At 30.2% G+C, this 72,089-nt stretch overlaps 7 protein-coding genes and 4 non-coding genes across 11 annotated transcripts; 4 read left to right on the top strand and 7 right to left on the bottom strand.

Moving 5' to 3' along the window:
* Positions 1–3,100: 3,100 nt before the first annotated feature.
* Trnae-uuc (transfer RNA glutamic acid (anticodon UUC)) lies at positions 3,101–3,172 on the top strand. The gene has a single exon. It is a non-coding gene; the product is annotated as a tRNA-Glu (tRNA).
* Positions 3,173–3,348: 176 nt separating this feature from the next.
* Positions 3,349–3,422, bottom strand: Trnan-guu (transfer RNA asparagine (anticodon GUU)). The gene has a single exon. It is a non-coding gene; the product is annotated as a tRNA-Asn (tRNA).
* Positions 3,423–4,679: 1,257 nt separating this feature from the next.
* Trnan-guu (transfer RNA asparagine (anticodon GUU)) lies at positions 4,680–4,753 on the top strand. The gene has a single exon. It is a non-coding gene; the product is annotated as a tRNA-Asn (tRNA).
* An 8,383-nt stretch (positions 4,754–13,136) lies between these two features.
* On the bottom strand, positions 13,137–13,208 carry Trnae-uuc (transfer RNA glutamic acid (anticodon UUC)). The gene has a single exon. It is a non-coding gene; the product is annotated as a tRNA-Glu (tRNA).
* Positions 13,209–18,124: 4,916 nt separating this feature from the next.
* Positions 18,125–19,141, bottom strand: LOC133319689 (uncharacterized). The gene is made up of 2 exons (XM_061524928.1): positions 18,926–19,141; positions 18,125–18,880 (listed from the first exon to the last, which is right to left on the bottom strand). Exons 1-2 carry the CDS (start codon positions 18,980–18,982, stop codon positions 18,581–18,583), a joined length of 357 nt encoding a protein of 118 aa, XP_061380912.1. The 5' UTR covers positions 18,983–19,141; the 3' UTR covers positions 18,125–18,580.
* A 17,626-nt stretch (positions 19,142–36,767) lies between these two features.
* LOC116774377 (carboxypeptidase B-like) lies at positions 36,768–39,664 on the bottom strand. The gene is made up of 5 exons (XM_032667095.2): positions 39,542–39,664; positions 39,255–39,464; positions 38,014–38,116; positions 37,499–37,807; positions 36,768–37,410 (listed from the first exon to the last, which is right to left on the bottom strand). Exons 1-5 carry the CDS (start codon positions 39,604–39,606, stop codon positions 36,811–36,813), a joined length of 1,287 nt encoding a protein of 428 aa, XP_032522986.2. The 5' UTR covers positions 39,607–39,664; the 3' UTR covers positions 36,768–36,810.
* A 2,110-nt stretch (positions 39,665–41,774) lies between these two features.
* On the bottom strand, positions 41,775–43,481 carry LOC116774511 (carboxypeptidase B-like). Its single transcript, XM_032667257.2, has 5 exons — positions 43,378–43,481; positions 43,049–43,258; positions 42,838–42,943; positions 42,462–42,770; positions 41,775–42,387 (listed from the first exon to the last, which is right to left on the bottom strand). Exons 1-5 carry the CDS (start codon positions 43,440–43,442, stop codon positions 41,806–41,808), a joined length of 1,272 nt encoding a protein of 423 aa, XP_032523148.2. The 5' UTR covers positions 43,443–43,481; the 3' UTR covers positions 41,775–41,805.
* A 1,249-nt stretch (positions 43,482–44,730) lies between these two features.
* LOC116774356 (carboxypeptidase B-like) lies at positions 44,731–46,842 on the top strand. The gene is made up of 6 exons (XM_032667063.2): positions 44,731–44,891; positions 44,984–45,193; positions 45,354–45,456; positions 45,619–45,738; positions 45,898–46,086; positions 46,160–46,842. The coding sequence occupies exons 1-6, from the start codon at positions 44,821–44,823 to the stop codon at positions 46,754–46,756; spliced, it is 1,290 nt and encodes a 429-aa protein (XP_032522954.2). The 5' UTR covers positions 44,731–44,820; the 3' UTR covers positions 46,757–46,842.
* Positions 46,843–49,287: 2,445 nt separating this feature from the next.
* LOC116774512 (carboxypeptidase B-like) lies at positions 49,288–52,916 on the bottom strand. Its single transcript, XM_061524917.1, has 5 exons — positions 52,718–52,916; positions 52,133–52,345; positions 51,221–51,308; positions 50,605–50,925; positions 49,288–50,214 (listed from the first exon to the last, which is right to left on the bottom strand). The coding sequence occupies exons 1-5, from the start codon at positions 52,780–52,782 to the stop codon at positions 49,666–49,668; spliced, it is 1,236 nt and encodes a 411-aa protein (XP_061380901.1). The 5' UTR covers positions 52,783–52,916; the 3' UTR covers positions 49,288–49,665.
* A 2,840-nt stretch (positions 52,917–55,756) lies between these two features.
* LOC116774352 (carboxypeptidase B-like) lies at positions 55,757–58,520 on the top strand. The gene is made up of 6 exons (XM_032667059.2): positions 55,757–55,887; positions 56,110–56,319; positions 56,917–57,025; positions 57,389–57,511; positions 57,597–57,785; positions 57,881–58,520. The coding sequence occupies exons 1-6, from the start codon at positions 55,820–55,822 to the stop codon at positions 58,469–58,471; spliced, it is 1,290 nt and encodes a 429-aa protein (XP_032522950.2). The 5' UTR covers positions 55,757–55,819; the 3' UTR covers positions 58,472–58,520.
* Positions 58,521–69,501: 10,981 nt separating this feature from the next.
* LOC116774513 (uncharacterized) lies at positions 69,502–71,004 on the bottom strand. Its single transcript, XM_032667260.2, has 3 exons — positions 70,715–71,004; positions 69,997–70,410; positions 69,502–69,586 (listed from the first exon to the last, which is right to left on the bottom strand). The coding sequence occupies exons 1-3, from the start codon at positions 70,974–70,976 to the stop codon at positions 69,552–69,554; spliced, it is 711 nt and encodes a 236-aa protein (XP_032523151.2). The 5' UTR covers positions 70,977–71,004; the 3' UTR covers positions 69,502–69,551.
* Positions 71,005–72,089: the final 1,085 nt, after the last annotated feature.

Genomic DNA, 72,089 nt, shown 5'->3' with positions numbered 1-72,089 from the left:
TTTAAGAAGCGGAATTTCTTATCATTTTAAGTATTATTTAACAATGTCATGACCATAGGCCTTGCTTGCATTTTCGTTCCAAAATATTTTTTAATATTTTTTTTTTTTTAATTAATTAATGATTTCGTCATGACAACCAAGAGTCTTATTATTGCGTTTTGAACTAATCTAATTCTGTTAAATATAAATTTTCCTTACTCTCATAAACTACATTATTTTGTATTTGTTATATATTTTCTATGTTGCAAAGTCCCAATCTATAATAAAATCTTTTAAAGATCGTCATATATTCCACTAAATAAAAAATCAAATATAAGATAAAAGTCATAACCTTAGGATCTTCTATCCATACTGTATACTAATCGGATCTCAGGCAGGAATTTCAATGTCTTTAAAGCTAAACATGAGGAATATTTAAAAAATTACAACTCAACGACAAATTATTTCAAATTAACTAAATCCCTCTTGTAAATGAATTCATTTATAATGTTCACGTTAAAAGCTTTGTTGATTGACATTTTATGTTGCGCTTAGATATTACATAGATTTTTTTTAGATGAAATTGCTACTCAAATGATGCTGTAAAATTGTTCCAAAATTAAAACCTTTTGGAATTATAAACTTATTATTTTAAACTCTAATATGATTAGTGGTTAACATAATAATAATGTTTACATTTATAAAACTATTTCATTATATGTAATTATGAATTAAAATTTGTAGTTAATTCCTCTTAGTTTAATATATTCCAGTTCTATTAAATTAAGAGTATTTCTTTAAGTTTTATTAGTTTTTTGTAGTTTCTTAGTAAATCGTTTTAAACACTTTTCTCTTTCTTGCGTCATAAAACAACGTCATGACTTAAAACTATAGGGTTTTCCATTAAGGGCGCTTGATCTTTGAAATGCAAAAAAAAATACATGTAGGAAAGATATTTGCAAAATTTTTTTTTCATTTGGAAGGTCTATCGACCCCATTATGTATGGAATATGACATCATTCAAATGACCGCCACGGCTTCGGTTGGTGGCGCGCACACGAAAGGTCCAATTTTCGATGACTCTGGCGCACAAATCGGGCTGTATTTGATCGATGGCGTGGCGTATGTTGACTTTGAGGGCATCGGTGGTTTGCGGCTTGTTGGCATAGACCTGCGACTTAAGAAAACCCCACAAGAAAAAGTCCAGCGGGGTCAAATCGCACGATCTCGGTGGCCAGTTCACGTCGCCTCCGCGCGAGATGACCATGTCCAGAAATTGCTCGTGCAGAACTTCCATCGTAGCGTGTGCTGTGTGGCACGTAGCGCCGTCCTGTTGAAACCACATGTTGTCCAGATCCATATTCTCGATTTCAGGCCAAAAGAAGTTGGTTATCATCGACCGGTATCGCTCACCATTGACGGTGACGGCCACACCATTATCGTTTTCGAAAAAATACGGACCAATCACGCCTCCGGCCCAAAATCCGCACCAAACAGTCACTTTCTGCGGGTGCATTGCCACTTGGTGAACCTCGTGTGGATTGGTCTCGTCCCAAATACGGCAATTTTGCTTGTTGACATAGCCATTCATCCAAAAATGCGCCTCGTCGCTGAAGATGATTTTTTTGCCAAAATCGGCGTCAACTTCCAACTGCTCTAATGCCCAGTCAGCGAACACACGGCGCTGTCTATGGTCATTAACCTTGAGCTCTTGGGTCAGCTGGATCTTGTACGGGTGCAGGCTCAAGTCACAACGCAAAATTCGCCAAGTTGTCGTCTGCGAAAGGCCGAGTTCCTGTGCGCGACGCGGAATTGACTGCCGCGGGTTTTCGAGGACACTGTCGCGCACAGCGGCGATATTCTCGGCAGATCTCGCGTTACGTTGACGCACGGGAACCGGCTGATTGTTAACTGACCCGGTTGACTCGAATTTGTCCACCAATCGACGGATAGTCGACTCGGCAGGACGATCATCGCGACCGTAAAACGGGCGAAGTGCGCGGAACGTTGCTCGAACTGAAGACCCATTTTCATAAAACAATTTTATGATTTGCACGTGCTGCTCGACACTGTCACCTGCCATGGTGGTTTGGGAGGACGGAATGAATATAACACACTGCATTTGACAGCTGTCACTCAAACAACATGGCCGCAATCAGCTGTCAAAGTTCAAGCGTCCCTATTGGAAAACCCCATATAATATATGTATATCATTTAACAAATAATTTCAAGGGGTCAGTGCAAAATACTGGAAATGAAATAAATAAAATCAAATGTTTCTTTTAAGAAATTGTTTTTATATAACCTAAAAAAGTGTTCATTGACATTTAATAAATAAAAAATCCTGACCCAAGTAAAGCTAAAACTAATAACCTTACCTAATAATAATTAAAAAAATACGACAAATACACAAACATGAAGTAAGGCTAACGTATTTCATTTGTATAAGAAAAAATTATATAAATAAAAAATGTTATGTAAATTATAGGTCAAAATCGAAGAAATTAAAATATTACGTAAATTAAGTTGGAGGCTCATTCTCTTGTATTACCACCTCATCGTGAGTTCTTTGGGGTTTACCAGCGTCGGCAGTGCGTCTGTAACAATAACAGCTCGTCTGCCCGTGATCACGGTTGCTGTTAAGTAACCGAAACGTCGGGAGTATGTAGTTCTTTACAAAAATAAATCACGCGTAGTTCATCCGAAAAATACTTATTTCTTTTAAAACGAATGAATACCTACAGGTCACTTTATATTTTAACACTACTAATTTATTTATTATTAATACTAATTCATATTAAATAATTAATAATATCAATCGCGTCCGATATATAAATAGAAAAATAATATTTATATAACTATTTTGTCCTTTAGTGTATCTATATCTAACCTCAGCAAACCTAACTCGAACGTTCAAAAATATTATGTAAAAATATTTATTTTATCTATATTATTAAAATGTATAATGTGAATCAGACGTCTATTATTTATGATCCCAGATTGATTAATAACTAATGCAGATTAATTCTTTATTGAACATGTTTTGAATTGTATAACTAATCACGTCATGGAAACATTTCAATCGTAGGTAAAATTTAGATTTTTTGTAATGCTCATGACATCCCGTATGGTCTAGTGGCTAGGATACCTGGCTTTCACCCAGGAGGCTCGGGTTCGATTCCCGGTACGGGAAATATTTTTTATTCGTTTTGTTAGGTTAAAGTTGTTTAAAATATGGCCTTTAAAATATATTTACGGAACATATTAGTAAAAAAAAAAGAATTTCTTTAAATCAATTTCGTCATGCATGTTCCAAAAGCAACGTCGTAGCATCTTTTTAAATAATCATAATTTATACAAAATAATATCCGCCCCCGGGTGGGCTCGAACCACCAACCTTTCGGTTAACAGCCGAACGCGCTAGCCGATTGCGCCACGGAGGCTTATAAAATTTGGCTCCAAGAAGAAATTTGATAAATCGCTTACTATAATTTAATATCTAAATACCTAATGATCATGAACACTTATGAAATTCCATTTTATTTATTTAATTGTATCTTTGTTGAAATTTAAGCAAAATTGTGAAAAAAAGGATAAATAGGTCAAAATGAATAGGCAAAAACAATAATATAATAAAAATATTAAGTAACAAAGAATTATTCAGATAATGATAATTATTTCTCGTCACATTAATGATCTGCTTTTACCGAGTGTTGTTGTGACGTAGATGACAGCACAGTCGTGGAGTTATGTGAACCCAGTCCTAGGGCTAGTTGCGATTAATTAACGTTAGAAAGGGCGGCCATGGGAGAGCGTGTTCATTGCCCAGTTCAGGCAGCCTCCGAAAGAGGAGTTGCCAGTCTTGTGAAATTTAACGCCACCAAAACACAAGCGTGTCTTTTTACCGCCAAGAGGAGTCCGATCAGCTTTACTCCAACTTTTCGAAATGTCTCTTTGGAATCCTCTAACCCGCTTCAGATATTGGGTATTGAGGTATCATCGAACCTTAACTTTGCGTGGTTCATTAAGTCCAAAGCTAAGACAGCTGCTAGGAAACTCGAGCTCCTTGTACTAAGTGCTGCAGTTCTACGCGCCTTGACAGGTTCTTTGTATAAACAAAGCATAGGTCAGGTCGTTTGTAGAATACTGCTATCACATTTGGGCAGACGCAGCCAAATGTTACCTCACTTGCTTGGATCTAGTATAGGGAAGTGCAAAAAGGCTTATTGGTTACCACAACCTGATTAAATCCAATCTCGTCGGTCTAGACCACAGGGGAAAAATAGCCAGCCTCTCGGTATTCTATAGGATACACTCTGGAAAGTGTGCACGGGCATTACAAGATTTAACTCCCGCATCTCCTTTCTTTTATCGGACTACTAGACGCACGGTGGGCCTCCATCCTTTTGTAGATTTTCTTCGCATCTGGACGAAGCTCTAAATACTTACTTGTAATCGATTGTTATCAACGACAATAATATGCACAAATTCATTGTAAAATTTGTTAAAAGAAATACAATGTACCTGGTCTTATTTACTTAAAATTGGTTTTTATCTTCAAAATAACTTTATTAAACGTAGTTGTGAACATTTTTATGGCTGATTACTAACTTCTAATTTTTCAAAATGCATCATGGTATTTGCATCAGCTAATGGACCTATGTAATTCTTTACCATATATATACGAACACCATGTATAAGCCTCCGTGGCGCAATCGGCTAGCGCGTTCGGCTGTTAACCGAAAGGTTGGTGGTTCGAGCCCACCCGGGGGCGGACATTGTTTTTATTTTAAATTATCATCAAAATCACGCAGAAACGTTTTATATCAGAAAATCCCCAAGACGTCGTATTGATTTTTGAACTCTAATGCCGTTTTTCGAACTAAGATATTTGATTTTTATAAAAGTGTGAACAGGAATCTTTCCTCATTCAGACTTACACTATATGTATTCCGATGTGAACTATGCACTCCTCTTTACTTGAAAAACAATTTTCCTGAATCTGTGTTTTCTTCCAATTACAATTAAGATGTCTTCAAGGCTGGAGTGAATAGGCTGTCACTGAGATAATGGATTGACCACCCTCATTTCCACCTATCAAGGAGTAGAATTACAGTGAAGCCCTATCCAGTCTACAATAAAACTTGGGCTTAGAGTTTACTGAACGATTACAATCTAAGAGATGATTTTTATATAACTGTTTAAAAATATGTTAATTTATCACTTTGCTCTCACTGCATAAAAAAATTTATAATTACTTGAAAGTAATGTTTTAAATGAATTTTTTTAAAATGATATTTGACAGAAATACTGCGTCGAATAAAACAAAATATTCTGAAACTGACAGTTAATGAGCCGTTAATTATTTCAACTCTGCCTTTTCATTTATCACGACGATGTGTGTATGAAGTTTTTGTATGACATCAAAAGGGAATAATTTTTAATAAGAATAAAAATATCGTTTACGTGATCGGAGCGTGTGAAGGATCTTCTAATAAATATTCTTAGAATTTAGCACGAGAACTGTTATTGTTAGTTTTATGTCTATTTTCATTGTTGTTGGACGGTGAATAAATTTTAATTTAGTCAAAAATTTGTATGTATTTAAATTTAAATACAACAACTGTCTAGGAACAAAATACGTTTACATCATTATTTTCAGTTTGTTCATAACAGTAATAATTACTTACGTGTTATTTTTACAGTAAATATGCGAACAGATATTGAAGCAGTTTTCTTGGTGTTTTTTTTTTCAAACTGTCAATACTATTTTAGGCTTAAGAAATCAGAGTAATATTTGGGACTCCTTTCGCAGTATCTCACCTCTAGGTATTCTGTATTACTGAAAAGTTGATTTTTTCATATTTATACGTAAATGTTGCACGAAAATTAAATTTTAAATGTAAGTTTATGTTAATTAAGTTCATTTATAATATTAATTGTATGTAATATAAGAGCTTCATTAATGATTAAATAAAATGAAAATATATCACTACTAAAACTAATTACTGAATATTACGTTAAATGATTTTGTAATATTATAATTTAGTAACCATCGTTTAATCATTGATGTAATTAATACATTATTAAAATAAAGTTAAGTTATTCATGAAAACTAATAATATTTTATTTTTAAAATTTATGACTTTGATTATTTATTCTAAGTTGTTTTTAATAATGACAATAAATGTTCAATCATTTTTACGAATTTATTTTTTACTTTTAATTTTAAATAATTGTGTTTGTTATCTTATTAATATTTTAGTAAATCTGTCGGTTAAAATCCTGTTTTAAGTATTATCGTTACAGTATTATGCTTAAGGGTATCCTTTGGGTAGATAATTTTGATTCATTGAATCAGAATTCATAGTAAAATGAGGCTTTTCATTGTAGGTATGAAGAATGAATCATTTATTCATTTAGCTTGATTTTTTATTAATTTTAAGAAGTATTAGATAATTGCTTTAAATGTAATTAAATAAAAGTCGTGACAACTAAGGAATATTAACATAACTAATTAAATCAATAAGCAGTAGCAAAAAATTTAAATAACTTCCAAATATTAATGAAGTAATAATGAGGTAATTGTTCCGTGACATACATTTACAGTTGTAAAAATATAAAAAATACCTTAATTTATTAGAACATGTCCGGGAGATTGGCCATAATTTTCATTAAATTCTGTAAAAAAACCTTATCTTTTTATAGAACTTTGTATTTGTAAATAATCTTTGAACAATCGACGTTAAAATATTAATAACAATAATAGAGGTGGTGATCTTAGCCTTGGTCAAGTTACTACAGCTCGAACATGGACTGTCTCCGAGGAAGTACCTCCCTCTCACAGAAGATCAGCGAGAAGTAGTCTTTAGTGGCTGCGTTTCGTCCGATGAGTGAGGGAGCCGGTTGCCCTTTCCCTTTTCCCTCCATTTCCCACTTTTTCCTCCTCCTCTTTCCTAATCGAGGGTGGCAACACATCCGCAAATCTATGTTGCGGATGTCCATGGGCAACGGTACTCCATCAGGTAGGCCGTCTGCTCGGTTGCCCGCGTTAGTTTAAAAAAAAGTAAAAACAATTTGTTGTAGGATCACTTAAAAAATTACATTATTTTAAATCTCGATTGGCCTTCCACGCCAAAACATCTCCGTATGATGACCATGGCAGTAAATTATTCTATTCGTATGGTTCTTATATTCACAGAATAGTTTTTGATCTTATTTATTTAAACAGTTTATTTTTGTCTGTACAAGTGTTCAAATTTAGTACAATTTTCTCGAAACAAATACTGAAACAACGTCCACTGAGGCCAGTCCTCGCAAACACAAGTTTCATAGTAATTTTCTGCACTTCACACACAGCACCTTTTTGAGCAAGTACATACTCTAGACGACTATTTAATTACAGACCTGACTTATTCCCTTTAAATACGCAACTTTAAATACGTTATTATCGTGCACAAGTACGCTTTCAATAAGTTAAAATATGCATTTTCTGTTTTATTTATCTCATTGTCTTGAGCCAAGGAGTCACTTTCTGATTTTTGTTGTGTAATATCTGTATTGTGTGTGTTTATAATGTTTAATTGCTTTTAATTCGGGAAATAAAGGCAATATTATTATTATTATTATATCTGTATCTCTGCTCAAGAACATTTGTAACCATTTATATCCTGCTACCTGACCTTTTTTGTTGAATTTATGGTTTAATAGTAAGTTATCGGCAAAATCGTAAACAATTTTTCTAACACTCTTCATTCTAAGGGGACGTTTTAGACTTACGTCGTTTTGTTATGACTAACTAATAACTTCTTGTTTTCTTCTCCAAATAAACTGGATGGTACCAGAGGCCCCTTTTTGTCATTATTCTTCTTTCGAAGGTTTTTCCTCAAATTTTGTATTGGGTAGCTGCGGCAGGCTTAGAAGATTCATTATTTTATAAAGCGCTTATAGCTTTTAGTGAAACTTCACTCCAATTGCATCTTATAGCTACTGACTTGCGCTTACACTTATTAGGCATCTCACACAAATGGGAAAATCATGTTATTATAAAATAAGATGTAGCTTCTCTCCCGACATAAGAAGGCCATACGGCATGATATACCGTCTAACGCTGGCCAGCTCTCCTATCATCAGACAGAGATGATCACCACCAGCAACTTCGAGGTTAGGAAAGATTTTTCTCGTATACTTTGCAACCAAAACATAAATAACTATTAATATTTGTTTGTTAAATAAAAGAAAGTTATATTCACGTTATGTTACCCCGAACTACCATCATGTCAGTTATTCGCCGATCGCGATAACCGATTTCATACGGCAGGCGTAGAGCCTAAAAATGTGTTGGTAGTATTTTTGTTTTTAAAATATATTCAAAACTACATCAATATTCAAGTTTTCTGGATATCGATATTTTATGTATACATGAACTTACTACAAATATAATATTACAATACCTTGTATCAGTTTATTCATTTTGATGTCAAAGTTATAACAGTAACTTTTCATTTTTCTAAGCGAGATCCATCATCTTAATATAATCTAATAGTCTAATGTACTTTTCTTAGTAGTGTATTTAGATTTAAAAGCTTTTTGAGTGATATTTAACCGTTATAGTTTGTCTTATATAAATATAGAGGAATAAATATAGAACACATTATGAGTTTAACACAATTGTTTTCTTGTAACTTACAACAGATAGTTTAAAGTTTGTAAACGCAACAAAATTATACAAAAATACAAAGCTTTCACCTGTTTTTTCCTAGTATTCTGATCGCTTTTTAAATTCATCAACTAAATTTATCAAATTGCTAATATAATGCTTATATATTAATGGAAATTTGAACTATCATATCATGACAATCGAATTAAAAAGAAATAGTCACACTGCGGATGTGTTAATAATTCCTTAGTTAGAAATACGTTTCTTGAAATAAGTAAACAATACTTTTTAAACATTAAGCCTGTGCACGAACTCAATAAATAACTTATAAAATAGTCTTCTTATGACTATTATGATACAAATAACAAGTATTTTCCACAACAAATACGCTTCAAATAATATATACTAAAAAAATCAGCTATGTAGTTTTAAAAGTATTTGTATCGTATAATCTCAATGAAATATTTTGTGGTAAAAATTATTTTCTACTAATATAGTGAAACATAAAAGTCCATTGAATGTGATTATCATTTTTTAAATTTAATTACAACATGTTTTTTGAATGGACACCCGCAGGAAGAAATCAAAAATATTTTGAAACTGGCGGTCGTGATTTCAGATAAATTGATTCAAAAGTGATCTATTAAAAAAAAAAAACAATTCGCTTTTTTGTGTTCATGATAAAAACGCATGATTTTATTGTATTTTATATATGTTTTTACCTTGAACACCATTTAATGAATCCTCAAGTTAATCAATTTTTATTGTAAATAATTGATAACTTTTCTCTATTAAAGTGAATTTTCGTAGAATGAATTGTATAAAACGGATTGCGTTTATTCCATTTATGAATTTTAAAGGTGGTAGAACCCAGCTGTGATCATATGACTACAGCTCGAACATAGGTTTCCTAAACCGGGGAAGTACCATCCTCTCACAGAAGATCGGTGAAATGGACAAAGAAATGATACATCCATTTTTCAATCGTATGTTTAGAAGAAAATAAATAATAATAATTCATTACTTTAAAATCTTTCAAGAACCTAAAATGATTTAAAGTGGAAATATTCCAGTGATATATCCCATATCCCGTATGGTCTAGTGGTTAGGACACCTGGTTCTAACCCAGGAGGCTCGGGTTCGATTCCTGATACGGGAATTCATTTTGCTTCCTTGAGATAATGAGTAAATAAAGCAACGATCTAATGTAATAAGATGCCCTCGTTAATCCTCGGTTATAAATATAATAATTATAATCATACAATGAAAGAGTCTCAAAGTGAGTAACTAACAATGTACTATGAAAAGATGTGAGACGTCTTAAAATTAATCTAAAAATACAGGATGTAATGTAAGTTAAAATTTACTGAGAATGTCGTTCATAAACTTCTTTCTTTGTCATATGTATACCCCTGTATATAAGTACATTCAAATCGTCACTTAAAGTATGTTAAGTGACGATTTGAATAATCAAAACCTCCGACAGCTGAGTCTCAATAACCGCCGCAGTTGGGAATAAGACCGTGTTACTGAGTTGCCGGGGACGGTAACTCTGTTATTTAACAATATGTATGATAATGTTGTTAGTACAGTTGTTAGATATGTTCACGAGCTTACTAATGAAGTGTTTAGTGAGCAGTTCTTTGTTGATGCTATTGAATAAGATTCACTTTATGTTAGTACGACGTGATCCTATTAAACTCGTCACACTACTATTAAGATTATTATTGAAATGAGTTATGTATTATATAAAGACATCATGTTCTCAGATACATTAATCCTAGCTAGTGTAATCGATACTATTATAAACTCATTCTTAAAGATAGTTCGTTACAAATATAATATTTTATAAACATATTACCAAGTTTTTCTTGAAATCTTTTACTGTACTTACAAACTCGGTTACGGTATAACACTGATATGGAGTGTAATCAATGATCTAATACTTTCTGACAAAAATTACAATGTTGTCGTACTTCTGACATCTCAGTTTGTGTTTTCATAAAATTATTTATTTTATAAAAATATTGGGTTTTTTTGAAATCACTATTAACGTTAGCCCTACAGCTTTCACAACTTCGTTGGTAGACGGGGCGAATGACGAGACCCTTAAATATTTTTGTACTTGTTACAAAGCTTCATTTACTTCTTCTTATTTAAAAGAGTGGCTAAACAAAAACACTTGAAAGATATAACTCCTATGCCTTCTAAATGGTACCGACCTCATTTATTTTTTCTTTTTAATGCTTAATATTACTTTCATAAATTTTGTTTTGTTATTACCTACATAGCGACTTCATAACTTCATATTAAAAGCTGAACCAAAACTTAATTACACTGAAAATATTCTTATATCTTATTAATTCCAAGTATTGATATTCTATTTATTAATTTCATTAACATTATTTAGAGTAAACATAAGCTACGCCGTGCTGCCTCAAATTTCCATTTCTTAATTGATCAGAGCAAATGGCTCGGTTAGATATTTTTGTATATCAAATTCTTTATAAATAATATATATATATATATATTGTACTGAAATCTTAAATAATAAATAATAAACCGTGTTGCCGTGCTCTAAAGTTTTTTAAAAAAATCAATATTAAGTCTTATTAAACCTTGTTTTCCATTGTTCTCGGTTCGATAAATTTGCATAAACTACTTACAGTACGTACACTGATTTTCAAATTATCATAAATTATACAAAACAAGATATGAACTATTTCTAGAGCAATAATTATGACGTCAATTGCTGAAGCTGGATTACACACATAGGATATAAATACGTGTATAAATGTATGAGACAGATGCCTGCTCGATGATACATATGTTTATATATTCAGACAAAATATCTCACTGTTTTATAAAAACTTCATAATATTTGTACACGAATTAAATAACATCTTTACCTGAAAATCTATATATATTTACGTATATATTTGAAATTATTTCTTGTACAGACGTTCCAGAAACGTTCCAGAAATCAGTTAGATAATTAACTTATGCAGAAGTGGTTAAAGTTATCGTGTTAAAACTGAGTTAATAATATATCTCAATTTAATTTAGGTTAATAAAACACAGAGCAGTAGTCAGAGGTTTCGCTTAATCAGGCTAATGTTTAATTAATGTAATGTGATGAAAACAAAGAATAAAATAAAACAGCTTTTTATCTATTGAATTACTCGACGAGAAATATTCCTTGTTAATATTTTGAAGTGCTTCAATATTTTTGTTACTTTATATATAGGCTTTTTATAGAAAAACTGCACTGAAAATGTTATATTATTATTATTTAATTAAATGATGCCCTTTAAAGAGTAGAAAATTACATTTAAGCTTTAATGAACATCTTGAATGATAGTACCGATCTCAGAAATTGAAGTGAAATTTAAATCTCACTCTCGCCAGCTATAAATAGAGCTTAGAATCGTGTATAATACTTACCAAGTATAAAGATAAAGCTGTGGTCCCACAGACGGCGACATTTGCTAAACTGATGTATATGATATTTTTTAGGAACACCTTAAATAAAAGGCTTTAAAATTCCAATAGCAATTCTGTGTCAGAGAAAACAATTTCTCTAGTGGCGGTTGTTTGTTTTCCATCTATTAATTGTACCATTGGCCCTAAAATGAAAGCTTAAAAATACCCGACAAAGAAATTGTTTTCTTGTCTGTTCATTATTAAATGAATAAAATGTAGTTTTAAATAATTAAACACTTTATAGAAATATGCCAACCGAGCTCATAGTTCATCTAAAGTTAAACATTAGACACCTGCAAGAACATTTCGATATACGGAGATTTTACGAAAACGTTATCAGTCTCGTAAATCTAGAGTAGTGTCGAGTAGAAACCTGTTCTTATGAAGTAGAAATATTAATCTTCATCGTCCGTTTAGCCTTAGGAATCAAGAAATACTACGAAGAACTAGAATTTTACAATAAAAAACTACAATTGAGGTCATTCAAAATTAATCAATGTAAATATAAACCTACATAAACATTTAATTCTAAATAACCAATATTTTATCAAAATAATATGTCACAATATTTAAAAAGCTGTATTGGCTCTTACGACAGTCTGTTACAGAGAGCACGCCCCATCTGGCGTAAATGACGCCATCTTGGAGCGGAAATTATCAGCTATACTGAAAATGGCTCCGATACGCTTATCTGTCTGCCACAAACTACCGAACGCTCGCTTCGATTCTTGATTTCAGATAGTACGGATGGTTGTGGAACTAGAGTGAACTGGAAAGAACCGGATCACGTTGACTTATACACTTACATAAAACATTTAGAGAGAAAATAGATTGTAGCCATGAAGATTTCGAATTGATTAAGAGAATGAAATGTGAGGTTTGGGAACGAAGACTTTAATAGTAGTTGCTTAAGGAGGGATTTACACGTAATCAATAAGATTGTAATTAGTAAAATAAGTATAATGTTATACGTCTTGAAAGGGAACAAATATAAAATATATGCAAACCAAAAAACTTCCCGTACCGGGAATCGAACCCGAGCCTCCTGGGTGAAAGCCAGGTATCCTAGCCACTAGACCATACGGGAGATGATATACATATGTATAAATACAAAACAGTATATATAAATGATATTATAATTTATTATATCAAGTATCAATAACTGGTTTGCCGATACCAGATGAATATAATATAAAAAAAGATTTATTTAAAAAGACATTACGTCATGAATAAACTTAAAATTCCGTATTTGTGTTCTTCATCGAAATAAAATAATAATTAAAAACATATAAATATGTTTCAATTAACAATGTTTTTGTTATTTTAATTAAGAATATTTTTTCTTTTCTAGTTCATTTTTGTAAACATGTTTTAAAGATGCAACCTTCTTGATAAAGAATAACTATCTCAATCAAAATATTATAATAGATGGTAAGGAAAATATGTAAATTTGACATGTCAAGCGTTTCCGACTTTATGACGCTGAGACATGACAGATTATACAAACCCTTTATGTAAAACACTTACATGTAAAAAATTAAAAAAGCAGCTTTCATTACTATTACAAAAAAATACAATATTTTAATTCCATCATATATTTATTTTATTAAACATAAAACATCACAGACTTGTTTTATTAATTAAAGCAAGGTTAATTAATTTATGTCAGAGTGAGTCAGCTTGCACAGCGACTATATTTTATTAGGAATTTTAATATTTCGAAATGTTAGCGCCATAAAAAATTTATTTTATTTATTTAACCTAAAGCAAATCTTACGATTAAGACTAATGTGATCTAGTCCGGAGAAATTCTATAAAAGGAAAACTAAAGGAGCAACGAAAATTGTAATGTGGACGTCCCATAATAAACTAATAGTTATAAAGATCTACGAAAATTGCCTTAAAACTTATATTTGATTTATTTTTTTTATGAAAGGTTTAAAAAATAAATTATGCAATATTTAAGCAACCAAGATTATCAGTATTAATAGTCCGGCTAAAATAATTTTATTCATTTATCACTATCTATTCCTTTATTTATTTAAATGAGGCATTTGTCTTAATTTATTATTCGTGTTATGAGATACATTTAATAATAATATAAAATATTTTAAACTAATTACACGAAGGTAAATTTCCAATTATACGGTCTTTGTATATTTATTTTGCTTCATCGGTTCTGTTGTATTCGCTTCTAATCTGGAGACTTCATAATTCATAAAGAATTTAAAAATCTTTTGAATAGCCGTTATAACGATATTATTGTCATTTAAAAATATATTTATAATTTTATCAGACTTCGGTTATTACGTAAAAAAAACATATGCTCGTGTTTTTTTTTAATAATCTGATAACCGGCCAATTCATTTATATTCCTACACAGAATCTTTAAAACCACATTGTCCTGATGTAACTCTATATCATTCTTACCTTAAAGTTTAACAAACACGTCCATAAATATTTGAAGCTAATTAAGGAACAGAATAAATTTATAATTTTATTATTAACATCGTAATATTTGCGTATACTGGAGATAGCTACTATTAATATCGTGATTCCCAGCCGTCACGCCAAATGCATCGGTTGCATCAAGCTCGTTAGGGATTGGACTGTCTTGATATTTGATTGTATAAAATTTTCATAATCATATATTTTGTGTCTATTCAAAGGTATTCACTCATACATATCTGATATCGTACTTTTAATGTGAAGACATTAAGAATAATGATAACCCTTAAAATTTTAAATTTATAATTGACACTCCGTCAACACAATATTAACCTAAACTTTTCAAAGCGTCCGAAGCTGAATACTCTGTTAAAATGATTTCATATCTGATCAATTAAAACACGACGTTCCTTTGACGAACCAGTAATGACCAAGAAACATAGGTTAACTGTCCACTTGAATGAGCAAAGAGCTTCTGATGTCAAGACCTTTAATTCTAACCAGGAGAAGATCACTCTTTGACTACTTGACCCCCTACTATAAAGATTGTGAGTTAAGAGTCCAGTCTTAAGTACTAAAAAAGACATTATAGTAATAGAAGATCACCTACGCAGACTTCCAAATACTGTTACCAGTGTAATTAGCTCCAGGAGATTTATCTACATTGTGGCGATTTATACGAATATGAGAACGTTAGGGAAAGCTATGAAAGACTTGTATTTTGAACAAAGCTACTTAAAGTTAGTCGATTCGATCAAACACGGTCTAAAACATCCATCAAAGCTTTACCGTGTCTTGTTCATGGCTACATTGCTTAAGTTGTATGTATAAATCGTACTCTTATTTATTTCCATAACTTTAACCATTTTAAATACTCATATCACCCTTATGTTTCGCATATTCTCTATTTGTTAAAGTACCAATCATAATTTACTTTTGACTGTTCAAGTATGTTTCAGGTAATGTACAGAAAAATTCTATATAAACTAAATAAATCCACAACAACATAATGAGTAATATTTATTAAGCTATTTGTAACAGCAGCTTTGATTTCAAATATCAAAACCAGAGATCCGAATACAACGTCACTATCACAGACGCAATATCCAGAACGTTAATCGCTTCATTTGGCTGTGAAGTTATGATTTATGAGATCAAATGACTGCTTAGTTGACACTACTATCATATGTTCTAATGGAATGCTGCGTGATTTAATGATAGCATAGTTATTATTAATAAGTATATTGTAATGCAAATGCCATTTATTTCTGCATACATATGTAAAGGCCTCCGCGAACAGCATTTATCAGTTTAATCATAGTTACTGTTATAGTGACATTCTAAAATTAAAATTTTACCGCCTCACAAAAATAAACGAGACCTTAAAAATATCAAGTACTTTCATTCCAACCTAATTCCAAAGTAAACAGGTCAAGACACTAGACTCGAGACAAAGATGAATTTTCTATTCACATCTTGAAAATTTTAATTAAAGATATATTTAACAAACTCTTCCAACAAAATTAAACTTTGTCTTTATATAAAATTTTATATTGTAATGAGATCTACACTCCACCAAGTAAATTATTAATACGCGTAGCAATCCGAAAATATTAGTTTCATTTTATATTATGTCTCTAAAATGTTCATTTGTTATAGTGAGAGTTAAATTAAGAGGATATATTTTATTTCCGTCTTGAAGCCTATTTAGTAGATGATTTTTCACGCAAAATTAGGCCTTAAATCAATTATAATAACGGCTATCTAAATACTCGATGCCATCTTATCTAAACGTCCGATTGCTTATCAGTTTGTTACTCGAACGGATTCCGGGTGGTCTGTAAATTTGACAACTAATTTGGATTCGATACAAGGCTACGGCGTAAGTCATAGACATAAATAAATAAATATATTAAGTAAATAAATTATAAAACATTAATTCTAGCCATGAAAATATTATTTATTTTTATCTGATTAACTTCAAAATAATTTAATATTATACTATTCAATCAATAATCATATTTTTGCTAAATATTATTTTTAAACACAAGAAATATTAAGATTGTTAATGAGAGATTTAATACTGGAATTTATTTATTGAACATTAAATTTGTAATATAAAATTCCTAAATATGTTCATTTACAAGTTAAAATAATAAGGCAATAGTCACTCAAGTTTTTTTTTTCAAAACACCGGATTTAAAAAAGCAGGGATGTTCTAAAATATTTACTAGAAGTAAGAAATTTCCCTTAGACCTTTATTCAATCTCACACTTGGACCATCATCAAACAATTTTAGCTCATTTTCAAAGTGAACCCCAAAGGGGCTAGCATTTAGATTTCTGAATCTGTGCTAAATATTAATCTATGTACGGCATCTCCTGGAGGTTTCGAATAACTATTTAATACGAAATATTATTATTTACTAACAATTTCAAAACCAGCGGAGTTATGTCTCAAAATGAAACAATATCCAAGTTAAAATATAATTAATTTCGGTAAGGTTCATTATAATTAAATTTTCCTAAGATATTTATTTATTACAAAAATATAATAATATAGACATAGATATATTAACATAAATGTCTAAAGACAAACTATCGTATCTTACGCCATCCATTTGAAGACTGCTTTAATTTTCCTTTCATCTGTGTATCTTCTGGGCTGCATGCAATATCAAAAATGAAATGAAAATAAACAATCATGACCGCCAACCATGTTTTTTTTGTATATTTTAAACGATTTCAGACAACAAAAATATTTCTCAAATAAATTGAAGATAAAATGTGGTTATAAAAGAAAATATTTTCTTAGAATAAAAATGGCTGAACTACGAGACAAAGGCTAAGCTATTTCATTGTTGTATCTATTTTACAATGTATTAAATATTTCAGACGATTTACCGGACCGCTCGGAGCCATTTATTATGTTAATATGGTAAACTTTATAGGTGTTGCTTCACACACAGACTACGAATAAGAGTGAGGCTCCTAGTTAGTACTTAGTAATATCGATTACCTTTAACTATGACTATAATTTTTTAAACAGTCTTTCTATAGCAGAGCAGAGTAGAGCAGAAGAAGAGCAAGACTAAATTAAAAGTATTTTCATCCCTTCGTATTAAATCTTTTCTTAATTTTATATAAAATCAATATATTATTTAAAGGCACATCGTTTATATTATAATTTTCATAAATGTTAGGACTTTACAAATCTACATCAAAGTAGCTTTTTGTTTTTCATAGTTTTAATCCTCGTTTAGTTCTACATTCTTCTTAGCAGTGTGTAGTATTTAATAGTCTGTTGACAGAACTTATCTCTCCCAGAACACACGCGGTGAGTTCAACAATTAATAATTCTAAAAAGGTCATGAAAAGTTCAAATGCTCTTAAATATTACATAACTGAAAAACAAAATAAAATTTTATTTTTACTGGGTCATTAAGACAGACGATATTAAAATAGGAGGCCTCTATTCAAACTAATGACGGGATGTGGGTACTTTTCGAACAATATAATGGTTTCAAATAATACATAAATAAAACATTTACACACATGTTGTAAAAAAATTATTTAATACAATAACAGTCATCTGATTATCTTCCATCAGTTGACAAGTGTTAAGTCACTGATAAAATTCAAAGCACTTTATAATAATAATAGCATTTTTATTTTTTTTATGTTCTCCTTATAATGATTTCTTCAGATATGATCTTGTAGTTTATTTAATCAAATATTATATATATATATAATATACCCGCATTCATTCAAACCATATGAAATATATTCATATACTAATAAAAATGAAATTATTAAATATATTAACATCATTATTATAGTTCAGAGTGAAACCGTACGACGTAAAAACCTTGCATTAAATTACTGAAGTGTCATAATGTTTCTGTTTGATTTCTAAAATTCTCATGATATCATATGATATGATATTATTATACTTCTATTTTAATGTCATTGTTAAAAGATCAAACAGAATGAGGTCGTCGTGATGAGTCGATCACATTTGCACAATCCTTTCTTGTAGTACATCCCTGTGGGTCTCTGAATAACCGTCTTGGAGAGCAGCCGATACGATGAATTCCTTGAAGTCCAGACCCGTGAGCTCTGTGACAATGAGGCCTGTGGTCATAGGGTCCGTGGTGACGTGGACCATGCTCTTGTGGCGTGTGAAATTGGAACCTGTGGCCATGAATTTTGTGTCCATGTCGCCCATGACAATATGGTCTGCCCAAATGAGGTCCATGGTCATGATGTCCGTGGCCATGAGGTCCATGGCCGTGAGGTCCGTGGCCATGAGGTCCATGGCCATGAGGTCCGTGGCCATGAGGTCCGTGGCCATGAGGTCCGTGGCCATGAGGTCCATGGACATGATGTCCGTGGCCATAAGGTCCGTGGCCATAAGGTACGGACCTACAATGCTCGTGGGAGTGATTCCCTAATCCACGAGGGCCAAAGCCCAACAAATTCAGTTCGTGTAATAATCTCATTTTATAAATAATATTACACTTTGTTTAAACTAACCAAAGATTGGTTATGAAGTACCGCAGCGATCGGTCAGGACGACGTATTTATATGTTGTGTATTGCACAACGTTGTGAAATAGGATATTGCATGGGATTGTGAAATATTGTGAAACAATATAAAAAATATCATGAAATTTTATGAAAATTAGCAAATTAATAAATAATAAATAATATTTACTAAGTAAAACAAGACACGGTTATTGAAGTGCAAAGATTTTGTACTTATGGTTATTTTCATACTATTACTAATGGTTCCTTTAATAGAAGTATTTTTTATGAAAAGCTTGTTGTATATGAAAAAATTAATCGTTAATCAAATTTAATTACTTTTACTTGGTAATTTAATGAGTCATATATTTAAAGTTTTTACAGGCAATTTCTCCTAACATTTACATATTGCAATAAAACGTGAAATTACTGATTGCACATTTGCTGTATATTCTAGGAAGTAATTTTATTTAAAGTATCGATAAATAAACTTAATTCTGTCTGTTAAGCAGTTTGGTTGAGAATTAATTTACAGATTGATCTCTAAAATACATCGTCATTATTATATGAATAATAATAATAATCTGTTTCCTCACGTTGCTAGTCATATTTTAAAAATGCTACAAAACCTCCATTTTTCATATTCTCTGTAATGTTATATTTTAGGTTTGCATCAGACATGAACATTGAAATTATCCTGATAATCTGTTCATCGTTGAAAATAACTTAATTATAAAATATCCACCACCACAAGCATCCAGTCAATTTGATTTCTGTCGTATGGAAACACATTGTGACATTTTAATATATTCATCGAGCGGAAACCACAATTATTACAACATTTGATGATATAAATGTTTTCAAAAACCTCATCAAATAACAAATATTGCGCTGGTTTTGCTCCAATTTATTGAAAAAGATTTGATTTTTCATAGCTATATTTCAATTTTAAGTGAGTAAGATTAAAAATTCCGCTTATAACTACGCCATATTGCAGTTTATTTTATTATCGTCCAATTTTTTTAAGTATTTTTTCCATTACGAGACTGTATTTTTAATTACCATTAAATGAAAATTAAATTACGTAAACATGCAATAATTTATATTCAATAAAAAAATACAAACAACAAATACAAACAGAATTAAGGTATTACCGTGATGTCTTATAAAGTAGCCGTTTAAAACTTATCACTACCCTGACTTATTACAGGGTGCGCATTAACTGTTAACAGAACGAAAGGATGTTGTTTAATTCTTTATTAACGATTATGATATACGATTAAACTTAAACGATCAGGTAAGTGGGGTCTAATCTATGAAGTATGTAAATCATTTTTTAATCATATAAATAATTTGGAATTTTTAAATTTTAAAATCAATATTCTAGATAACATAATCTCATGTTCTTTATAAGTTTTTATTATTTCAGACTGCGGATGTTCGATACAATCAAAAGTTTCAGAAGACTTTGTAAGGGACCTTAATTTATATCGACGTTTTTTTACTAATCACTGCAAAATGCATATAACAACAGCCTTTTGTACAACATTGGACTATGTTGAATATTTGTTGAAACCACAAATACGCCATCCAACGTCTTCACAAGTGCGGTTTCCAGAGAACGTTTTGTTGAATGAAAGCAGCATTTCTGCCAATCATGAGTCCAATACCGCTGAGAGCCAACAATTTATGGAAATAAATTAACAGCGTAATATGACCCAAATCAGAAAACAAGGAGTAATATAAATAACTAGGATTTTTAATAATTCTATTTTAAGGTATGATATTCACACCTATGGTTTTTTTTGCCTATAAAAAAATTTTGAAATACACGCCCTAATAGAAAAGTTACAAAATGAAAGTCCTATGAATTTCCTAAATAAAACTTTAGTTAAAAATATAATATTACATTTAACTGAAAATATTATTGATGAGACTATTAACGAGCTACTAAGAATAACTGACTGAATTTCGGTAACCATTACTGTGGAGGAAACTAACTACCCGTCTTTAATGAGATTCTCTCTCGGATCCCTGAAATATCGACGATTTTACTTCTGTTACCAAAATCGACTAGGAATTTTAACGTCTTTTTTTCATAACCATTTATAATAATGACTTATAATAGTGTTATATTTCAGGCTTGAAATGCTGTAACACATGTGTTGTGTTTAATGCTACAGAAAATAATTGAATGATACATATAAATTGTAAGTTTTCATTTTATCATTTTAAAATCTTATATTAACGACACGTAGGGTGAGTATGATGCTCTTTAAAGTATATTTTCTTTGATATGATTCCAAAGTATATGTAGAAGTACATTCTGTCGTTCCTCAACTGTCATATAGGAAATATTTTTTTCATTAAGAACCAATTACAACTTAAAACTATGTTAAATGTATCGATTTAAGATAATATAAAAATAAAACAAAATAAGAGAATCCCTACAGTGCGTCTCTTTACACTCTGAAGAGTCTTAAAGCTTTAATTCCGTTTGAACTTGCAAACAACTTTACACTTTACTAAACAAGAAATACTATAAAAAGAAAAACGTTATTATAGAATACAAAATATTAGAAAAATAATATATACCAGTCACTGCGAGTGTTTATTCAGACTTATTGAAAGGATTTCATGCAAATAAATATCTTAGCAAGGAAAGTAAAATAAAGATATATTTTTTACATCACACGCCTGTGAGAATATCGAAACCATCTCACAAAATTGAAAAAAACGTCTTTGTTGACGCAATATTCTTTGACGGGATGTGATCTTATCAATTTATAAGAAAAAATTGATCCTCCGAGACAGATTAAAATAATGACGTTCTCTTGTTTTGCTGACGTCATAACCTGCTCGTTTGTAATGAGCTTTGAAAAGGATTGTTATGGCTTTAATATCTGGCATAATATCACTTCTGTTGAATAAGTATTTTTATAAATAATAAAACGATTATATAGAAGTACCAACAAAACAATAATTGTTACTGACTTACGACTTTTACCAACATTACAACGAAAACTAAACAAATGTTTTATGGAAAAAATATTAAAAAAGAGGAACAATTTTGCGCATTCAAATTGAATTAGAATTTTATTCACAGTGGACGTACAATAAAGTCTTGTAGAATTTTATTTCTTTAGTTACAATTTCTTTAATCTAAATTCAATATAAGTGCCTTTTAGTCAAACATTTTTAGTCATTTTAGAAATTAACAGATCTTATGGAGGATCAAAATCAAGTAAACAAACATAACAAAATAAATAACGTAGTGTACCAAAAGATTCCAGACTTAACAAGTACTTTACTGAGAGGTCTTCCAATAGTCAGAAATTAATATTAATAGAATATAAATAAAGAATAAAGAGATATGTATCCAAAAATAGGTGATGTTTATTTTTTTTAAATTAATAATTCTCATCCTATAAATTATATTTAACCGGAGATTAATTACAGATTTTGAAGCAGTCCAGTGATTTTACTGATGAATAGATATTACTCTATTATGATTATTTCATCACTGTTTGAAAATATATATTTTTTAATTTTCACAATTTTTTTTTTTTTCTTTAAATCAAAGCTTCTTTCAATATTGCTTCCTGTTTAACTTTTTCAACGCATAAAATACATTTTTGGAATATCAAAATATCTCCTTATATTTTATTAAACGTTCCAAAAATGTAACGTGAACATTTTATTCCGATAGCATGACTCGCCGATAGATTTCAATATATTCCGACGAATCGGACGGAGCCTGAGATCGTTTTTATAAATCTTTATATATTTCTTACAGAATCTTTGTTGTAATAAAAGACTACATGTTATTGATTGTTACTTTAATACTTGTCAAATAGCGAGTTAAAACTTCTTTATTATTTCGACCGTTATTTATTAACATGCAAAATGATAACAAGATCAAATAAAATATTTTCTTGTCAAGGCGATATTACAGGAATCAGATATGACATGTTTTCCATATCATATTTCTGTATTGTGATAATAATAAAAGTTGTGTTACTCAGCTTTATAAGAATTATAAATTGTAAATTGAATGAAATACAATGATTTTTTAAAGTGTAATTATTTATTGTTTTATCCTTAATTTTTGTAAGGTTCAGGTTTCTTTTTTACAAAATCTCTTCGTAGTAAATACAAACTGAGTTAAATATTTTAAATGAAATTTGCGAATTAAGTCCAACTGACATTACACATTTGACTATACACAACAACAACACGTTAGAAGTGAAGGTAAAAATAGGTCCTATCAAATTATAAATGTCAACTATTCTACAGTAATTGTTAAATAGTGTAGTTTTATAGATAACTGTTTAATAAGTATTAATTATAATTATAAAAATCTAACAATCTTCACTTCATTTTTATCTATCGTGGATTTCAAAACTGCTATTCGTAACATACTAATATTATATTATTAAATTAAAGTGACTTAAGAATATGGCTATATATAAACTATGTATTTATAGTCCATTAAACGAGAAGACAGACTGTATAGGGCTATAATATTATTTCCTTTTTTTGTCGTTGCGTATTATTTATTTCGTATTAAAGTATATTATGAAACTCATTGTGATCTTTGATGATTTCCAAAATATCATCAAAAGCATCCTGCTTGAGGTAAAATATGTTTAAACGTAGTTTTGTAATTTTCTTTCTAGATTATAGCCTATTTAGATACTGAAACTAGATCAATATCTAGATACTTACTATTAAAAATTTAATGCTTATTAAAATTTACCATTTTCACGTGGGACTTTCATTAAGTACAATACACATTAAGCATAACTGGCTCAGTAAACCCATAATTTCGTTATTCTTATCTACTTAATATTACTTATTATTATCTAATACATAACATTATTAAGTAGATTAATTATTTGAAAAAACAAAATATTTTTTTTATCACATAGCCACCAGACAACAATGGAATATCAATCTCTTTGTATCAAATAAAAAAAAACACCTTTTTTTTGATATATATGTCAAAGATTTTGTATGCAATAAGATATGACAACAACACGGTTAATAAAAAAAATATAAAGATTTTTATCAAACACTGACATTAAATAAATATTAATCGCACATTTAGAAAAAAATAAAATAATAGCAATATTTTAAAATAGCTAAGATGCTTATCGTGTTCAGTTGGAACTATTGCACGTAAATTAAAATATTATTTAATGACCTATGAACGCTCGTTGAATGTATTGCACTAGAGAATTTAAATAAATAGTAGCACGCTGAAACACCCAAATTTAGTGGATTATAGTTTTTAAGTTGCTTAGAAACCATATATACCTATAAGATCACGGTCTTTGTGTCTAGAAATCTATGGTTGCAAAAACGCGAATTGAATACCAACGCTCTGGCGAGGAGTATTAGATGAAAGAAACGACAGAAGCGTAGTCTAGCGTCAAACATTTCTTTAGAGTACAGACCCTAGAACACAGGTTAACCCACAATTATAAGAACGCGTTTAGTTGTTGTCAAATGTCATTGAGTATAGAATAGTTGGCATCGAAAAATTTTAATATAGATGTGAAGTAACAAATTAGTAGTTGAATGGATCTGACACACAGTACATACAACTTTAAGTAAAGAAGAGGCAATAGCGAAAGAAAACCATGGTATAAAGTGTTAGCTACTAAGCACCTCCAACTTCTTGAGTATTATTTAGTTATTTTTTTTATTCTGGGTACCTTCTCGCCATACTATATAAACATTCGATGAGGTTTTACTCAACCCTTAAGTTACTTAATCAGACAAGTGTCTTTTTCTATTTTATAACAATTCATATAAGAAAAATAAATGACTATGTAAGTTAAGTCTAGTGACCGGTCTGTAGGGTCAAAAACCTCGTCCGGAACATTATTGTATGAATGGGCTCATTCCAATAAATCAACTTCTACCACTCACAAACAACCAAGGTTGATATTCTTAATAGAAGAGAAAGAAAAACGACATATGCGGGCTTCATATTAATAGTGTAGTCCTAACTATAGTAAAAATTTCTTCTGGATTTTTTTTCTTTATATATCAATGGACCATAGGGTATTGTTTTTTAAATTCTATTAAAAGTAAGATTCCAATGTTCTAGTTAAAGCAAATTTTGTTTCGCAGCACTGCTTATGATCTATAAATTCGTTAACGGAGTTGTCGTAAAGAGTAAGGCTTCAATAAAATTCACACGTAAATGTTATTAAAACTTTTGATTGATTTTATTTTGTTTTGATATTCGTCAAAAATTTCTTATTTTCTCATTACTTTCCATTCATTTTCTAGAATTATTTTATTATATCAATACCCTACTTATCCATCAATCCCATCATTCAGACAATAAACCCATTTGAAAAGCTTCGTGTATTATTAAAATTGCTCCATACAACGGAAGTTCCCATTACCATTAGTGACTTAACGAAGTTTAAAACCACCATAACCTCAACCTAGATAAAGCCACTTTGAATTTGATTCCAAACAGTTAATATTTTGTTGCACTATAAAAACAAAGGATCTCACTTACTATTACCAGATATAGGAAAATATTATACCATAAATATAATCTATATTTACCAGTTACGAAGTACAAAAAAAAAACTGTTATGATAAAATATGTGTCCTTTAATAGAGCAACTTTAAAGATTAATTTAATGGAACTGCATCATTTAATTCACAATTTTAATCCCCATTATTCATGGTTTGTATCTTGATTATGAGTTTACTAGCAGTAAAATAGATTTTTTTACAACACTCATTCTACTGTTCCTAGTAAAAAGCAATAAAAAACAACAACATATACAATTAAGAACTCTTCCGACGACGCTGTAAAAGACGCAGGGCTAACAGCAATACTTCTTACCCCAAAAAAAAAAAATATATATACAATTGAGACATCTTTCTTCATGGCAAAATAATCTTATTTAAATATATTGTTAACAACTAAGCACTCTGTTTTTATTAGGACTTAAGTTCATCATACCTATAAATAGAATGAAACAACGTGTTTCATAAAACTGCGGTGGAGAACTATTAACAACCTAACCTAACTATAATAACCTAACCTAATAATGGCGAAATTTATTACATGAATTATGCAAACTAGATGTCTGGTTGTGTATCGAACTAAAAACATTGAATCCGTCAAATGAGTCATGAAATAATTTTTTCGCTTGCTCTCTTAACCGCATCATAGGTTGAAAACAACTTAACCTAATTATATCGTACTAATGAATGCTACTGATGTGACAGTTACAGCATCCATTGGCTTGTAATAATGTTTATTAGTTCATGAATTTTCTGTTCGACGAAGCTTCGTATTCAGTTTCTTGCTCCAGAATCATTTTATATCTGAGCTGTTCCGCGCTACTTCCAATCTTAAATTGAATTTTATACTACAAATCGCTTAAGTTGTATTACCCCAGAATATTTTTATTGCTGGTCTTCGTGATTTATTACTTCTTCAGTTAGATTACAAACTTCAAATTTGAATATTAGTGTTTTAACAAGGCACAGTCTTATTTGTTTTATAACAGATAAAATTAAACTTAGTAGGTTCTAGTTAAATATATGATTTCTCTAATTACATTACGTCGGTCTTTTGTCTAACTGGATACTTTTTATAAGTTATATTAAAACTTTACTTTAGATTAACAAATTTAATAGATATCGTACTATATATAAAAAAAATTATATGTAAAAAAAATCATAAAATCTATTGGAGATAATTTATTACATATAATGATATATAATCAAAAATGTTTCAGTGTTATATAATAATTGGTGGATGTTGTGTAATTAATTAACAATAGCTCAATAAATAATGATTATTAACATACAAGCACATACAATTTAATTGGCTGCAACAAATCACTTAAAGATAGCAATAAATTACTCGAAATATTCTGAAGCTGAGAACTAAAATGCGGTTAATATTGATATATCTGACACTATGCAATATTGCTAAACTATTTAGTATTAAACCACACACATTCAATTTTCATTGAAAGCCACTAACTGTGTTATATATCACGTGAGGACATTAAACCAACAACACGGAAATTGAAATATAAAACTATATTGATTAGGTTTGTACTCATTCAAGCGAATTTTCCGAGTAAAATATATTCAGATAAAAATTATAAGTAAATTATTTATGTAGAATTTATTGTTTAAAAGTGTCCAGATACTTCACCAACCTATTTTATTTGACTAACCAATAATCAATTTTTCGTATCTCTCTAGACATACTCAAAACCTACTGCATGATAGCTGTTAAAACATCACCTATGTTCTGTGAACATTCAAATTATGTCAAAATCATTGAGTTATTTCAATATAATAATTAAATTAAATTACATTAATTAATTTCATTATAAACAGTGAGTAATAAGAATGGATATGAAGTCGGTCTTGCCATAAATTTTAATTAATTTACGTAAATGTTTGTAATTTTATGTAAATAATTTTTAGCCCTTGATAAACTTAAAAACAATAAGTTCTTTTTTGTTTTATATTTTATTAAATATGTCCAAAGAGACTGAGCTCTAAGAAGTCATGTTGCCGTTTTCTGTAACATTTAGAGAATTTCGATTCGAATCGACTTAACTATCGATTACGGAATGATCCTCGCACAAAAGGCTGGTGTGGTGCTGGCTTCACTGAGACGCCTTACTACCTAATATTAAAATACTTTCTCGTCGTAATAAAAAATGTTAGACGACGATATTTTTTAATTAAAGTCACGTTTACATCAATTACTAAGGCAGCATAGTTTTCACTTAGAGACAAAAATTTTAACAAAGATTTTTTAATACGGATTTAAAAGTTTCAAGAAAAACATTTGACTTAGTTAAAATAAGTATTATTTATGTTGTATTATCAAAGAGGAAACGAGTAATAAAATACTCGTCTCGTATGTTACAGCAATGTTGAAATTATAAAAGGATATATAAAATTAGAACGGTCAACGTCGCTGTACTCTGACTACAGCTCCAGTCACTATAATCTGTTGAAGCCGACCGAGTCAGTCGGTACACAGCGGACTTATAACAGAGCTCTAACTTTATCTTACAAACAGATGCACGGACGACATATTGTACCATAATACGTGACCTAGAATTTAAGTTTTATATCGTATTATAACATACATTAAATATATTATCACATACGTTAAACACGTAAATGATGATGAAAATTATGCTAAATGAGAGACTTTTTTCTAAGGCGTTATATTACGGAAAAACGTTAAGTTTGTCTATAACTGAAGTAAATTTATACATATAAGCTTATAGTTATTAAAGATGTAATTTTTTTTCGAAATAACAAAATAGTATAGAAATACTTATCATCCTTTAAATAACATTACTAACACAATCTCCACATTTCATAATGTCCGCATTCAAACTTGGCAAATTAAAATAAAATTATTTCATTACGTATTTAATTCAATAAAAAAAGAGTGAGTAAATTTTGAAGTCGAATATTGAAATTCAAGAAAATCTAGAGGTAATATTTTATTAACTCGAAAAGTTTTTTTGAAGAACATTTAGTATTTCTTATTCCATAGCATTTAAGCGGGATAAGGATCCGAAGCCTCGGGACGGATAATGAGAGTGGGCTACCTTAAATAGAATCACAATAGACATTCATATAATGTAGTGTGAAATTTATGGAGGCTAGGTTCTACGAGCGACGAAATTACTTCCGTCCGTGTGGTAAAACCAAAATTATGCGAAGAGTCTTTGAGTTGAAAAACTAAGTACAAAAACTTTAGCAGCGTAGTTTGAGAGCAAGTTCCTTCAACTTTTAATTTTACGGCGTTTCTTTAAAGGTGTTCGACTTTCTTTTCTTATATTGATTTCAGATCCAGTACATTGACCCCGGCCGTTCCTAATCACGTCTCAATTTTATTAAGTTTCCTCAGAGGCTTATGATGAATTTTCTCTTTAAATTAGCTGGCAGGTTAAATTCTTATCTAAAGTTAATAAGTTTAGTTATTTAGCAGTTAAAATTTGTGCTATTTCAATGATGACAGCATAAAATTAATTTATATATATACTTTAACATAAAAAGTAAACAATATACATTGAGAATTATTTATTACTAGTTGTTAACCGCGACTTCATCTGTGCAAAAAAAAACAAAAAGCAATTAAAAACTTTTAAGTATATTTGTTTTATTCCTGTGAGTGTATGTAGTCATACGCTCACAGGAACAAAACAAAAAGGAAGCAATGTCCCTAAATGCTAAAGAAATAAAAATAATGTGACCTACTAAACTAAATAAAACTGAAAAAAACTAACAACTACTCAGTGTTTAATGATGGATAAATACTACTACTTATACAAAGTACCTGCTGATCTGTACTCATCCTAAAATTAAAGAAATTTATAAGCAAACCTATGTATACATACTTAAAAACTAAGAAAAAAACTTGATTATAGTAAAATAATAAAAATATTCATAAATTGATGCTAAACTAAAACAATACCACAGACAAAAATAATATCATAAAACATGAAGAAAGCAATTGCCATGCAGTGATATATCTTAAAATTGTCAATGTTGGGTGAATTAAATCTTCTTGTGCGTTCAGTGGCAGGTGTTTTGTTAGCTCGAATGACAGACAATATTATGGCTGTCAGACGCCATCCATCTAACCCACAGCTATTTTGAACATGTTAACTTAATTGTTGTTCTGATGAAACACCATTTCTAATTCTTGAACAATGGTTCTCTTCATTGTAGGATTGTGAACACAACGCTTATCAAATTCCACATGTGAATTGCCCATAAAATAAATTTGTAATAATGTATGATCTGCAACTAGTAGGGGTAACGGCAACCACAGTAAGTGTTAAATTTGTATCTGTATTTTTTAGCCGTTTGTCCGATAATTATTTCCGATATATGTATATTAATATAAACTTGAATATTATAAATAAATATTAGGCTGTAACACCTTGAAAGTGGGCATGAAATTGTCCTATGACACCTGAACACAACTGTTATAGAATCATTACCAATCCCAGAAATTAAACAGTGTAAAGGATCTGGTGGTGGGACATCAGCACAACATAATACAATAGATTCAGCACTGTATTTTAAAGCCTTATATTGTTTAGAAATTATTGTCATTTCCGCAATTGTTACAAATTTATCAGCACAATAGTCAATTGCCGGATCATAGTGGAATGCAGCTTTTTCCAGAATCACAGGAGCACTGCTTCTGTGGAATCGCTCAATTTCATTGTCGTGTCCGCTGTTGTTGTATTTGATGTTCACGAACTTGTGCATTCTAAGACTATCTACTGCATTGTCACTCAATAAAGAACTCAGTTCAGACATAGCACCACGACTATTTTCTTGATCTGTCTCTCTCTTGTCATCAGTGCGATTAGCACGTGATATATTTCTTCAAACATTTGATTGATTGCGACGGCCTAAGTCAGGCCGTCTTTTTCTCGGCATCGTAAATTGTAGTTAAAATTTAATTGTGAGAAAAGTTCCCGCGCACTTATCAGTCACTATTACAAAGCCCGAAAGTGCTCCCCCATGTATCGGTAAGTACTCATAAATATATAAAAATTAACTATTTTTCTCAGGTATTAATCGACAATCGAAATAGAGGATCGATCGACATATTACATAGATGGTTGTCAAATGTCAAATATTATGGTTGCTTCGAGCAATTTAGAATTTATCAATTAACACAAAACGTCTTTGTTTTTATTTAATTCTGAGCATTTTCATATATATTCACTTTTTAAACCTCCCCGGGGTACCACAAATATTTCAAGACCACAATTAGCCAAATCGGTCCAGCTCTTGTCGTGTTTTAGCAATCCATTTTTATATATATACAGACAAGGATGCATTAACGATTTTTTTATATTTCGTATTTTTACATCAATTATAATTACGGGCAGATCTACATGTCATCTGTCCATAACTGCGGTCGATGTTAAATTGCTATTGTATTATACATATACATGTCAAAACAGTAAAATAACTTTGAAATAGAAGATATTTATCCTCTATTTTACTACGTTACTTATAAATGTTCTGTTTATTCTATTATTATATTTCTTATAAATTTTAATGTTATATCTATTATGATATTTCAATTATACCAAACATGCAAAATATCAACCAAGGCGTTGCTTCTATATATTAAGCTTTGCATAAATCGATGCTAGCTCTTCCCAGAGCATACAGCATATTACTGAACAGTGACTGATACAGTTCACAAAGGGATTTAGTAACGCTTTGGACGTCTCAAATTCGGCTTAAAATACATTGTTCCCTATCGAATTAGCTCCAAAAACCACATTCTAAAGTAAGTCATCAATTCATTTCAATATTATTTAGTAAATGATGATGCATTTTTTAAAATTAGTAATGATGGGATAATTATCAGAAGTCGTAAGACAAGTAGTCTCTTACTTAATACCATCAAGGCACATACGAATTTATATTACATTTACATGAATAATACTTAAAATAATAGTCAACAAAGCTCCAAATGCTTCACATATTTTTTCTTTAAAAATCATAATCTTGTTTTTAAATAATATTGCTAGAATTAACTTATAATGTTGTTATTTTTAGAACACATTGTGTAGTGCTACATACAAGTGTACTCTTTTATTTCAATATTATTTCAAGAGACCTTTATTTTTTCAGGGTCGAGTAGAAAGTGAACACTAACGAAAATGCTTTTATTTCTGGATGTCTGAAGTGCCTTAAATATGTCGACGTTTTTGTTAAATCAATATAAAATGAGTCGTTCGTGTTTAGTCACTCGCCTATAGACGTATTTCACATACAAAATAGAAAGACTCTAACTCTCTATCATATTTATTAATTGATTACATTCTACCTCACTATCGAATCAACCTACTTCTAATACCTTTAAGACCGCTGTTACGGCCTAAGTAATCCAGGAAGCATTATGTACTGGCTCAATCAGAATAGATGTTATTAAGCATATATATGTAAATGCTTAATGTCATATATCTTATACTTGAAATTATAAATCATTGTATTTAAATGCCTTTTTATATTTTTCGCATTTTCATTATTATAACTTTTGAGAAACTCTTAAAACTACCAAAAATCTATAAGACGGCTAAATATCCAAACATTACTTATTTTGTTTATCTACTACATCAACATATATTCAAAGTTATTTGAAATGATTTTTAAACCCAAACTGCAAATCGACACGACCACGAATATTACTTGAAACAAAATACGACTTATGAAAATACAATTTCTTTCTTGTAACAAATTATCAAAATCATCATGTCATATAGATTCAAAAATGTAATATTAATATAGCCTCGATGTTTTGAATTGTCGAATACCTTCAACTCGAGTCCAGCTTTAAAAGTCGATAAACCAAAAGTTTAAATAACATCGCAATATAAATTCCATTCAAACGGATTCATAAACAACTTGAAACTAAAACTACATAAGTTTTATTGAAATTTTACCAATAACGTTACTTTTCTTAGCAAGTTGTTTGAGAGCACGCGGGGGGAAAACTTGCGATCATTGAAAAAACTTTATGAGCTTATGGAATATGACATCTGCAGTAGGAAAACTTCAAACAAGTTTGTAGTTAAAGATTTTATTGAATGTATTATCAATAGTTACATTTCATTTGAATTATCAGTTGGTAATTGAAGTATAATTAATGTATTGCATACTTTCCTACCTTACACAGTTACTATTGTAAACATGTTTCTTGACTCTTTCTTAAACATAATCAAATATTAATAAACTCTCATATGCAGGTATGATAAAAGATAAGACCTCATAACTGTAAAGTCAAACAGTTGTTTTCCATACAACTTGAATGACAAAAATAATGTTTCTCCAAATAATGAGAGTTTTCCTTTAAGATATTTGTAATTGTCCCAGCTCTACATACATATCTGAATATTTTTTTAATATAAAACTATATAGTCAATTAAAATAAAGTACTAATAAAGATAACCAGAAACTGAGAATTGTGACATGATATAAAATACCTTTGACGTTATAGAGGAACATTCGCAGTTTATCAAAAACTCATGTCTTTGATTTTGGGACATCGACATAGTATTGAACATTCTGTGTATATATTTTTTAAATGACTTAAGATTAATAAAATCAACTGAAAAGGTTATTATTTTGTTATTTATAAAGGACACATCATAGTATTTTAAGTGACATGAAGTTGGGAAAAAAATTAAAATAATCAAAAGCATGCAAGTCATATGTAAAAAAATATCCTGACCTCGATGGTTTGACTTAGATTTCATATAAAGATAAGTTAACATTATTAAATGAAAACAGCCGTTGAGGTAATTTTCCAATAAATCGATCATCAAAAGAGAAAAGTAATAATGAAAAGCAAACACAGCACAATATATTGCTAATGTATTTAAACGTACTGCTGAGTTCACTTAGTGTTGAAATACGGATTCCATACCAATAATACTAAAACTATTATCACTAAAAACTTGAATTAACAACAGGGAAAAGATTTATTTAACAACAGGGAAAAATATTCACTGAATTTACTCGTATATAAGCTTTCATAACATGAGGGAATGAGAATAGATCTAGAATTGTAGAAACAAGTTTTATAATATGAATTATCGGTGCTTTTACCTGCCTCAATAATAAAAAATAAAATGTCCAGAATAAGAATGAACATGTTACGGCTGGTAAGTACTGCTACTGCCCGCATGATAAGCAATCACTGGAGTTTTCCTATCTTAACATTCCTTTAATTAAATACGTTGAAAGTTGCTGCATGATTTTAATAAAAAAATAATAATAATAATAGAATGATAAAATAGATGGAATAATATGAAACTGATTAAGCTGTTTAATGTCTATTTTGCCGCTATTAGTATTAGCCGATTAAAATGTGACGTCATTGCAGAGTATCTACAAGATCTGGTTTGCGCAATATTTTGTAACAGCTTAGTAGCTTACAATATTGAAGGATTAATTTATTTCAAAGATTTCATACATTTCGAGTTGTGTTCTACAATAATATATTTAAGAAAACTTATATTATTGTCTTAAGATCTTCGGAACGCCTTCTTTTTAATATAATTATGTGATCGTTACTTGAGTTCGATGTTCTGCCAGATGACGCCACTTTAACATCAAATCAGTTATAAAGAGATTTACAATTTATTGACTATAAATCGATATAACAACTTTTGTACGAGAAAAGTATGAAAATTACTACATACATATGTGTCTTAAGATGAAATATGAAGAACATACAAAACATCTAATTATGTTGTTGTGAAAAAATCTTTTTAATATTAAAATTCTTCATACGTGTCAAAGCTGCGAAGCCAATATTAAATTTCATTAAAATATTCCTCACAGTTAATTACCAGGTGGAGTGCGGAAGACTGGCGAACTAAAATTGGACCAAGGCTAGATATGGCTTACAGAAGTTTAATGTTGAAATCTCATTACATATTTATATAAAAGAATATATAGATAGGATTCATGATTTAAGACAAATGTTGTTGTCTTTGTATCAATGAATATTTCAGTGTATCATATGTTGTTTTTTATTTACACCATTACAATGTAAGTATTAAAAATAGAAATAATAACTCCTGCAGCATATAAAAAGAAAAAATAAGTGCTCGAAGTTTTGTAAAAATTATAAAGTTAAATTTGTTTGAAATTAAAGACATATCTAGAAAGCTTAGGCAGTTACTGGCGAAGATAGGGAGAAGTCATTAAATATCTCATTTGAGGAGTCCAAGTGCAGCTACGTCTAAGGCGATATTCATTTAAAGCCACTGTAGCATGAAAAGACCGACTCGGAAGCCACCTCGACTGGAATCCTTTATATTTAGGCTCAGAATTTCATATCGAATATAAATCTTGCCTTTCAATATACACGATTCAACACGAGTTATCTCGTGATACCAAATGTGTCGTTATTTAAATTTCTTATAAACTTTTTATATATTCAAAAAACATTAAATCTCTTTACTTACAACCCCCAATAACTTACACGACGTCTTCTAACGCACTCAACATTTTCATTATCTTGATCTCAGTATTTTTATCAAAAGTCAGTCAATTCTATTCCAATATCAAAATCTAAGTTCGAGTTAAAACTAAAACACATTTTTTAAAACAGCGGCTAAAGCCCAAAACAGTTTAATATTAATTACGGCGGAACATTATAATAATGAAATCTTTTTTATCGCACAAAACACCAGTTTCATAAAAATCATCGCTGAGATTTATTACATTCCTGATCACTCACATTTTTATAGCTCATTTAATTCGTTTTATCTTATATTTTATCAGAAGCGATTATTTTTTTAAATATATAATTCCCTTGAGTCCCGTTTCCTTAAAACTTGTAAATTGATTTTTGCCAAGAAATGTTTTATGGGCTATAAATGAGAAAAGATATCGAAACCAATGAGTGATTTTGAGAACTATTTTATCGAAAATAGCAAAATTCATATATCAGGGTATCCAGACTACAACAACATTGAATGGTATTGCACAATGATTATTCAATAGTTACAAGTATTTTTTCCTTAAATATTACCAGTTACACCTGTTTATTAGATTAGACCTAGACATCAAAAGTCCCCGTGCACTGGAATCAATCACTACTAAAATCAAATTCTATACAGAAAATGTAAGATAACATATTTACTCAACAGCTTGCCAAATTCTTAATCTCAACACACAACTGTGACTGACAGCTTTCTACTTATAACTTCTAAATAACTTCCTAAAACTGATTTCACGGCAAATAAATAAATAAATAAAACTGTTCAGAGTGAGCTAAGATTTAAGGACTGTGAAGGTCCTTTTATAATATATAAAACTACAGTTCTAAAAAAAAAATGTATTCATTAACAAAGAAATGGTATTTTACATTTGTATGAAAATACCTCCATTATAATCCTTTGGACCATATATTGGACTATAAAGTGTACATATATATATATGTATATAGGAATCAGTCTACATACAAGGTAACAGTGGTAGTTCTACTACTATAGGTAATACATATTGTATGTAAGGGTTTCTTGATAGGTCCCATGTTTGATGTTATTTAAGAAAAAAATATAAACTCTTTTTCTCTTAACTTATGTAATATCTACCTGTATCGTGGTTTTATCCTCATGATAGTTATGTATTACTCATATTGATAAAAATAAATATTTTTTTTTTTAAATAAAAGTTTCAGCATGTTTTTTCTTGTCTTATTTATAATTAAAGCTTATTTATATCTACTAGTGAAGTGCCCGTCAAAAAACGGTCAAGCTGTTTCAAATATTAGACGAATTAAACAAAAATACGGTCAAAAATTTAAAAACAAATGGTGTTTGGGTATATGTACCCAACGTAACAAACTTTTGGTAACCAACTTAAACTTTTGGTGGAATCTTTAACTTTTTATTTAAATTTCAGCTAAAAAGCATACTTAATTATTCCTTATAACAGCATCTACCAGCTAGGTAAAGTCATTTAGTAAAATACTGGTAATTTAAATTTTCAAACAGACACTTAAATTTGATTTATTAGTATTTTTGAGAGTGAATTATACTGTTTGAATATATACTTATAAAACAGGTCTCTCAAAAAATATACGAATTATTATTGGAAATAGTTTTATTTACTTATCAGTTATCATAAATTATTTATTACTAGCAAATTGAAGAGATCTTCTGACACCTGCAACAATACCGATCCACGTCTCCTCGCTGACCTGTCTTATATACCTTGGATCTAAATGAAAACCTTGGAAACCACTTCTCAATCCAGGCAACTCGTAGGTATACGACAAAGGAACGCCCCTCATATGAGCATAGTCTTCTGCAGCACCAGAAGCCGGATATCCAAGAGTAGTTACAGCATTACCGACCCGGTATTTTGGGAAATTAGGTAACTGTACATTGGTTATCGCATCAGCCATTTCTACTCCAACAAGGTGTAAGGCAAAGGCGTTGGGTGGCAGTGAACCATCGTGACCCCAAGGGTAAAGAATATAACTTCCAAAACTGTGCATGGTTAAGTACATAAGAGCATTGTCTAAGTGTTCTGTTATAATATTTTCGACTACCCTCACTTCTATTTCTGAATGGGGCCTTGCGCCAGCGTATATATCAGAACAAGGGTTATTGCTGGTACCAATTGTATTCCAAACAAAATTAAAATTCCTGTTTCCATCTACGCCTGGACATAATCTACTCGTGGGATGTTGGTCAGTTGAACGAGTCTTACGCCAAAAACGTTCCTAAAACAAAAATATTTTTAAATGTTTTTTTTAATAAAGACTTAACAACTTTGACGCTAGCGAAAGATCTATGTTTCAATATATTGACCTTCTCAAAAGAATATTTATAACCATCGGGATTAGCAACTGGTAACAAGATCCAGTCGAAATTTTCGAGCAAGTCCGGTTCAGTGACATTTTCAACCAGCTTGTGGATAGCATAAGTCACTGTTGGTGGCGTTATCCATTCTCTTGCATGCATCGCAGCGTCAATGATTATAACAGGTTTGTTTCCTTGAAATTTGTTCTTGGAAATCTTCAAATATTTGATTGGGATTCCTCCGAATGAATTAGCCGGAGTGACTAAAGTAGCAACTTCAGGATATTTCTCCGCAATCATGTCAATGTATTGGTAGATCTAAATAATAAAGTTTCTATATGAATTTCATTGTATGAATTTTAAACAAAGTCAATATAAAAAGATAATTTGCACGTTATTTGGTTGAACTCAAAAATAATTTTCTTTTATAGAAATAAAGAAATAATTTCAGTCGTGACATGTTTTATAACTGAGATCATTTCTTTTGTATCAACATAATACTGTCGTGATTACAAACTACTCACAACTTCCAAAGGTTGGTAATTATTATACGGTATCCTGACGCCATTAAATTTTGATTCTTTCTGATTTATTTCCTCTATGATAGCATCGTCAATATCAAGAGATCTGAAAACGTTTAACAAATTACTGAAACCTCTGTATTAATACCAGTTATACATATAAAACAAATAACGAAGTGTAAATTCTGTAAATATTTATGAAACATTACAAATTTTACGGCTAAAACCGAAATCAATACTTCTTATATTATAATGTCACTAAATAATCATCTAGCATGTTTTAGTACAAAATAATACTTGTGTAAGTTTTTAATAATTTCCTGACCTAAAGGTTATGTTTCATATGAAATATGTTTTAATAATAATAAAACACATACGGCTTAAGTTTTCTATAATCTTATTATCATTGATTTGACTTCTGTAAATCAGTCCTCCAGTGCTATCAACATTAAACGTTGATATTAAAGATTACAACAATAGATGCAAAGTATTTAAAAGGATATAATCTTTAGCATGAAATAAAACACGAGCAAAATATTTATTGACTTAAACCGGTTTTCACCGGAATAAACGTACGTAATAATTTTTTTGATAAATTGGTTTTAATTATAAAATATTAAATGTCGTACAAAAAAGTATCGTAACATGTTATATTATGAAAATGGAGCAAAAGACCAAACAGATTAGTGTTTTTTTTTTTGTGTAGCGCTGTAGAAGCACCATGAACTTTTATCAACTTTTTCTCAACTTTTGATGTTTGCAACAAAAGTAATGGAAATTAAATTATAATTTTACAGTATGTTCATTGTATGTCTCTTGAATATTATGTCTTATATATTTTGTTATTGTCAATGGCAAAGCATAAGAAACGTGTTTTAATAAGATAGCATTATCTTATTCCCCCATTATCAGCATCGATCTACAGTGACCTAGTTAAATAAATTTATTTTTCATATAGTACAAATTTTTAATTAAGATTTTTTATTCTTTATTCTTTAGAAAAACAATTGTATATACTTTACTTAAACGTTTTATGGTTTTTGGCACAATAGTTGCATATTAAACTTAAATATTTATAAGGGCTGAACAACAATAAGAGCTTCCTTGATTTTGTTGCCCAGAAAAGTATTACTTTTTACTTATTAGCTTTATTGTTTATTTGGTATTTGTGTACTTTACAGAATAAATTTAATAATTTTGTTACCTAATAGATACATGACAATTAAAATTAAAAAAAAACTCACTCTTTAACATCTTCACTGTGCACCCAATGATCAATGTTTTCTTCTTCTAAGAACTTTATAAATTTTTCCTGATGGTATGGTTTAACAAGAACCACTCCTGGTCTGTTCACGGATGCATAGCTGATGAAATCCAATTCTAAATATGGTATAAGCTGTCCTAGGGATGCGAGTTGCTCTTGAGTGGACGGATTGACGTAGTAAGACTTCCATCTGAAAAAAAAAAGAAAATACAATCAATAACACTATTTACAATTCACATAATATTATTTCGGAATACAAATACAGACCCTGAATAAACTTCATGTTTGGCCGAGACCAAGGAAGCTAAAAACAATACAGCCAGCACCTTCATAGTAACTATCTAACAGGAAGCCATGTCTAACCTAATATATATAAGAACGCCTAATTACATTAAATCTTATCTTTAAAAAAATTTATGTAAACGAGTGCTTATAATTCAAATGATAATCAAGATATACTCATCATTATTTTTACAAAATATTTGAGTGCAAACAATGATCATCGTTCAACCTATCTGAGTCTTTTTATTCTTTCTGTCATATAAATTCATGGAATGTTTTCTGTATGTTTGAGCAAATATATTGATATAGAAACATAATAAAATTATAAAATATAAAAGAACTCTGAATTCATGGATAAAAATAAATGTAAGAACAAAAAACAATATAAGCTATCTCATCCCTACAAACGGAATACCTTCAATACTTTTGTATTTGGAAGGAAAGTCAGTTTAGATAACTCATATAGTTGATTAATATTATAGAAATATTTTACAATTTCTTAGACCTTTTGTTGCCTTAGTCAGTAAACATTTTTTTTATTTAATTTTTCATAACAATCGTGTAAGAAAGTATTAAAATGCTCAGAAAGAAGCCCAATACAAATTTAAGGATGCTTTCCACGTGATATTATTTTAAATAATCATTAGATATGTTTAAAAGATATCTAAAACCAATGTCGTACATTTTAGAGTAGAGGAGACATTATTGACACTAAAACTTTCATATTTCTTTTTACAAATTTTGTTTAAATATCGTCAGTAGACTTTAATTTCTTTTGTAAATCATATATTAGTATTTGGATAACACTATTAAAATATTTTTTTCGTATTTTCAATGAAAAAAATATAAACCGAATAAAAGGTAAATATTTTTTTAGATGACATTCAACAAAATAATGTGACAAAACACGTTTTTTCCGATAAGATAATTATGATATATTAAAAGATAGGAGATAATTAATTACAATAAAATAAAATTACTCAAAAATCCGTGAACGATTTACTATTAAATTTGATATTTTTTGAAGAAATTATCTATAGCATATTTAGGTAGGATTACAGAATTTGACAATAACTTTAGATATTTATCTGTAATGATGTATGATGTATTATATATATAGATTAAAACAAATAAATCGTGCCTTGTTATTTTTATGGACTGAAAATAAAACAAACTTAATCAAGTATTAAATATAAACAACAAAAATAATATTGTAAAAAGAAAAAAAACGAAGGAATAATAAATACTTGCAGATATCAAATGCTTTTTATAAAAAAAATATATACTGAAATATTAATAACATAAGCTAGAAAATCCTAACATTGTGAAAACTCTTTTTTGGAAAGACAAGTGCATAAGGAAATGAGTGATCAAATTTCACAATTCAATCACAACGGATTATTTCAGGAACTAGCAGTGAACGTTCTGTTTTAAGTTCATTACAAAATAACGATAATTCATGGCTCATTGTAACTTATTCAGTTCAAATTACGTGACCTCGGTGTCTTACTAAAAATATATTAAGGTCATTGGAGTTAACTTACGTCCATTGTTTGATTCTCAAGCAGGACATCAAAGAACAAGAAATATGAAAGAAACAATCAAGAAAAATAGATAACCCGGACATCGTAGTCCTTCACTATAAACTGAAAAATGATAACGTTGTGACCAAAGTTTCAATTACGTCCACATTAGTCTAAAAACACAAAAGTTTATCTTTGATCATATAATTAAGAAAATAAACAAGAAAATTAAGTTCAAAACACCAGAGGCCTTAAAATTTTAAAGAGCTCAAGAACAATTCGTCACGTGCTATCATCAGGTTCTGTTTGAATAGTGACAGTGTCAAATCACTAATAAATTTGGCGGGATAAACAGCCTTGGCACAAGTTTTTTTTCATTTCCCCTAAAACTTAAGCGGTTGATTTGATTACCCACTGGCTGTCGTAATTCTGTTGGCAGTGAAATGCATATAGGCTAGATATAAATTTTTTCAAATGTAAAACAGGACTCGAGATTAAATTAATGCTTTTCAAGATTGCACGATTTTGTACAATTTGACACTTGATTCCGTTATAAACTTTTAAGCGATTTTTAAAATCTTTTCATAGTTCTCATCAGTAGTATTATTATGTCGTATTATTGAGAATGAAAAAAACATAATATATATATATATATATATAATTATGTAAAAATTATAAAATGATTTAGTATAATAAATATTTTGAAAAGTTTATTAAAATTATACACTACATATATAATTGTTCTGCTTTTCTGATACCAGCCTTTACTCCTTCCCAAGTTTCAAAACAAATTCTTGCCATGTAAATTGGATTCATAAAATAACCTCCAAAAAGTCCAGGCAATTCGATCGTAAAGGTCAATGGGACCCCTAAATGATGAGCATAGTCGATAGACGTTCCTGACATCGGTAGTTGGCGAACCAATGCTGCATTACCTACTTTATAATCGAAAAACTCGGGCATTTGTAAAGCATTGATAGTATCAGCCATAGCCACGCCGACATTGTGAAGTCTAAAGACTTCACTGGACAAGGAACCGTCAACTGCCCATGGATACATGATGAGACTACCCCAGCTACTAAAGGATATGTACATAAGAATGCGATCATTTTCTAATAATATTTCTCTTACAACTCTTGTTTCGGCTTCTGAGAATGCAGAAACGCCAGGATACACGTATGAGCATTTACTACTACCAGCTCCTGTAGTGTTCCAATGGAAATCAAAATTGCGATCAATGTCTACCCCAGGACACATAATGCTCCAGGGATCTTGGTACCAGGAACGAGTTTTTCTCCATGCCGCGCTCTAAAATATGGCAAATTTAAAATTATTTAAACACTTATAGTATTTCTAATTAAATACTAATTCTTTACACTTACTCTGTCACGGCTATATTGGTATCCATCTGTGTTAACGATAGGGAATAGAATAAAGTCAAACTTTTCTAATAGACTAGAATCAGTACCATTTTCCAAAAGTCTATTAATGGCAAAAGTCACAGGCGGTATGGATAACCATTCTCTACCGTGGATACCTCCATCTAGGTATATAATAGGTTTCGTTGGATCTTCAAAATTTGTTGTAGACACCCTCAAGTACTTAATAGGCAACCCATTAAAAGAAGTATGAGTTACTACTTTAGCTTTCTCTGGATATTCTTTTGCAATATCATCTAAGTATTTGTTAATCTATAAAAATATTGTATGACAATAACTTTTGAATTCAGTCCATTCTCTCATAAAAGTTAAAACTCACCGTTTCATATGATTGATACGAATCATATGGCAACTTCCCTCCAAAATTGCTCTGAGGACTTTTTTTATAAACATTTTTGAACAAGTCATCTTCCAAATCAAATTGACTAAAATATTATAAGAAGATTAAATAAACCTACATAAAAAATAAAACAATAGTCTGGAACGAAAATATATAAACGCTGATAAAATATATATCATTCATGTCTAACCTTTTAACATCTTCAGCATGGATTTTATATTTGATGCCCAATCTTTCCAAACCACCAATAAGTTCGTTTTGAAACGATGGATCCACTAAAATGAGTCCAGGTCGTCCAACAATTGGATGAGCAAAAACATCAACTTTTATATGTTGTATCAGACTATTGAAAGATTTAAGTTGACCTAAATCTGACGGTTCTACATAATACGACTTCCATCTGCAGAAGATTAAAAAACTTTATTGACACATTCTGGACTCTATCTTATGCTATTTTATATTTATACTTTTTACTTTGCCAGTTTTTATTTTCTTTCTATTGTAACACTGAAAACTCACCCTGCGAATTCTTCGTGTTTGGCTGAAACAGCAAAAATAAAGCATGAGAATACCCAGACCTTCATGATCAGTGAATTGTATAGCACTAATCTAAACGAACTAATATTATCACAGTAAACGTCTATTTTATCGTTAACATGTTAATACCCCGTATTATTAACATAACTTATATCAGCTTAAAGTGCAAAATTTATCCTACGATTTATAGCACGCTTAAGCCAGAAGTATTAGAACATTGTAAGATATCCTTTAGACTTGAATTAAATATTTCCCAACACAATTTGAAAAAAATATATTAAATCATTATTCGTAATATGTGCTTTAAGTGTCATTAGAAACTCTTAAACCTTTTTAGTCTACAGATCTTAAGCTCAAGGTCTCAAGGCTATCTCTCTACATTACTTTCACAGTGACGTCATTATTTTATAGATATATCTTAAGATATAATTGATGTCTGTTATCAATACAAAACCTAAGACTAAAGGTAAATTAGATACTATTTTACTAGTACGTAAGTATATCAAAAAATATCTCATCAATGACATGCTCTATAACAGATAAGATAAATATAAAAAACATACTAATTATCATAAGTATGTCGATCACATGACAAATGTTCAAATTATATTTAGACATCGAATACATATAATATACACATACATATATGTAAATGCGAACTGAGAAGGCTGAAATAGTAATTATAAATCGCTGATACTTAGACACAACACATTTCTCTATCATTCATTAAAAATAAATACTTTCAACAGATGACATTATTTTATTAGTTTATACATTTAATTAATTTGTGATACGATTTAAATAGAATTTGAGTATTCTTATGACATTTTATCTGTATTAAAAATAAATATTGACCGAAAAGCTAGAGCGGAGTGTTGTTCAATAAATATATGCAAAGTTTAATCAACGTAAGTAATAATTACAAGAAAATAACTGCGTAAATCACAAAAGTGACCTTTTGGTGTTAATATTAATTTTAAGTGTGTCTCTTGATTTGTTTTACACCTAAGTTTATAGATTAGAACTGGAAAAGTGTGTAAAATAACTATCCATCACTTCCAAATTGTATCATTGTCTTTAAGCTATATGTGTGACAGAGCTAAAAGTGAAACGATTTATATATCTGTCTTAATATTTAAATTTATCGACATATAAATATATAAACTTCATTTAATTTAAATATGGGAAGCTGGATCACTCTTAACAATAAATAACCTAGCACACTAACCCAAACAAATATAATGAATTAAAAATATCGATACAATAATAACATTTGATGATAAAATGTGATAAAACTAATTAAATATTAATTATTATCATCGGAGCACTGATTTAAATCTAAAATCCTTTTCAATTTTTATAAAAAGAATATACTAATGCACCACTCTTTATTATACATTTGGCCAACCAAATCGTAGGGCTAAAATGTTCAAGCCACTTTTATTTGTTTTGGCATCAATATATGTTGTCTATGGAAAGCATGAGGAATACGATGGGTAAGATTGCATTTTTTATTTTGTATGATATAATTATGAATTTCTCATATGGTATTGTATTGGTGTATTTAACATAACAAACCTTGAACTAGGCACTCCCTGTACCAAGTCAGGGTAGAAAATGCTTACCAAGTGGATCAATTGATGAATGTAGTGGAACGCCTTCTGTTGGACGTGTGGACATACGCCCAACCAGAACAAGATGGACTCATCTTAGTTTCGAAGGAACTGAAACCTCTGTTCGAAGAGGAACTGAAGAGCATTGGTGTAGAGTTCGCAATTGATACAGAAAATATAAAAGAGTAAGTTTAAAAAAAATATATATATCTGAACAACATAAATTGAAATATTCATAGCTCCGTCTAATTTCTTGTCACAATCAATATTCAACTTTTTTCGGCTTTTGTAAACTTTATACCACTTATTTTTTGTGAACTTGTCTTACTAGTTTTATTTTTACAGTAAGTTAGATCTGGAAGATCAGCTTTTGGCTAACGCTAGTATCGCCGATGCTGGAAGGACACATCGAGGTCTTTCATTTGATGTGATCCACCGTTACGCTGTTGTAAGTATGATTAATTTGTTACAAATTAGATCAAAAATTATTTATTAACTTTTTATATATCATTTACAACATTACACAGCTTTTTTGTATTTTTTTTTTTTGTTAATAGTTTAATGAAAAGGCTCGGCACAAAATTCAAAAATTAGTTTGTTTAAAATACAGGTTGACAGATATCTCTCCGATCTCGCACGGCAATACTCCAACGTGCGTGTTGCATCTGGTGGGAAAAGTGTTGAAGGTCGCGATATCAAATATTTAAGGATCTCAAGTAACAATTTCCAGGTAACTATAACAAAAAAAAACAATATCGGATGGGAAAATTATCAAAACAAATCCATAGGGTTCTCACAAATTTATATTATGTTGTATTCCACTGATGATTACTCGGTTTTCTAATGTATTTCTCAAATGTACTTTTTAAAGTAACGATTTCCATTTCAGTCAGGCAACAAGCCTGTTGTGGTTATCCAGTCGTTACTTCACGCCCGTGAATGGGTCACTCTCCCCGTGACTCTATACGCCATCCATAAACTTGTCATCGATGTGACTGAACAAGACCTGATAAGAGACATTGATTGGGTCATCATACCGATTGCTAACCCTGACGGTTACGAGTTCACTCATACTAGGGTAAGTTTCATTATAGGAATTTAATTTTTTTCAATTCAGTAAGACTTTAATTTCTATATATATATAATTTCAGACACGTATGTGGAGAAAGAACCGTAGAACTGGATTTGGAAGGTGTATTGGTGTAGATCTAAACAGAAACTTTGACTTCGCGTGGGGAATCGCATCCAGCAACCAAGCTTGTGCGGACACTTTCCATGGCCCCAAAGCTTTTTCGGAACCAGAGACCCAAATGACTAGAGATATCATCAATAGATACAGATCTCGCATAGAGCTATTCATTGATGTCCATTCATTCGGAAGCTTGATCCTGTACGGTTACGGCAACAGACAGCTGCCTCCTCATTCCAACACTCTCCAGCAGGTGGCTGTTGAAATGGCCCGAAGAATTGATGCCGTTAAATGGCCCGCAAATAGAAATTACAGAGTTGGTAACATCGCTCAAGTTCTATATCAAGCATCAGGTGGATGCAGTGACTATGCTCAGGCTCGGATTGGAAATAAACTGTCATATACATATGAATTACCTGCCTATAGAAACCTTAATAATATGAATGGTTTTCTAGTAGACCCGGCCTTCATCCGTCAAGCCGGATACGAAACATGGGAAGGCATCAAGTTTGCTGCTCGTTATGTTGTCAAAAAAAGAAACCTTTCCTTTGAAAATTAATAATTTTAAACTGATATTTTTAAATAAACAAGTAATTTATAAACTTTTTTAATTATTCGATTTTTAAATTTAAATTTTATAATTTGTTTTATATTTCATTGATCCCACTATTCGTTAACTGCATAAATAATTATTTAGCATTGAAACGCTCGAAGAAGACACATTTCACATATTAGAAGTTAAGATTAAAAGTTTTATTATATCATACAAAGCTGCCTTTCATAGAAGCTAATTAGAATTAAACAATAATGTTTATTTTATCTATTTATTTAGAATACATAAGTACCTCTCACCTTACAGACGCTCAATATATTTATGTTTCTGATAACTTATACAAGAGTTATTCATGAAATAAACATTAAACTCATCTTTATGTGCCATTAAAGAGAGGTTGGAGATCATACAGCCGTACTTTATTCTTAAATCAATAAATAACAGGAATAAACTTCATAAATAACCCGAAAAAATACAGGGATTTAAAAAACAGGCCCGCAGATATCCCTTTGTTTTTCGCAACGAAAAAGTAATAATGGAAGTATTCAAAGATTCTTTGTTTGCTTAGGTTGTGTTTACATTTAATTTAATACAATTTAATTTATTTATGAGAAAATTGTCTTTTATATGTTAATCATCACATAAATGGGTTCGATTCAAAGCAAGAATTAAGTCATATATTTTTAACTCAATATTACTTTGATAAAAAATAACATAAATGTTTGTTGTTAAAACTCAGTGGTTCTAAAGTGAATTTTAATGAAAGATAGAAACAGATTAAAAAAGTTTTAAGATATTGAAGTGAAATCATAATTAAATTTAATATTATACACTGGGCTTAAGGAACCGTAAAGAGAAATCTAGTCCCATGGGCGACGTGACTGTTGTTTTGCTAAATGGACACTAGGGCTGTAATTTTGAAGCAAATTATCGATTCAAAATATGTAGCTGTAATGTTTATTAAATCCGTTTACGGACTCAAGGTGCTTTTTTATATTTATAGGTGTTACGAATGTTTTTAACATTTTGATTGTAATTGAAGACGGTAACGTCACTACTACATTATGGTGTGTATAAATAATTTTAGTGTCATATGTTCAATAAGAAAACGTATAAAGAAAAATCTTAAAGTTATATAGATTAATATCGATATCTATTACAAACTATGATGTATTAAAACTGCGATCACTACTAAAGTAAATGGTAATAATGGTAAAACCCTCAATGGTTTCGGCTTAACGTCACTCTGTCCTCAATACGCAACATGACTCGGACATTTGCTTTTTTTTTGTTTTGAGAAAATAGAAAACCTAATTCCATCAATAGTGTATTTCTTTCAAGTTTTGTGAGTGAATTAGAAGATACTACGCTTTGTCATAACATTAATAGTAGGAATAGTTAATGTACTGGAACCTTGCATAGGTTTGTGATAATAGAAAAACACAATTCCTACAACGGACAAACGTGTAGTAGCTTTAACATCTGACTTCATTCGATCCACGATAGTGTTTCCCGGTGGAAGATTAACTAACAATCTGATCCCGTTTTGTATCCCGAACCATTGACGACACTAACGTTTAAGTTTCCACAGAGGCAACATATTTGAAATAAACTACGAGATAATCTGGCTAATTATAACCACACAGAAGTCAGAAATCACTCTATAATTTAAAAAACTATGTAAATATCAAAAGACTAAAAACCGTTTTTTTTTTAAACATAAAATTACAGAATAACAAAGATCACAAAGAAGCCAGCCAATGCTTAAACCTTTGAAAATAGACACTTAGGTTACTAAGTAACCAATTTTATGAGAGCATATTAAATTTTCCGGGCGCCGATAACGTTGGGATTTTAAAATGAGATTTCGTTTGTCGAAGGAGGGATCAATTTCCAATTTGGAAATGTGTTATTCAATTTACCCCAGCCGGAATTTTTTATACAAATAATATCAATATATTTTCACATGCAACGTTTTATTTCCATTATATTATTTTTGGAACATATATTATTTACTAAGGAACCTTCGCAAACTTAATCTTTTTTAAAACATAATTGTGTTTTGATTTAAAGTATCCTTTATTTCAATGTTCTGTGGGTTTTATGTTAAATGACATGTAACTCCATATACATAAAAAGATAAAAGTATCAATACTTTAACATTTAGGAAAGAAACAAAATCATATTATTTTTTCTTTAAAAAAAATTCTTAAAAAATCAAAACGTATCTAATCATAATAAATTATCTATTCTATAAATATAAAACACTTTTAATTCGCAGATGACATAACCTTATCGTCTACTTATTTTTCGAAAAAGTAGTAAAATATATTCTGTTAACAAATTTCATAAAAGTACCGGCTTGGCCTTGCAAATAAAACTTATTCGGTTACAATTTTATTTTGAATGCTAAAGTTGTCTTTCATTAAAAGTTTCTTGCTTTATATTGCACTCAAGATTTGTACAAAATATTTCCTTGAATATTCACAGTTTTCACATAAAATAGAGCGTTTAACTTCATAATATTTATATATCTAATATATATATTATATATATTTATATATTTTTCTATAAATGTTCCTAATATTCTTATTTAATATCAGACTAAACTCAGCTAATTTAATAATATCTCAAGTTTTCATGAGTTTAAATTCAAATAAAACTACGTTTTTGGATAGCACTCGCGATTTTTATTTTGAAGACTAAAGAAAACTTGTTTTTCTTGATCACGTTGTGTGTAGTAGCTAAAACCTGATAGTCATAATAGTAGAAATGTTCTACGATAATAGTTAAACCTATCGAAAAAAAGAGTTTCATGTATACTAGTCGTACTAAATCCTAATAGTATCTGGTCATATCAAGCCGAAGCAGTTTTAAACTTATAATTAATACTAATTAATACTTATATAAATAATTCAACTTATCATATTTCCAGCGGCTACAGCGACTGCTCTCCATACCCGTTCAGCGATTGGTCTTATTTCAGCCTCAGGTACAAGAACATCACCCTCGCATTGTTTTATATCAATATTGAATGTGTATAAAACATTTCTACTCATAACATAATCACTGCTAGTTCCAGAAGCCCTATCTCCTAAAGCTAAGGAGCCTATGTCTAACTTGTAATTATCTGCTATGGCTGAAATCATTTCTAATCCCAATAAATGGTGTTGTCTGAACATTCCACTTGCAGCTCTCTCGTATTGCCAGGGATAAGATACAAATCCTCCATTGTTTTGTAGGGAAATGTATAGTTTGATTCGATTACCATGTTCTTCGATGAGTTTTCTTATTATTTGGGACTCCGGTTCTGAAAAGCTTTCAATCCCACCATACAGATGACTACACGGACTAGTGCTGGAGTCAGAAAACATCCAGTCAATGTCAAAGTTTCTGTTAATATTCACTCCTGGGCATATAAAACCTAAGTTACTTCTGGTGCTTCTTGATTTCGTCCAAAGTCGCTGAAATATTTTAATAAATTAGTATTCTTTTCACTTAAATTATCCTAAGAAAAAATATACATAAAATCAGAATTATGACCTCATAAGTGTGATTTTATGCAGATGCTGGAATCCTAATTGGCCTTACAGGTTTATATAATTTGTGAAACTAACTTAGGTATATAGAGCCACGTTCATTGTGTCCGATCTTAGGAAATATGGAGCTACAATTTATTATGTGTTAAAATGATTATGTATGATATAAAGCCTTTCTAACCAGAAGACAACGCATCATAAATTTTGAAGAAAAGTATGGAATCTACGTAGGATGTCGAGATCGTGGCGATAGATGTCTATAATGGCAAGCTTAGCACATGTAATAAATATAAAATAAAGTTACATTAATCTTACATTCGAATTATGTGTAAATTCATAACCATCTGGATTGAGAACTGGTAAAATAATCCATTCCAAATTTTGTGCTAATTTCGTTTGATTTCCTTCAATAAGTTTATTTGCAATATTAAGAGCAGTCGGTATTGTTATCCACTCTCTAGGATTAACCCCAGCCTCAATAATTACTATGGGCCTTTGTGTTCCCTCTTCACTTGTTTTGGAATTTATTCTCAAATATGCCAAAGTTCTGTTCTCATCTGTATATCCAACTTCAACGAATTCTACATCAACACCTGGTAAAGAAGTCCCATTTAACCCTTTCATATAATTCAAAACCTAAAACAGAAAGTTTAATTAGAAATACAACTGACGACACGCAAACATACAATTATGAAAAGACTTGCGTCTAGACAGAATTCACCAATACACAATTACAAAATCGTTAGCTTTAGATGACAAAATCAACATTAACTGACAGACACAGTCATCTCGTCTGGTCATAATTACATAACAGTAAAAAATCTAAATGTTTGTCAAGATGTATACTAATAAAATTTTGTAAGATTAAGATTTAAATAGTAGTTTCATTTAAATATGTTCTCACGCAAGTTTCACATATTATAAAACTTACTTGATCAAATCTATGATAGCCATCGAAACTGAATACATCGTCCTCATCGTTTCTTCGTGCTTGACGGGTGTCATGCTCCTTTAAATATCTGAAGGTTTTATTTGGTATTTATTAATGAGATCTAAGACTTTCGTGAGTTTTATTCATTTAAATAAAAATAATTTTTTTTCGGATATACAACGCATGCTTTATTTCCGAAACGTCGGGAGTATGTAGTTTTAACCAAAAATAAAGCACGCGTAGTATATCCGAAAAATATTAGTTTCATTTATTAATGCCTAATACTAAATTTAATAATATATATATATATATATATATATTTAACGGGGAGCATATTTTGAAGTTGAGTATAGATGTTAAATTTTAGAATTTTATAACCAGTCAGCATAAATGTTATATTTGAATGTTTACTTGGTTTAGAAAAATACAGTTCTAGTGTTTATTTCATTAGTAATAAAATATTTTTAACTATAGTTACAAGTTAAATATTCTGAACTATATAGTCATTGGACAAATTTAATCATTATTTAAACACCTGCCCATACCATCAATATCTTGATTAAAAATCATATATTTTCCGTTATCTGCACAGTAATCATTTTAATTCCCTTTCACATTCTAAACGTCTTATTAGTATCTTCAGATAAGATAATTCCTATAAGATATTTTTGCTTGAGAATTATAGCAATAGCCATAATGTAATTTCATACATAAATGTTTTTTATTGTGACCAAAAATATGAATGTTTTCCAATAAAATACAAATATATACGATAAGGTACATATACTTGTTATGGGTTTTGGCAATAAATCAGTTACTAGTATGAGACTGGCTTTTATAATTTCCATAGAAAAAAATATTTATCTTCATGAAGAACAAAAGAAATGTGTTTGTAGAAAATAGTTTACTTACTCATAAACATCATCTATATAAATATTCTTCTCAATATTCATATCATTCAATTGTTTTTCAAACCAACCAAAATGTGAAGGAGGCACCATAGCTTTACCTTCCACTTTATGCTTCAAAGAAGGTTTCTGCCAGAAATCTATGACGTCATCTTTGAGTAAATAAAACTTATTCGATTGCTCGGTTGTTTCAAGTTTAATTTTATAAACTCGATGGCTAAAAAAAAACATAAATATAGATAATGGTAGCAAGGTCACAAGAGTAATAATGAAACGAAGAGTTCGATTAGAGCTATAACTGTCTGATCCTTAGGTAAAAATTAATGTAAAATTATTTTACATAACTGTATAGATTTCAAATTTGGTACTTTAGATGGTGCAACTCAGTTTAACAAGTTGTATCCTCTAATGACAATGTTAAAAGTTTCAGTAAAGCATGTCTCCAACTATCTAGCGATCGTTTGCAACAAGTGAACTTTGAGTTGAACATTTACTTCATCTAAGATTCTCGTCCAACATCTAATGGTGTATCAACTACTATCTGAATCGGATCGAGAACGTTCAAAACCAGTCCGGTTGGATAACTTACCCCATATAAATTTCATTTTTAGCGATGACACTTAAGATAAAACTAAAAACAAAAAAGACAAGCATGTCGTAAGATCGGAATTCGAAATGTATATACAATAATTAGCTCAAAACAAACCGTTTATCACAATAAATTGTTAATTCTAGTGGTTTATAGATAATCTTTAATACTCTTTGATTAATTTCATTTGACAGCTCTGTTTGTTCAGTTTAATACACAAAAACAACCTAATAAAAATATAATAGAATTCATGTTCATAAACATTTTTTTATTACAAACGTTCAATTAATTGTAACAGATTTATGAAAAGATCACAAGCCGTCGACTGAGACGTCTCGTGATAAAATATTACTCGTCCTATCGCTTTTGATAACGCTTTACATGAAATCAAAATCCAGTTATTTGTATGACACGTGATAGATTTACCGACCCCGGTTCCACTTTATAACACTGTCTCCGTTACGAGACTGACATTTGAAATCACAATATGTCCGGTGAAGTTATTCTGTACAGGATAGTAATTATATTTGCGATGACCATATATTTTTAATTTTTTTTCTTATTGACACTTTCTTTATTATCCTATTTCTTCTGTCTTAGCTTTTGAGAATTAAACCTCACGAGTTCTTTCCTAGAATTGGGCCCCATCTGGTTCTGTCTCCAAATATTCAGATAACATTGTACATTGCCAAACGATTATACTCGGATCCTTTGAGACCAGCGCATTAAACTGAATGGCGGCTATATTTTCTTCCCACTTTATCCTAAAAAGGTTTTTTTTAAGTTATCTGTCTTGGTAATTTGAGAATTACTTCAGGACACTCGTAAAACCTTATTCTGGTGCAGAATTTGGAAAATATACATTTAATAATTTTAAACAAAAAAAAAAGACAAAAGCCAGTTCACACATATCGTGTATGGACTAGCATTAAAAATAAAAATTTATTCTTTAATATTTCTTTTTAACGTTAAAAATAAAACGAATTACAGACAAAAGAAATTACCATTTTCTACTTTTATTAAGCGATTATGACATTGATTTCATTCGTTGTTAGTAATCAAGGTTGTGACGGGGTTTCTTTTATATGGTTCATATGAAACCTCGGTGAATTCCACAATTATTCGGAATAAATCTTCAACTTTTCACAGTATTCTTGTATTTCTTCATCTCTTCACGGTTTCTTTGTATTTGTATTAAACGGCCCACGCTCAACCGACTCAGGTAAGTCAAACAATCGTATTTATGCAGAAATCATGTCGTAAAAAATTATCTTACACTTTTGTTTATTTAATTGTTTTTGATTTATTTTACTAGTAATTATGACAAACAATAGATTCTATAAACTTAAAAAAAATATGTAATAGCCATAAATTAAAATATCAATGATTAATGGCACCCGCCATACGAGAGCTTCATGACGTCATAGCGCCGCTATATATGTATTTACTTATATTGGTAACTCATCAGTTGTATACTGATGAGTTACTCAGTCAGTCTGTCAGTCAGCTGTAGCTGATCAGCAGTCCTCAAACAAAAATTTTTAATACATCGGTTTCTTTAACTTCTATACATGTAATTGTAAATTTAATTTATTATTAATTTTGTGTTTTGTTATATTTAATTGGTTATAAAATCTCTATTGATATTTTTATTTTAAAATAATTTTTTCACTCTTACTTTATACATAATAATAAAAGTCCCTATTGTCCTGCATGTGAGGACGATTCCTTTTGTTGTTGAAGCTCTTAGTAAGCTCAGACCTTATTATGACCATTGTAACATTTGCTATATTAATTCTCAAAGTTTTCTTGGACATTGTCAAGAATTCTTTGACGCTAGTAATATGTATCCAAGTATTCTTACTGCGAAAGTTGTTTTAAATCTTATTTAACTTCTACTATGTTTTTTCCCTCAGTTTTTTTTTATGTTGATCCGCTACGAAAGCACTGGAAAAGTTAGAGGCGGTGTTGCTATTTATTTCCGCCGAAGTATTCCAATTAAAATTTTATTAATATCTTATTCTGTTTATTCGGGCACGGCGGATAACTTCTTATATGAAATAGATTTTTATTGGAACTGAAACCGTTCTAGAGGTTCTGTATTGTCCTCCCAGCACGAACTATTTTTCTGACTTAGAATTATCTCTCGTGAGCTTTAGTCCGGAGTATGTACCTACACACGAAACCTCGTAGCATTCAATGGATTCACCGTGCGGGTGCCGGATCCATCGCGTTGTAGGGAGAGGAGCTTCAACAGTACCTGGGACTTGCGACCCAGTTGTAGGGTTAAGGGGCCCCTATCTAACGCGCGTTAAACGCTCATCTCCACCGTCCGAGCTCCTCTCGACCTAACCAAATTTGAAAATAACCTACTAGGTCTGCCTTCGAAGTACGTTCCAAGAATGAATTGATATTAGTTCTGGACGGACCCAAGTCTTTAAGTGGATTGTAGAGGGATTTAGCCATTAAACACCTCGCTCCCACTTACACCTCTCGCTTCCAATTATATAATTATAAAAACGACGTCATCCATAGAAAAACTTTTGAAATTTTGTGAAGTAAATTTAAGTCTAAATTATATAATTATAGTGTCAAATAAAGATGGACAATTCGTTCAGAAGAGCAGGACTCATAAAACTCCTCTATGATAAAAACCCGGCTTTAAGTTTAATGTTTTATGCATATATGTAAAAATAAGTGATAACAAACCATCTAACGTGCTTAAAATTATTAAATTAAAAAAAAATCACAACTATGACAATTTTTAAGAATATCCCTCTACCAAAGGTTGCCTGCCATATAAGTTACAAATTATGTCACTTAGCTAGCTACACACTGTCATCTTAACTGAATGTATATATAAAATAATACCAAATTCAATAAATTGATGAAGAATAAATTTAGGCAACTAAAAAAATTTTATAAATCAAAAATTATAGGCAGTCTAATTTTTATTTATATATATTAGTTAGGTAATCCTAATAAGTCACGTTTTTTTAGGTTATCGTCTATGACTTTTATCAATCACTTCATAATGAAATAAATATTCATGATTATCGCTCTCATTCTTTATTATTAGAGTCTACTTGATCTGATACAGTCATGCGATTATTATTAAGCTTCGTTTTGACTTTTTGTTTCGTACACGCAAAACATGAAATGTATGATGGGTGAGTTCAGTACTGAATTATATTTAATTATATTTAATGAGAAAATAAACAAAATAATTCTTCGTTAGTTTTTCTACATATTTCATAGTCTACAGTCTGTAAATACTATTTAAAATATTTTGTCATTTGTGACTCAGAGTAGACACAATAGCATAACAACATTATAATGGATGACCTTATCTTATACGTTGTTCAATATAATGACTTCTATGAAAATTTCAGACACTCGCTTTTCAAAATAAAAATTCAAGATGAGAAACAAATGAAATATTTGTACTCCTTAGCAGAAGTTTTGGATTTGGACGTGTGGGTTTTACCATTCCCAGGCAATGATGCTGCAGTGTTGGTCTCTAAAGAAAGCAATGAACCGTTTAGGAGTGAACTCTCTGAATACGGGTTTGAGTTCCAAATAGAAACAGATAATATTAAAAGGTGACGTGTTGTCTCTATTATTGTAGATTTATATTTAATATGAATAATCAAAGCACTAAACAATCCTATCAGCTTATTAAATGAAATTAAATATTAGGTAAGATTACGAGTAGAGTGGACGACAGAGATTGTGCAGTTTGAACATACGATGCCTTATAATACTGTGTAGAGCTCATTTTTTTTTGTTTCGTATAGTAACGTTTTTAACAGTAAGACTATGTTGAGATAATATTAAAAATAAAACTGTCTCTTATCGATCGATTACTAATTTTGATAAAATATTTGATGTTAAAAATAATTTTTGTCATTACACATAACAATAATTGTTAAAAGTATAAAATTAATGTTGTTTAAATTTTAATGGTAACAATTTTTATTTTAATGTGGAAACTGTACATGATTTAAAATGAAAATAGCTAGATTAAAATAGTTTAAAAGATAGAATAGATATAAATAGCAATTACCATTACTAGTACATATTATATAAAGAATTTTTTTTTCGTGTTTTGCTGATATTTCATGTATGAGGAGAAAACCCAAAAGTACTCTATATAAGCTAAAATTTCCCCAGCATTTTAACTTTTCTAATAATTTTAGGGCTTTAGATTTAGAAGATACATTAAATGAGAAAGCGCTTCGCAAAAATCACTTCAAATCAGGATATAGAGGGAAAATTGGGTTTGACAGAATTTATAAACTATCTGAAGTAAGTGCCAATAACGTTAACTTTTTCAAACCAATCACAATAACATATTAAAATATGAATATTCACCGCACTTTTGAACGAAATCAAATTCCTTAGATGCTTGTGCGATTAGTTTTCTACGCATTTCAATAATGTGAAATCAGTTTTCGCCCAATACCTTATAGACATAGAGTACTCAGTTCCTTACCAAATTGGTAGCGTAACTAAAGTTCCCTTATTATCATGATTTCTTTGAGCGACTATAACCGGTTACTATTGATTTAACTATTAAGCATACTTGCTCATACTATTCTAAATAATTATTCTTTAAATTTACCTTATTTAAGTTAATTTTTAAAATTGCATCTTGTTTATAATTTCCAGGTGGACTCATACCTCGAAACTCTGGCGGAATCCTATCCAAATACTGTCACACTTGTAAATGCTGGAAAATCTTTTGAAGGCAGAGACATAAAGTATCTTAAAATTTCATCAACTAATTTCCAGGTCTAACAAAATATCTTTCATGATAATTTAGAATCAGACTGTGATATTATTTTTCAAGATATATGAATTGTCATATCTGTTCTAGGATGTAAGAAAACCAATAGTTTTTGTTGAATCACTTCTGCATGCTCGCGAATGGGTGACACTCCCACCAACACTCTGGGCCATTGAGAAACTGGTTGTAAATGTCACAGAATCGGATCTGATAGACACCATAGATTGGATTATATTACCTGTTGCTAACCCAGATGGATATGAATTGACACACAATGAGGTAAGAATAATATCAAAATATTGGTGTTCATAGACGTTTGCCATAGCCACATTTATATTTATTTATGAGTCACTGTATATATATGTACATTACAGGACCGGTTCTGGCGAAAGAACCGTGCTACTGGTTTTGTTCCTGGGGACTTTTGTGTCGGTGTAGACCTGAACAGAAACTTCGATATAAAGTGGGGAAGCGGCTCAAGCAGTAGTGTATGCTCCGAAATCTTCCATGGATCCCGTCCATCTTCTGAACCCGAGACAGTCATTATAAGCAGAATCATGGAAGAATATAGAAATCGTATCGATCTCTTCATAGATCTCCACAGCTATGGAAGTATGATTCTTTATGGTTGGGGTAGTGGCGATTTACTGCCTAATGCATTCTCTTTGCAACAGATAGGTTTAAATATGGCTAAAGCTATTGACGACATGAAATTAATATTTAATGAAAATTATACAGTTGGGAACGCTGGACTTGTTTTATACCCAGCTTCAGGAACAGCCATGGACTATGCGAACCGGTTTAACATTCCATTCTCTTATGTTTATGAGCTACCTGGTTCTATATTTGGAACAGGTCTTTCAGGATTTCTGATTGAACCCGAACTCGTGGAACATTACGCAAAAGAGACCTGGGAAGGAATAAAGACTGGCGCCAGAAATGTACGCGATCTTCTCGGTAGATAGTCGTTAGAAATATGTATTTTAATAAAATAAACATTTAAAAACTTTCAAAGATATTCTTTTATAATTGTTATAGTATAATTTCTAAAAAAGAGGATTCTAAATAATAAATACTGACATGTTAAAAACTGAGCAGTTATTATTTTAATAAAATATTATCAGACCCAAATAAAATTGGTTATGTAGAATATTAACTACATGTAAAACATAAAATATGTTTCGATATATATATAAATACATATCTCTAAGCTTAAGTCCTAAACAGATATCAGAGCCATAAGTAAGAAACAAAATACGGTAATGTTGGACAAAAACCTTCAGAAGGGTAATGAAATATTAAAGTAATTTATAGTACAGTGCTACATTTATGTAACACAAGGTAATTGTAGACTTTTAGTAATGCATTGAAAATGTTAATAAAATATCAACTTAAAAGAAATCCCACCAAAATAATATTTAAGATAAAACGTTTATCGTAATATATTTCTGAATTAATAAAAAATAAGAAAAGATTTTAAATTTCTCTGAGAGTTATACTGTTGAATGTCAAGGTCTTAAAAAATAAAATTGCCTTAAATATATTTAATATTATATGCTTTACATATGAAAGAGTTATAAGTGAAATCAAAGTTATGAAGAATCATACCAACATGTTTTGAAATGTAAAAATATATATTAATTAAGTTTTACCATATAATTGTTAAGGTGGTAAAGCCTAGCTGTGGTCAAGTGACTACAGTTCGGAAATGGACTGGTTTGACCAGGTTAGTACCACCCTCTCTCAAAATATCTCAATCGAACTCAACTTTTGGAAATTTCTCCCATTTTCAAACTAAATATGACAACTCGAGTTTAATCATGGCAACTCAGTTGTGAGAATTTCAAAGTTGTAAAAAGGGAATTCCCCTAAATTATTTGTGTTGGTTGACAGTGTTATTAACGTTTTCCTCGAATTGTCGGATATCAATATCTGTATATTATTATTTATCGATGTGCGTTTTTGTGATTCGCGATTGTAAACTTCGAGTCTAGATTTTTTTTCGAGAATGGTTAAAAAATTAATGTATAGCATATGAGAAAAGCACAGAGGCGACCAGCGATTTTCTACTCTTTTTGCCAATCTTTACGTGATGTTTTTTTGTAATTTTTTAAACCGTCAAATGTGGTAACACTGACGGCGATATAATGTTTGCCGGGGATTCCCCAAGGACGTCTTGTATCGTATCATTACGTTTCTCTTTCCTTTTACAGATTTACTTGTAACGTTGTCAGTGAACAGTGAGTACCTACTTGAGAATAATTTTACATAAATATTGCATAAATAAATTAGAAAACTAATATTATGGACAAAAAAAAAGAAACCCAGTGGTGCATTTAAACGCAAACAACGCCAAAAAGGAGGAGAAAGTAAACAAAAACTTCCCAAAATTGACAAGTTTTTTAGTCAGCCTTTTGTAAGAACTTCTGGAGAAAATATTTCTATTGATAGTAACTCAAAAAATGTGGTAACTGCAGTGTTGGCTGAGAAACCTACTGAAGAAGATTCAACAATTATTGCAGTTGAAGATACTTCCGCCACCGATCATGTGAACGTTGATGATGTTTGAACATAAGAACGGATGATTTGGAGAAGTCACAGACCTCACATTTTTCGAAAATGTGTTCGATAAATCGCTTTATGACTTGGGAAACTTCACGAACAAAATACTAAATGATAATAACAGACGTCAAATTCTTGATATGGGAACTTTACAGCCATTAGGACCTTTTCCAACTGATATTGACCAGGACAATTGGTGTTTTTCAATGTCATACTACGTTTCAAGTTCAAAATATGGACCAATTAATCATTTTTGGTTGTGTTATTACAAAATACTAGACGCGGCCTATTGTCAACCCTGCTGGTTATTTTCTTCACAGAGGAATAATGTCTGGTGTACGGGAACTCGTAATTGAAAACATTTATCAGAAAGAATTAAACAACACAGTTATTCGAGAGACCATACGGAAACATGTGCTGTGTATGAATTTTGGAAAAAACTCGTACTATCGACAAGGAACTTGAAAATGAAATTCGCAAAGAAACATCCTTTTGGAAAATGGTTCTTCGAAGGTTATTTGATATAATACTTACCCTAGCAAAGAGTTCTTTGGCTTTAAGAGGACATCGAGAAGACTTAAGTCAGGAAGGATACCATGGAAATTGTTTGTCCTTTGTAGAGTTCTACAAAGGACAAAAGCTTGTGACCTATGATCACATTTTGTAGCAAGTTTTAGATATGCCCAAAGTTAATAATAATAATTTTATTTTGTTTTAAAATTATTCATACTTATTAACTGTCTAATATCAGGGGTTTTTAAAATTGTGTTTTTTATGTTTTTAGGATCTACAAAATAACTGTGTGCAACAATTCAGAATAAAATGATTGAGTGCTTGGAGATCAAACTCGAAATCTATCGACCCGTTTACTGGCATGAGTGCCGTTTGTCAAACATACGAATTTCTAACACCAACATTTTCATTACATGTTGATGAAGCAACTTTATTACAAAAGTGTTACAATTTCCAAAGAAAATATTCCGATATAATAGGCCCTAGCTTAAGCTGTAAGCTGGTGCAACGTATCTATTAACAAATAAATAAATAAATATATTATAAACTATTTCTTTTTATTGCCCAATACCTAAACCAAGTATTAAAATAATTGTAATTTATGTTGTTAGTGAAGGAAAACATCGTGAGGAAACCTGGTCTTATAATTTCAAATTATGAGATTTAAATCGCCAACCCGTCTTGGGCAAGCGTGGTGATTAATGCTCTAACCTACTCCATGTGAGAAGAGGCCTTTGCTCAGCAGTGGGCTCCTATAGGCTGATGATGATGATGATGATGATGATGTTGTTAGTGTTTAATAGTTTTATTACCTGCACGAAAAAGAACTGATGATAAAGTTGCTTAGCATTTTTAAGGTATTTGTATATTTAATGATTTTACTTCAAAAAACCTTACCAGTTTTGATAGCAGTGGGCCCCATTGTTTTATTTGCCCCAGGGTCCTTGGTTACCTAGCTACAGCACTGGAGAGAGCCGATTGCTCTTTTCCTTTTCCCACCCTTTCCTGCCATCTAATTGTTCACACCCCTCCCTCTTCCCCAACAACCAAGGTTGTCAACGCTTCCGTTTCATCTCTTATGTTGAAGATGTCCATGGGCGACGGTGACTACTGACCATCAAGTAGGCCGTCTGCTCGTTTGCCGCCTTTCTCAACAAAATATACAAGAATTTAAACTCTAATATCTACTTTCAAACGAATTCAGCTTCAAATATTAATTATATAAAATTATATTAATTTTCATACTTTTCAAGAAAATAAAAATTAAGTAATAACGGAGCGTGACAAAACATAAGTCAGAAAAATAAACTGTTTGTTCCAATAATAAACATCATCTTTTAATTTGTTTAAAACTTGACTCCTAAACATCAGAATGTTCTGCGAATAAGGGCAACGATATAAAAATGAGAAGCACACTGCATAAAAAGAAATTAAAGTATAACAATCAATTAACGTGTGTGGAGGATACGTAACATTAAAGAGGATGAAAAATTAAATTGTGAATAACGGCAGACAGTCGCAATAAATTCATGGGAAAATATGTTTGCTTTCCATGGATGTTCGTAGCTGGTGAGTGCAAATGAAAACACAAATACAGACTTTTCTCCGGGTTTTGCTTAGTTTGTAAGCTTACCAAAACACGAAGGGACTCCGATGCCAGTGCAAGCTATGAATAATAATAACGTCTTCACTTCGATATATTTTGTTTATTATATTCCTACAGCAATGTCTAATATGAGAAAATATTTAATTTTTCAAGGTGTTCACGTTGAAAAGCGCGAATGAATTATATGCTAGGAGCTATTGTTAGAGCAATTGTGAGTTGTTCTAATTTAACGTCGTAATATAAAAGCGTATTTGAAATGTACAGCAAGGGAAGAAAATTTTTATAAATATTGATTATTATTTTGAATAATCAATATTTGAATTGAATAATCTAAATTAATATAAGACATGGAATAAATTTGTTTGAAAATTCTCAATAATCGTTCTAAAGACAACGTAGAAATTCAAATCTTATTTTTTAAATTAATTTAATTTAATTCTAACTACACATTTTTTTTCTGGCAAATAAACGCAATCACACATAATCAGATAACATTCATTTTATATTCAAATACCTAATCTAAAAGTTCACATATGTAATGGCATTGGAGTCGAAAAGGCCATTTTGTCGAACATAATCTTATTTTTAAAAAACTCTTTACATATTTTAAATTTCAAACCTCTTCCTTTCTATAATAACTTGAACCGTGAAAAATATACACAAACACTCGAACCACACCGGCTTTTATATAACACAATAACAAATTAGAAACTTCTTAAAGCGCTAAGTTCAAAAGTAGAACAATGAAAGCAACTTATATTGCTTCCTGCAGCCTCTAACTATTGAAAGTTTGACCATAAATTTAAATATGAATATGTCGTTTGAAGTGAGAAGAAGTACGGTGCAAGTTTAGAGTAAATGGGGCCGTCTATCACACCGTTCCGAAACAATACATTTATTTGTGTTAATTTTAAGTACTATGTATATAAACATATATATATGAAGAATATCAATAGATTTACGCTCAAACTTTTGACAAGAGCAGTGGCTAGCTAGCTAACAATTAATTTTATCATAATTTTAAATGTTTTTTAAATTAATCAACAGGCATATATCATCTAAATCTTTAGGACAGCTTAATAAAATATTATTTTATTAAAAACATTATCAATTATATAATCATATCTGTTGTATATCAAGAGCTGCCTTTATAATAAAGTAATGTGAAGAATCCTGTGCCGCTATGCCTTCTCTCCTGAGAGTGTATGTCATATCGACAAGTTTATGTATCCGCTAAGACACTGAAGTGCTGATCTCTGAGGGGTTAAAGAAAGCAACTACGTGGAAAGTCTTCGATACTCATAAAAACATATATAATACGTACAAGTATAATACTCATAATTTTTCCATAATGTTTATATTATGAGTTAGAAGCAAATAGAATGAATATTATATTGAAATCTTTCAAACATCTTTATTTTAATAAAATATTTGTTAGTAAATATCGGTGCAAATACAGACAGAGATGGGAGGTTGAGAGAATTGTTGTCTGTAGACACCGAAAGTTGTCGTTAATGGTTTTATCTTTTCCTCCTATCACTTTGTTTGTTATACGGAAGCATTAATACGTTTAGCTAAAAATAAACTACACACATGTTTTATTATTTACATTGTTTGTAATTGGCAATGTTTTTATGAACAAAGTAATATTTATCCAACAAAATTTCGAACTAATAGTATTTTGGAACAAATATTCGATCCAATCACTCCAAATAAAATGGAATTAACTTATCAATTTTAATAACATTTTCCAGCAAAAATATTCAAAGTATTAAATCAATTTTATTGACGAATGAATTGTTCAATGATATTTTATTAATAAATTCTATAAATTAAAAAATGTATTACAATATTAACACTCACTCCAATTATTCAACAACAAAACGTTTTAAAGATACAAATAAAAAATACAAAAACTGTCTCAGTTCTTTAAATTTTAAAAAAGCTTTTTCAGTTTTACAATAATTCATTGGTTTGAGATTAAATTTATTAAAAGTTTAAATATAAATTGAATTGATATATTTTTTTAAACTTTAGCGTATGTCTTTCATAACAATCATTTGCATTATTCAAACAGTAATCAATACAAAGTTATTGATAGTTATATTGACATATGACAGGCTTATTTTCAGAGAAAGACAATTAGTGCAGCTTAGTGTGGATATAACCTGTTTCAATATTATAATTAAACATAAAAGGAATTATTTTTTCATTAAGAGACTGTTATTTTATACGCGATGCGTATTTTTCATTGCGTACTCTTTTTAATTATTTCTTTTTTTTCAAAGTACCATGCTGAATGTAATCTTATCCACGTAAATTAAACGTAAACACATTAAATGGAAATTTATCAAATGTATTGTACATACTATAGGATACCCGTTGTTTGGTATTAGGTGTATAATATAAAAGTTCAGTTAAATACGACGTTTCTATTAAAACGGATTCAACATTTAGTTATTAGTTCACTATATTATTTTAATTATTAATATGTCTCTTCACTTTTTCTTACTCTATATACTTGATTTTAAGTACTCATAGGTTTTACAGGTTCTCGGAAAGCCCAAATACGATCCATTGGCTGTAAATTGGACAGAATTTGATGTTTCGTATTACAGGTGCTCGCAATTAGATCAAGTCACTTAGATCTCGAAGATTCATGGGACTAGCCCTATATTTAATGTCAATATACTTAATTTTATTTTTACAAATAGGCAACAAACATAATAAATAAGTTGTGTAAGTTTGAGCACAAGCAACCAGAGATTATAGGATAACTAGAGGCTTAATGAAACGATTATTAAAATATAAAAATCACATCTTTAACCTATTTGTCTTAGAGATGAGGCTAAGTGATGGCTTCGATATCTTTCACAGGTATGTTATAATATTTCTTATGTGCTTCATATTATCTTTTGATTCCTACGGCGAGGTGATACATGTTTATTTAAATATAATGATGTTCGTTTTATTTACTGATATAATTTTCGCGTAATAATGATATTGACGAAAAAAATTAAGTATCTAGATCAAATACAGATAAATAATTGAAATTCACACCTTCCAACTATCTTTATCAGTAAAATACTAATAACTTCATCACGAGAAAAGGACAATTGTTAAAAAGATTTCCTGCAAAAATAACTGTAGTTATCACAATCTATAATAATACAAAATACGACGTTCTCAGAATAGTCATCACGGAGCTGTAATGGACTTAAATGTTAATGAAAATTCTGTGGATTATGGACTTTATAGAACTAAATGCCAAAATAAGCATCATTGTATTGTTTACTGTTTTTTAATAATCGAAATATATTAAAAGCTTTAAAGTTAATATGAAGAGAGAGAGATTTAAAGTTCAATCAATATACATATAATAAGACAGTAGAAATCGAATGTCTGTACATTAAAACTTTTCCAAAAAACTGATAGGAGGCAATTAAAGAAGAGTCATAGAAACAAAAAAAAAACAATTTTTGTGTGTCTGTCTGTCTGGTACGTTATAACTTCCAAACTACTCAACGGATTTGGACACGGTTTTCACAGTTGGATTACATATAATTAGGAGCATTGCCAAAAGTTTGTTTCGTCAAAATCGGTTAAGGGAAAAGAAGTTATGGTGAATTGAAAATTTACTTCAAGCACTGCTTCAAAACTTTTAAACACTACAACTTAATATTGATTTAGTTATAGATTATATATTAGTTAGTTAGTTATATTAGTTACCAAAAAAAAATGTGTTCTAATATATGTTAATCTTAATATTAAAACTTATGAGATGTAACAAAAATAAGAAATAACGCAGTGCGCGCGGGCGCGGTTGAAGTGTTGAACACTGTTCTCGATAGATGGCGTTGATAACATACGTCACCAACCTAGATCGCGGTGTTAAGATTCTCCGTTGTGTAATGACTACCATGCGGTTCGAAAGTTCATTGTTGTTTGTTGGTTGTGGTTGTTTATCATTTGTTATCATCTCTTTTCTGTATGTTATTATTTTAAGTTTGATATATATATATGGTTAAGCGAAAAGCGACCAAAACGCTGGCGGAGCCGTGGGCAACAGCTAGTATAAAATAAACGTATGGGAACAACTGTTATATACATTAATAAACACAAAAACATTATTAAATGTAAAGCAGGCTTTTGACATTTCTTTATAGTAATAAAAAGACGTTATTAAAACTATTTAGACCACAAAAATGTTACAGAACATCCTTGGAGACTATTGAATTTTAAACTTTCCAAGAACGAAAACTCAACTAAAACAAAGCCTTTGACGTGAAACAAGTTTATTCAATAAAAGAAGTTCCTTTTTAACATTAACTTTACCTCACATTATGTTATTTTACAAAACTAATTTGATATTTTAATACATTTGTAAAATGATAAAGTAAGTAAGTTATAAACAAACAGCGTATTAAATAAAGTAAGTTGAGAGTTTTAAGCTAACATGAAGCACCTAGCGAGCCGCAGTGAACTCATCGTGCTCTGTCATTCACAGACACCATTAGCTTTCTGATGTTCCACACATAACATCATAAAGTATCATATTTCGCTGGTTACATTTCATTTAATAATAACAACGGGAACAAGTAACATAATATTTAATTTTAATTAGTTTTAAATGTACTTTATTTCATTTGCACGCAAAATAAAACAATTGACAGGAGAAAAAATTCTTTCAATATAGCCAAATCTACCTAATACCGATTGTATTATAATCATTATAATTTTCATAAAAAATCTAACCATTATAAAAGATAGTTGTTTCATAAGTATTTTACTTTTGGAGGGTAGATGTGACAATGTTATGGCGTTAGTAATTTCTTTAACAAAACTATTTGTAATGAGATCTAATACTTTCGCGAGTTTTATTCATTTAAATGAAACAAATAGATATCGGATTTACTATGCGTGCTTTATTTATGATTAAAACTACATACTCCCGACGTTTCGTTAACTTTTCAGTAACTATGATCAATGTCCAGACATTCACATCCGAGAAATATTAGTTTCATTAAAAATTATTTGTTCTACAGATCGTTGTATGATTTGTATTAAAGAATAGTACTAAGATAGAACTAAGACTGTTCGGCGTAGCTTAATGTTTAAAATTAAAAGAGTAAATGTAATGACTTCACAAAGACTATTTATATTCAAAAACGGAAGGGACAAAGTAGTGTGAGAGCCATCCAGGAGGTAGATTATCTAATTACAAGTTAAAGTATGAAATAAAGTAGTGCAAGTGTTTGTGAGTGTTTTATTAGTTAAATGAAAATGGGAAATGGTTAATCTGAATGCTGAAAACAGTGATAGTGACGGCAGCATTGCCGACGTCACACTTCTTAAAAAATAAATATGAAATGATGCTTCGACATTTATATATTTATGTATGTATGTATATAATTCGAATACATGTAAATACAAATGTATAATATTTAAGCATTTAAGTTCATTACATTACAATATGTATATTAGACGAGATTCTAATGCGTTCCTGGATAGGTTGTGCGTAACAATTGAAGAGGCGAGGTCTCGTTTCCAATGCGGGCTGTGTCGGAATATTGATTACGGATTCCTAAAGATGTTACAACAAATGTTCCTTCGAACAAAAAAAAACCTTAAAGGATGACTTCATGGTTTAAGACGATCTTATAACGCTGTATCAATATCTGCTTAATGTATCCAAAGTTTTGTCAGCGTAATGAGTTCATGTGCGGATTATTTGAAAATAATCAATTCAACCAATTACACCCTACGGACCTGAATTAGTATTGCATTTATGGTAGATTCCCGCGGACAACACCGTGTGATACTACGAACACTCTTTCACACTTACGATCGACTAATACTTTTTACATATTCAATAGTTATATACAGCTTCATGTCATTCAACACGACTGTACCGGCGCCGTCACCAGGGCGTTCGCTAACGGCAATTGTATAACATGCTACTGGTATGTCAAACTAAATTCACCGCACTGTTTACCTTGGGCTTGTTAATGACTTCAAATGCATTCTGTGCTGATTCGTACACAACACCAATTCATTACAAAATATGTAAAAATAAAATGACATTATAATTAAGTGTGCTTAATAATACTTAATAATATATTACGCGATTTATTACATTACATATAATAATAACTAACATTTTCGCGGGTATTTATTGAAATAAAACTAAAATTTCCAGATATACTACACGTTTTTATTCTTTTAAACTACATACTCCCGACGTTTCGGTTCCTTTCAACAACAGTGATCACGGGCAGAGTTGAGAATGTCTGTCAGTATATTATTGTTTAATGATGTTTGTATATATGTTTATTACTAGTTTTTGTTAAAATGGAAAGAGCATCATCAAATTATAACGAACAATATTGGGATTTATAAATAACAATGTTAATTTCTTACTTATCTTAAAAGTACAACAACGGACAGGAAAAATTATATCTCTGATGTTGTACCCGCGGCTACTGCCAGTCGGTAATTTAAAAGCAGTTTGTACAATAAAACTTTTAGTTTGAAAAATATCTGATTATATCTCTAGAGAAAAACTTATAATGGAAATAAACTTATAAAGAATATATTATTTTTTATGAACAAGCGGAGAAGGTTTCTGAATCAGAAATGCAATTTAGTGAGGCTCGAGCCTCCTGATTTATAAATAACATCCGCGAGTCGAGGGATCATATTATATATTATTTTCAAGAAAGGTTTGGTCAAGAAAAGGTAGGAGTAGGAAGGTATGATTTATTATGATTGATCTCTTTAAAATGTTTATTCTATTTCAACGCTTCGCTTCCTTTAACTGCTAAAATAGTTTACTGTAATAAATTTATTTAATGATTTTCATTTCACATCATAGTTTGCCTGTAGATTTGTTTATCCAAACGATATTTTAACGTACACTAATATACCACATAGAATTTTTTTCCATTTGACTGAAACATGCCTTATAAAAGAACTACGAAAAATATGTTCCTGACAAATATTTAAATTTTCGTAAGGACTCATTCCGTGTTATTTTTTGTAGAAAAAGTCTAGTCTTTTAAATTATTACGATCAACTTAGTAACCAGGTCATAGAGAATAATCTTACGAATAAAAAAATTAAAACCATTAATAAACTATGTACATTCGTAATTATTTGATTATATTTGTTATTTATGTATTATTATTTTTTTGTGAACTTCCCACAGAGTGTTTAAAAACATCATAACTATACAAGGGCATTATTTTGTTTATTATGACAATAAATTTTTTATGATTAAATTTGGGTATTATAATAAAAAATAAATAAACTTAGTTAACTTCAAATTATTCATTTGTATCACGTAATATGTCGCGAACACAAAATCATATTTCATAATCAAAATCCGTCCTCGAATAGTCTGTAATTAAAATAAATCTACATTAGAGAAAATAAAAAAGCTTAAATTATCTTATATATAAAATTTAGACTAACATGTTTAAATAGAAACTAGTGTTTGTAATGTTGAAGCGCAATAAGAAAGGTTTTCTAAGGCAAAATCAATAAAAATATTTTTTTTACAATAAAATTCGATGTATAATGTATATTATGTATAGATCGTGCTCTTTTGATCACATTTATATTTAATGAAATGTTTGTCTCAGAGAAAATTCAATTGTGAACGTACTCAGAAACGAAACAATATCAAACGTATTACACTACATATAATATAGAAAATACTACGAATATAATACACGAGCCAGATTATTTTTAAACTACCAACCAGACTTCATAAATGCTAACAAGTACAAATGACTTAATTTTATGTACCCGTTGTATAACTGAGTTCTGTTGGCTTCGTTGTTGTTGTGTGGCCATCTTCGTTTTTTATTAATAATTCAATGGATCTTTCTACGGCCACGCTCGTGTGACACTTTTCGCAGTTGTAAACAGCAAGACCTTTCCTGTCACTTTCGATATTCGTATTATTGCACGAGAAAGGTTTAACACAACCTCTTGGGGGATTGTCACCGAAGATTGTACAGATTTTCTTCAAGTACCAACTGTCCTCTACTCCAAAAATAGTGTTCCTGTATCCTATTTCAATAACCGGGCTGATGTCGAGGCCTAGTTGTGAAAATTTTGCCGATGAGATCCCTGCGTAGCTTCCTTTATTTTGAACACAGATCCTGTACTTTTCGGGATCTATTCCTGTCTCGCACAGACATTTATCACTTGGGTTACCTGTTGATATATGTAATACCAATAAGACAATACTATATATGTGCGGGAATAGTTGAATACAAATCTAAATAAAATTGATACCTTCACATCACAAAGTTACTGAACAAACCTGTGTTTTGAGTCTATCGTTAATCGTAACACTAGATGGAATTTGGATGGTATATTGTGTGTTGATAGTAATGTATACAACAGGATAATACATTGACAAATTTTTGTCCTACAACTTGCGAAGTGTGGTTCGATAGTCAGTTTAGAATGAGAGGAAAAGGGTCTTAAATTTGTTAATAAACAGTCCTCATCTTACCTTCAGCTTCACATTTCAAGTACTGTGCTTGTAAAAATATGTTCATCTTCATCTCGTTGAGTGCGCATATCTGTGGCACCGAGTATCTTCCGCTGCCTAACAAGTAATAATCAACACTGATGTCTCCTCCTATATTATCTATTATCCACGGGAAGACTCTCGAAAAGAACTCCCGATCATGATAAACATCACCGTACACTGATATGACGTATCTGCCCTGTATGTGAGGGAGAGTATACAACAGTAATATTAAAAGAAACATTGTCTCGAATAATCATTAAATAACAGGATCTGTCTTTATAAACACTACGTTGAGAATGTCTGCAATTATGTTACACATTTTAATGTTTCATTAAGGAAGGTACTACATTAGTTTTATGCTTTGAAATCCAGCATTCATTTATATTAGTAATACGTATTTCTTTTCCGTTATTTTGCGATGCGTTACTTGATAGGTGCTGAAACAGCTAGCTAAATTTCATTTATTAGACACTGGGATTTATTTTAGTCAATTGATTAGAATGAAATTTAAACAAAATGGCAGGTTTTGCTAGCAATCGGTATTGTGTCGAATAAGTTGTTTCTTGACATCATTTGGTGAGTTTAAGGCGTTGTGATAACCGATAATCATTAGAATAATGTTAAGTTACCCTTCAATTTAAATGACCAGTGTTACATCTAACCTACACCAATGGCTATTTATTTCAGTGATTAAAAAGAAGCAATGACATACTATATATCTTATAAAGAAAGTCTTCTGCTTCTTCAAACGGCATAAAAATAGATTGAAATTATTGACACCTGATACTGAACATACACCGGTGTTGTCCCGGCGATGTTCGTTAATATATCGATAATCACCTTGTTCCTCACAAACCAACCAAAGAAACCAAAAATAGGAAACAGGATAAGTTTTTTAGTAGTGATACTTAATTTATTATTAATATTTAGCAAAATAATAACCCTACACGTGTAACCTCAAGTATCTTAAAAATTATGACGGATTTATATTATGATCGTAAACATTGCGAACATTTATAAATAAATTTTTAACATTACTTGATAACAGAATGAATAACCAATTACGTTGAACTACAACATTGAAATAAGATTTAAAAAAAACTAACAAATTTACAACTTACTCCATACATTTTTGTGGTGTTTTAAAATAATTTGATTGAAGGAATAAGAAAAATATTTTAGATTTCCTTAAATATTTACGATAAATGTTGAAAGTAAAACAAGCTAAAGTAATTATTTACATATATATTGTATATATGTAATATAATAATATTTTTCCGCTATCGGACTAGGTACTTGCCAAAACATGATTTTGGAAAGAAGCAATGAAATTGTCCGTCAATTAGTCTTTAAA

The sequence above is a fragment of the Danaus plexippus genome, chromosome 26, assembly GCF_018135715.1.
Source record: "Danaus plexippus chromosome 26, MEX_DaPlex, whole genome shotgun sequence".
Classification (NCBI taxonomy): Eukaryota; Metazoa; Arthropoda; class Insecta; order Lepidoptera; family Nymphalidae; genus Danaus; species Danaus plexippus.
The sequence above is the reverse complement of the archived record's forward strand: the minus strand, read 5'-3'. Positions and strand labels throughout refer to the sequence as shown.

Bases quoted from the DNA above. Each gene is read 5' to 3' on its own strand.
- LOC116774513 (XM_032667260.2), bottom strand. From the start codon at position 70,976: ATGTTTCTTTTAATATTACTGTTGTATACTCTCCCTCACATACAGGGC. The intron at 70,411-70,714 runs GTAAGATGAGGA...ATATATCAACAG, and splicing joins CTTGAAATGTGAAGCTGAAG to GTAACCCAAGTGATAAATGT. The intron at 69,587-69,996 runs GTACATAAAATT...TTTTAATTACAG, and splicing joins AGAACTCAGTTATACAACGG to ACTATTCGAGGACGGATTTT.
- LOC116774512 (XM_061524917.1), bottom strand. From the start codon at position 52,782: ATGCTTGTCTTTTTTGTTTTTAGTTTTATCTTAAGTGTCATCGCTAAA. The intron at 51,309-52,132 runs GTAAGTAAACTA...TAAAACCTTCAG, and splicing joins TATATAGATGATGTTTATGA to ATATTTAAAGGAGCATGACA. The intron at 50,926-51,220 runs GTAAGTTTTATA...TTTCTGTTTTAG, and splicing joins GCTATCATAGATTTGATCAA to GTTTTGAATTATATGAAAGG.
- LOC133319689 (XM_061524928.1), bottom strand. From the start codon at position 18,982: ATGGCCACGGACCTTATGGCCACGGACATCATGTCCATGGACCTCATG. The intron at 18,881-18,925 runs CTCATGGCCACG...ATGGCCATGGAC, and splicing joins TGGACCTCATGGCCACGGAC to CTCATGGCCACGGACCTCAC.
- LOC116774511 (XM_032667257.2), bottom strand. From the start codon at position 43,442: ATGAAGGTCTGGGTATTCTCATGCTTTATTTTTGCTGTTTCAGCCAAA. The intron at 42,771-42,837 runs GTGAGTTTTAAC...ATATTTTTATAG, and splicing joins CGTATCAATCATATGAAACG to ATTAACAAATACTTAGATGA. The intron at 42,388-42,461 runs GTAAGTGTAAAG...GCCATATTTTAG, and splicing joins ACCAATATAGCCGTGACAGA to AGCGCGGCATGGAGAAAAAC.
- LOC116774352 (XM_032667059.2), top strand. From the start codon at position 55,820: ATGCGATTATTATTAAGCTTCGTTTTGACTTTTTGTTTCGTACACGCA. The intron at 55,888-56,109 runs GTGAGTTCAGTA...TGAAAATTTCAG, and splicing joins AAACATGAAATGTATGATGG to ACACTCGCTTTTCAAAATAA. The intron at 57,512-57,596 runs GTCTAACAAAAT...TATCTGTTCTAG, and splicing joins TTTCATCAACTAATTTCCAG to GATGTAAGAAAACCAATAGT.
- LOC116774356 (XM_032667063.2), top strand. From the start codon at position 44,821: ATGTTCAAGCCACTTTTATTTGTTTTGGCATCAATATATGTTGTCTAT. The intron at 45,457-45,618 runs GTAAGTATGATT...TTTAAAATACAG, and splicing joins TGATCCACCGTTACGCTGTT to GTTGACAGATATCTCTCCGA. The intron at 46,087-46,159 runs GTAAGTTTCATT...ATATAATTTCAG, and splicing joins ACGAGTTCACTCATACTAGG to ACACGTATGTGGAGAAAGAA.
- LOC116774377 (XM_032667095.2), bottom strand. From the start codon at position 39,606: ATGAAGGTGCTGGCTGTATTGTTTTTAGCTTCCTTGGTCTCGGCCAAA. The intron at 39,465-39,541 runs GTCTGTATTTGT...TTTTTTTTTCAG, and splicing joins AAACATGAAGTTTATTCAGG to ATGGAAGTCTTACTACGTCA. The intron at 37,808-38,013 runs GTGAGTAGTTTG...TTTATTATTTAG, and splicing joins ATTACCAACCTTTGGAAGTT to ATCTACCAATACATTGACAT.